Source organism: Puma concolor, chromosome C2, assembly GCF_028749965.1.
Source record: "Puma concolor isolate L17-30 chromosome C2, mPumCon1.1.hap2, whole genome shotgun sequence".
Classification (NCBI taxonomy): Eukaryota; Metazoa; Chordata; class Mammalia; order Carnivora; family Felidae; genus Puma; species Puma concolor.
The window spans coordinates 104843467-104915555 of NC_141675.1; the positions used below are offsets into that span (position 1 = coordinate 104843467).

The 72089-nt window shown below is 37.5% G+C and overlaps 1 protein-coding gene across 1 annotated transcript; it reads left to right on the forward strand.

Annotated features, from left to right (window-relative positions):
- The first annotated feature begins 1517 nt into the window (after positions 1-1517).
- Positions 1518-55570, forward strand: IFT57 (intraflagellar transport 57). Its single transcript, XM_025913405.2, has 11 exons — positions 1518-1864; positions 4341-4503; positions 5315-5433; positions 7825-7915; positions 12707-12775; positions 29176-29298; positions 49136-49207; positions 50100-50231; positions 51588-51650; positions 53323-53389; positions 54386-55570. The coding sequence occupies exons 1-11, from the start codon at positions 1653-1655 to the stop codon at positions 54562-54564; spliced, it is 1290 nt and encodes a 429-aa protein (XP_025769190.2). The 5' UTR covers positions 1518-1652; the 3' UTR covers positions 54565-55570.
- Positions 55571-72089: the final 16519 nt, after the last annotated feature.

The following is a 72089-nucleotide window of genomic DNA, read 5'->3' on the forward strand; positions in this document are numbered from 1 at the left end:
ACTTGCAGTAGGCCAGTAAAATGTTATTCATTTAAAAAGCAAGACTTGGGGCACCGGGGTGGCTCAGTCCAGTGAGCATCTGACTCTTGATTTCAGCTCTGATTATGATCTCACAGATATGAGAGTGAGTCCCAAGGGCTCTGGGTTGGGCATGGAGCCTGCTTAAGATTCTCTCTCTCCCTCTCTCTCTGCCCCTCCTCTTCACCCCCACATGTGCACACATACGCATTCTCTCCCTCTCAAAAAAAAAAAATTACAAAATTAAAAATAAAAGTTATCTATGGCTCTTTGAGTTACTTCTAAATTATTGTATGTATTTCCTTTCTCTGGTAAGTGGAAAAAAGTATTTATTTGCCTGATTTTTCACGTTATTAGTATCAGAGAGAAGTTAGGTCTAGACTGATATTAAAGTGAAAAGTATTCCTCCACCCATTTTCTAACAAGAACAAAAATATATTACAGATAAATTTCAAACTTCAGTTATGTCAAAAAATGTGAGTCTTCCATATTCTCCAGTAGCAGGTATAATACATCAGAGATCTTTCCCAAATCACATTATAAACACAAACACATTTTCAGCCTCCTCCTACACATTTTCTTCTCCCACGAAATCTCCACACATCCACCATCTACCTCATTTTCTATGCAGCTTTTTGGAAAACTGCTTGATACACAAGCCTTTTTTGAAAACTGTAAAGCTGTGGTCAGCTATGTCTTTCTAATAGCTGCAGAGTACAGTAGTAACTTTAGCAACACAGAGCTGTGGCACAGAGAAATTCAAGACAATCCTCTTTATCTTGATGATTTTTAACAAGGAACCTCAAAACTTTATGCTACATGTAATGGGCTTGAAACAGATTCATCAACGGGATGTGAACTTAGAATTCATGTTTCGGAGGTAGAACAAATCCTTCCCAACGCCTCCTTTTTGCTCATCTCCTGCCCTTCTTTTCCCCCACCCCTTCCTTTTTCTAGCGCCAGAGTAACAACCGGGAATTATAATATTTCAAGGTTTATAATATACTGTACTGTTAAATACAGCAAATACAGAAACCTCTTGTAAAGTTCCTGAGATGAAGGGAAACCTACGACACTATTGTTGCAACTTCGAAAACTTCCAATTTTGAGAAGAAAAAGGAAATCATAGTCGTGGGCTACCTTAGCCTTCAACAGTGCACGTCTTCCTTTCTGTTTGATTTTTTTCAAGGCTACCCGCGGCTAACTCAGACGCCCGCGGGGCAGCGGTCCGTAACCAGCAGGCCCAACCAGCTCCCAGCCAGTTAAGAGCTACAGAGAGATCTCAGCAGAAATGCGCTCCGCCCCTCCTTTGCCAGGAGGCGTGCACCCGACGGGGGGGTGGGGGGGGAACGCCACGCCCCCACGAGGGGCGGGACTGCCTCTCAGCCATCTCCTCCCCAGAGGCTCGGGGCGCTGTCCCGGCGTGACGTCATCCAGAAAGCCCGCCCTGGTTGGAAGGAATTTAGAAGAAAACAGGGCGGGAAGGAGGCGGAGTCTAGTTTCCCTGGAGACGGGTTGCTCGGCGGTCGCTTGGTAACCGGTCGCGGCGGTCCCGTCTGCGGCAACGCAGGCGGCTCAGGCGGCCGAGGTCTGTGGGCCGAAGCCCACGCGGGGCTCTTTCTGCCTGCTCTGCGATGGCGGCTGCGACGGCAGTGGTCACGCCCTCAGGTTTGGAGGATGGGGTGTCTCGGTCCCGCGGCGAAGGGGCCGGGGAGGTGGTCGTGGAGCGGGGGCCTGGTGCGGCCTACCACATGTTCGTGGTGATGGAGGACCTGGTGGAGAAGCTGAAGCTACTCCACTACGAGGAGGAACTCCTCCGGAAGAACAACCTGAAGCCCCCGTCCAGGTGGGTGCCCTCGTTCTCCAGCGCCTGGGAGCCGGCCAGGCCCGGGGAGATGCCTCCTCCGCCTTCTGGGGAACCTTGAACGCGAGTTGCACTTGCCTCCATCTTCCTAGGCAGGAAGGGGCACTTCCCCCCCGAACTTGGCGACAGAGGCCACGGAGTTCACAGAGTTTAGACTTGGTGTTTTTTAGAAAGAGTAAAGTTTCAGAAACGCAGAAAAGACTGGAAGACGGCTTTCCTAGACTTTAAAGCACCCACGCACCTCCACAAATCGCAAACTGTTTTTTCTGATTGTAAAAGTTGTAAAAGAACCTATTATAGAGGACTCAGAAAAACACAAGAAAGGGTGTAGAAAAAAAATACTGAAATCACCCATAATCTCATTCCCAAAGATGAATTTCATTTTAGCTGCTTCTAGTTTTTGTTTTCCTCTGAGATAATTTGTCTCTACAAGTGGTTAACTGCGGGTACCTAGGACCTTGCTCGACTTTATATGCAGTAAGTAAACTTGTTGATTAATTGTTATGGTTTAAAAGACTCCTGCCTTTGCAGTAACAGTACTCTCAGAAACTAAGAAGTGGAAAAGACAAATGAAACGACAGCTACTGGAACTGTGTCTATCATACAACCCAAAATTCTGCCCTTGTTCTGGTGGGGAACAGTCCATCATATCGTGAAGTCAATGCCATTAGTTGTTGAGGGTAATGCACAGCTAGCACTTTCTCTTCCAGTTAGTGTAGCTTAGTGATAGTCAGATAAATAAGCTAATACTTAGATTTGTTTATTGTGTAAAGTGCAATTTAGATTAAAAATCTGTAGTGATTTCTTTGAATGGGTATAGCTTGGCTAAAATAATTTCCCATGACAGTTTTGATCTCATTAGTCGATCTCTTCCAATAACTTGAATTTTAAGATATGTAGGCTCTATGTAAACTGCCCATATTGCTAAGTCGGTCTATAATAAAAGTTAGAGGAAAAAGTAGTGTTGCTTGATCCATGATAGAAATTGTGAGATTGAGAGTTATCACATAAATGAATTAAACAGGATAATATAAATAACCAACATTTTCTATGATAAAAATGTATTTTTGCCCCCAAGTATATTTTTCAAACTAAAAGAAAATGGCTTTAAGGCTCTGGTGATATAACCTCAGTACTATTTCCTCAGGAGTTCAGCAGTATATTTTGAGTCATGGATTTGAGTGGCAATATCCTAATTTAATGGTTCTCAAGAGTGTGGTCATCAGACCAAAAGCAGTATCACTTGGGAACTTATTAGAAATGCAGTTCCACGGGCCCTTTCCCTGGTCTGTATCAGAAATTTTAGGGGTGGAGCCTAGAAGTCTGTGTTTAACAAGCTTTTCAGGTGATTCTGATGCATGCTAAAGTTTGCAAACCGCTCTACTAGGTCTGGAGGATCTTTCAGTATCCAGTCCTGTGTCATGGAGTTGTCATCAGCCAGTAAGGAAAAGATGAATTTTTAGCAGTGGGTACTTTGAAGGGGTTGTGAACATATACCTGGAAGAACTTCATTACCTTTTTCTTCCCAGCCATCTCTTACCTTTCAAAACATTTACACTTACCCTGCAGGACAAACTTTGGAAAACAGAAAGAGTAGACTGCTGATTCTTATTTAAAATAGTTATAATAGCTAAAAATACAGTTATGAACATAATGGCAATAACTGCACATAAAGGGCAAAATTAGATCTTTGATCAGCTGACTGAAATGTTGTTAGCAAGTTTTATCCTTAACCTATTTAAGTATAAATCATATTGATCTTCATAGGACTGTTTTTAGTAGGCTAAGGGATTTAGCAAAAGTCAATAAATGTTTGTTAGACTGTGGATATGCTACTTAGTGGTTATTGAGGCTGGCTGCATCTCAAAACCATATACGAAGCTTTTGGAGCATACTTGTACTGGGGCTCTACTCCCAGAAGTTCTGATTTAATTCAAGAGGAAATAAGCAATGCTTGGTCCAGTAGCTATAGTTTGAGGAGCTCCTCAGGGGATTCAGCTATGCAGCCAAGATGAGAACAACTGTTTAACATACCCGATAGGTTAGGAACAGTATGTAAAGATACCAGGGACATTGTAAAAAATGTAAAAATGCATAGTGAATAATCATTAAGGTCTTTTGTTAAACTCTGAAATTCTCTTTAATTCCAAATTACCATTTTCAAGAGGTACTCTCTTATTAATTATTCCTGACATAAATGATTTTGGCAAAAGTTGTACATGATCAGTTTTTTAACATGCCCTGCATTTACTTGAGTGTAAGTTCTTTGATCTAATATTTTGTGTACAGTAGTAATTACCCTAGTCCTGTTGATTAAAAACTTTAATATGAGTGTTGTGGATTACTGGAAACTTCAGAGGGTGAATTGCAGATTTTTTTTAATTTAAAAATGTTAAATTGAAATTAAAGCCATTAAAAAATATTTCATATTCCATCCTCCCCCCTTGTTTTGAAACAGACACTATTTTGCACTGCCTACCAACCCTGGTGAACAGTTCTACATGTTTTGCACTCTTGCTGCTTGGTTGATTAACAAAGCAGGACGCCCCTTTGAGCAACCTCAAGAATATGATGACCCTAATGCAACTATATCTAACATATTATCTGAGCTTCGATCATTTGTAAGTGTAAATAACTGTCTTCTTTCAGAATGTTGTCAAGTTACGAATTTTAATATTGGTAATTCAACAACACAGATGCTACCCTTTTAGATGAATTGTCTATGAATAACAATATCTATACACACCCAATACATACGTATGTAAAATTATATTTGGATTTTTTCAGATAAAACCTCAGAATGGTTGGTATTATAATATTAATGCCACTTCTAAAAATGTTCAATGTACTCTTTGTAGCCCAAAGTAATAATATTTTTCTTAATCTTGTGATGTCTCAGAGGTAAATTTATGGATACTTAGTTCTCCTTCTAAAAAATGCTAGTAGGAAGCTGAAACATTGTATTTTGAAAGGGAACTTTGATGTAATAGACCATGATAGCGGTTGGTTGTACTTTTCATTTCTGACTTTTCCTGGGGGGCATTCAGTAAGAACTTTTGGTATACATGTTATTAACTTTTGACAAGTGATTCATTCTGTCCTTCCTATGGTTGTTTAATGATAGGATACCAAGCTAGTAGCTTTACTGTTTTGTTTTGTTTTTTCACCCTAATAGGAACAGTTACTTGTTCGGTCATGGGGTTATTGCCTTTCAATTTGATACCTTTGACAATAAAACATCCTCATTTTCCTTTAGTGTATGTATCAATGGATAGAAAAGATGGACTTCTAAGAAGCAATATAGTTCATTATTTTAAACCATATTTGAGAAATAGAGAAGTAATACACTTTTTCAGGAGTACTTTGCTTAAAATATTTTGACATATGGAATATAAATAACGAATAAGACACTGTATATCTTTTGTATTTCAGGGTAGAACTGCAGATTTTCCTCCTTCAAAATTAAAGTCAGGATTTGGAGAACATATATGCTATGTTCTTGACTGTCTAGCTGAAGAAGCATTAAAATATATTGGTTTCACCTGGAAAAGGTAAAAATTACCCAACCTGACAATGGTAATTTTATGTGGATAGCTTTTTCCTCTGTGGGTTCAGAGCTGTTTAATTGAACTGACAGGGAGTACTTCCTCTTGACTATTCTAAACTGAAAATGCCACAAGTGATTAAAAATGTCTGTGTATAGACAAAACTGGAATATCTGATTTTATCATGCTCTTGCCCAATTCAAATTTAAATAATTATTAAAGGTTCACCTGTAAATGAATATCTTCATCAATGTAGGAAATTTTTTCAAGGTCTCTTTATTTATATACACAAAGATGGAATGTACATGGTGGTAACTGATAGCTGTAGATTTAAGGAAAAAATGGAAATTAATATAGTACTTTAAAATGGGATTTTCCCTTTTTTTATAGATACTGGCCAAGAATAATAGCCATCTGAAGAAGCCACCTGACACTCTCTTAGATCTTATTTATTGCTTCTTTCTCTGACTTGACAGTGATGTGTCGTTTATATTTCTATGATCATATTTATCCCTTGGTTTTAAACTCATTTGTTTTCAGGTCAGGCTTTCTTGCCAGAAACTATGAACTCTTCATATATACTGTATAGCAGTTAGCATAGCACTTTGTATATCACAGATGCTCACATCATTTTAAACCATATGAAATTACTAATATTCATCTACTAATGAACTAAAAAATGGCAATTTTATGCTTCAACCTAAATATTATGAGTTAGTGTGGTATAAGGAATAACTATATGATTCAGATTACTTCTTTATTGGACTCCAAGAAAAGTTATGAGATGTGATACTCCATTTGGCATTTTTAAATATTATTAATTTTATTGTCCAATGTGTTCTAAATTCACCTGAAGTGATCCGTTTCTCAACCATTATTCAGTTTTGTACTTACTTTATTTGTAGGCATATCTAATTCTTGGCCACGTATTGTGATTTTGATAATTTATAAGGACTCTAAATATATGGGGAGGGAAAAGAGGGGAAAATATTGAAAATAGGCATCAGAGAATATGTCAGCTATGTAATGTATAATTTACATAGAAGTTACATATTTATAGATGACTATTTTACTTATTAAATATGTCGAAACAAATCCTAGAAGAACATTGCCTTTTAGACATTATCTATTTCTAATTAATAAAAAAATAGGAAATTTATTTTTTAAATGTTGATTTTTATATTTTGTTAACCTGTCTGAGGTATAGATTTTTAAAATAAGTTTCCAGAAATAAACCTAAATACTTTTGGGTATTTTTAATATGGGAAATACATGTCACTAATCTTGATGGAGAAATGATTGTTCAATACTTAGTATTAGGACCACTGATTAGATTTTGGAAATAAGTTGGAGCCTTTCTTATTCCATCAAAACAAATTTCAGATTGATCAAAGGTGTAAATGTGAAAAATGAAACTGTAGGAGTACTAAAAAGTCAAAGGTGGTTGAGATTTGTCATGTGAGGGAAAAGCTAGGATCCATGCAAGAAGAGGTTGCCAAGTCTATGTAACAAGAATTGTAAAAATCCTGAATGGCCAAGATTATATAAGTAATAGACTGGAAAAAATAGTTTTAACACAAGTTAAGCAAAGCACCCATTTTCTTAATATACAAAAGGGCAAAGGGCATAAATAGACATTTCACTGGAAAAGAAACACCAATAACTGATTAAAACATGAAAAAGTGTTCAATCATTCTCCTGTGAAAGAAATGCAATAAAACAAGAGAGATTTTTCATGTATATGATTGGCAAAGATTAATATTTATTTACAATATTGGTGAACATGTGGAAATGGAGTCACTGTTTTTGGGAATGGGAAGTAGGGTAACATTTTGGAAGTTGGTTTTTGGTGATATACATCAAAACAATACAATGTACAAAGTTGTTGACCCAGCTATTCGTTCTACTGGTATAAATTTAATGTAATTGATAGACGTAAAGGTAAATGTACAAGGATGATCTTTGTAAAATTGTTTAGTAAAAAAAACCAGAAACCACCTCAATGTTCATCCATAGTTGCTAATTAGTTATGGTACTATTTAACAGTTCAATGGAATTCAGTGCCGGGGGGGCGAGGGGGGGGGGGGGAGAGAAAAATGTATATGTACTTAAATGTGGTATATTAGTAAGTGAAAAAAGTATATTGGGTAACTATATGCATGTTACCATCCTAATTGTGTAAATTTATTCTTTAAATTTGGAGAGAAACATTTTTGCTGCTTTACGTAGAAAGTTTCAGAAAGAGTACATCAAACATGTAACGGTGATTATGGAAGGCAGGTAGAAAAGGATAATATCTGGTGTAGAAGGGATTCTTAATATTCACATTATACCTTTTTGTCATGCTAAAATGTTTTGTTTTTAACTCTCCTCTCATACTAAGCTTTATTATTTTAGACCAACATACCCAGTGGAAGAATTAGAAGAAGAAACTGTCCCAGAAGATGATGCAGAATTAATATTAAATAAAGTGGATGAAGAATTTGTGGTATGTGTGTTGCTGAACTTTTTGTTTTTGTTTTTGTTTTGGATTTCTTTCCCTTCCCTTAATTCCCCCAGATTTCCATTTTCAGGAATATATTTTGTTTCATTGTTTCTAGGGAAGAAAAGCTTTTAAATAGTGTACCCAGTATCAGTTGTTGAGACTTTTGGTTAAGTTAATGCTCATGGTTTCTAATGACTGAGGTCTGAATTATAGTCAAGGTTCTTATAGACAGGAAATAGTGAACTGCTAGTTATATGAGTAACCATTTTATTAGCAACCATTCTTGATTTTAAATGGGCTATAAATAATAAAGAACTTAAAAAGAACAGTAGTATTTAGGATTAATATATTCTGCTTCATAAGAACAGTATTCATTTCTCAGGGACTTCTGTATGCTTCTAAAATTAGAATAAGTACCACCCTTTAGGAATTTTTAAAAATACTTATAAATACCAACATTATTTAAATTGTTGGGCAGTATCTTGGCCTTTACCATTCTTAACATTCTATTTATATTCTGAAACTAAATAATCAAGTCTATAACAGATTAGACAACTAACATGGTAGAGACAAAGAACACTCTCATAACCAGAGATGGATTGACCATGGTGTTTTAGGAAGTATAATGTGATATGAAATTGAAATAGCAGGAAAAAACCCTTTTTTAAGGTGTACTTTACTGTCATAAACCAATTACATTTTCAAGGTGAATTTTTAAATAAGTAGATAATAAGTATATTCTATATTTCAGCTTAATTTATTATGTGATTATATACTACAAAGATATTAATCACTGCATCATTTTATAGCAAATGCTGAAAATAACCATTAAATAAATTAGACTATATCCAAATAGTAGAATATTGTATAGCCATTAAGATTGTTTACAAAGAAATGTTATTGACATAGGGATGATAACTTAATGCTGTATGCATAAATTCAAGTATGTAAAATATACAAAAAAAGAAAAAATAACAATATGTCAACATTAGTTACATATGGATAGAAAGATTATGGATGATTATTTTCTGTGCTTCTTTGTATTATCAAAGTTCTTAATGTGTCTTATCAGAGCATAAATATTTTAAACTGTAAATATAAAAAAGATCATTCTGTTATTTACAGAAGGAAAAAGACCATTGTAAAACTAATGAATTTAATAGATATCTTTTTAAATATGACACATTTAAAAAATTAAGGTAAATGTATATTCATTCTGCATGTGTTTTATTGAGCACCTATTGGGCAAGACGCTGGTGGAACTGTATATACAAAGGCTCTGAGGCAGGAAGAAGCTTAGCTTGATCAAGGATCTGAGAAAAGACCACTGGGGCCAGATCTCCTAAATGAGGCAGGGTTGTGTGTGTGTGTGTGTGTGTGTGTGTGTGTGTGTGTGTGTGTGTGTGTGTGATAAGATTAACAAGGAAGATAGACCAAGTCCAGATCATTTTCGCCATTTTTTTTTTTTAATTTTTTTTTTTCAACGTTTATTTATTTTTGGGACAGAGAGAGACAGAGCATGAACGGGGGAGGGGCAGAGAGAGAGGGAGACACAGAATCGGAAACAGGCTCCAGGCTCTGAGCCATCAGCCCAGAGCCCGACGCGGGGCTCGAACTCACGGACCGCGAGATCGTGACCTGGCTGAAGTCGGACGCTTAACCGACTGCGCCACCCAGGCGCCCCCATTTTCGCCATTTTTAAGGAGTTTAGACTTTTTTCTTGTGTAATAGATCTTTTCATTCAGGCCCAGAGAATGTTAAGTTCTCACATATTGCCAATTGTTCACCTCATTAATTTTACTCAGGTATTTTCCTCATCTTGTCTTTTTAGTAACTGTTTATTAGTTAATGGTTTAGGAACAGAAACCTGGTCCTAGCGCATCAACTTTTAGCTTCAGAGACATAACTGAAACCTGCAAGTCAGAGGAAAAAAAAAAAAGGTACAAAAACCTACTAGCCAGAAAGAAAGCTCTGAAGGTAGAAACCAATTTTACATTTTTTTTGTACCTCTACATTATTGTACAGTGCTTGGTGCAAAGTGGATGTTCATTAAATATTTGACTACCAAATCAGCTGTCAGTAAATTGCTGTGTAACTTGTAGAAATTATAGCTGATTTTTTTCTGAGAACCCTTTGAAGTCCAAAGCAGCATCATTAGGTATGTAAATTAGAGATACAAACTAGAAAGCAGCCTCTTTGCACATTTCTTCCCAACTATAAGGTAAAGTCCTACTGTCATAAGACCAAACTGAAGGCCTTCTTCAAAGGCCTGAGGCTGTTAGTTCCCTTATGTCAAGTCTCTTGAATTTTTTCCTCTTTTCTTTCTTTCTTTTTCCCTTTTCTTTCTTTCTTTTCTTTCTTTCTTTTCTTTCTTTCTTTCTTTCTTTCTTTCTTTCTTTCTTTCTTTCTTTCTCTCTTTCTCTCTTTCTCTCTTTCTTTCTTTCTTTCTTTCTTTTTCTTATTGTTATCATATTCTAAGGAGTCCTCAGTTACCTCTCCCATTCCTTTTGTTAAGGAGATCAGTGCCAAAAAGCATTTGGACAGTGGGATGTTACATTATTTTGTTGCCAGAGTTTGAGGTGGCTCAAGGATGGAAAAGATTAATTTCTGACAGAGTAAAATTCTGCTATAATCATCTAGAAACTAGAATCCTTCAGTTTTAGACTTGTCATATCAAGGTAGGACACACTGATAACTGTTAAAAGGTAGAACAAGTATTAGTCACAAAACAATATTTTCACCTGCTGTATATAATCATATACTTAGTAATTGGCAGTTAGAGAATTAAAAGGGTATATACTAGGCAAAGAAACAGTAGGAAATTGTTCAGTGTCTTCTAAATAACCAAAATCAGAATACTCCATTTATTTTAAAGCTTTTTTGGTAAGTTTGTTTATATTCAAATTGCTTTTGAATACTGTCTTAATAATATTTAGTAACAAATCTTTTTTTTTTGACTGCCCACTATTAAAGCCTTTTGCCTATTAGTGTTTAATCCAGTACTAATTCAACAAGTATTTATTGATCCCCTATGTAAACTGTACTGATTAGGTTATTGTAAAAGCATAATAAACTTGTCTCTTCTCCCATGGGCATCAAGTCATTGGCATTTCAGTCATTTACTCTGGTTGTTAAGTAGGTCATCATTAGTGCAAACACAGAATAAACTGAGCCGCATCTCAAAGGTGTGCATCTGCATTTATGGTTAAGATTTAAGATGTAAACAGTTACATCAATTTTGTGTACCCCTCTATGCTCCACTGCTCCTCCTCCCTAAAAAAGTAAATGTAAAAAAATGTAAACATAAAAAAGTAAATGTCACTTGAGTGTATTTATACTCTGCATTTACATTGGTTCATATTTTACAAAAATCTTTCCAGTTCCCCAAAGATTAGCATAGTTCTCATAACTTACCTTAGTGGCCCCACCCCCCAGAGTTTCAGAGTGATCTGGGATGGGACCTTAGAATTTGCATCCTAACAAGTTCCCAGGTGATGCTGATGCTGTGGTCTCAGAACCACATTTTGAGAACCACTGTCTTACATCCTTCTAAATTCTTTTTTTTTTTTTTTTTTAAATTTTTTTTTTCAACGTTTTTATTTATTTATGGGACAGACAGAGACAGAGCATGAACGGGGGAGGGGCAGAGAGAGAGGGAGACACAGAATCAGAAACAGGCTCCAGGCTCCGAGCCATCAGCCCAGAGCCTGACGCGGGGCTCGAACTCACGGACCGTGAGATCGTGACCTGGCTGAAGTCGGACGCTTAACCGACTGCGCCACCCAGGCGCCCCACATCCTTCTAAATTCTTAAAGATCAGGATTATCTTTGAAATCTACCACTGCAGCTTTGTAGAACTGTATGTGTGGAAGTGTCCACCAAATAATTTTTTCCTTTGAGGACCAAGCTCCATTCGCTGTATTACCACGTCCTTAAGCCTAGGTTATTGTTAAATTTGTTTCACCCGCTATGTCACTTATCACCACAGAGACATTTGAAGAGAAAGGGGAGCTAATTTTTTGACCTTCATGCTTTAGAACCTGCTTAAGACTTCATATTTACTGTATATTGGGGAGGGGATTGCCTCTCAAAGGGTCACTTCTGACCCTACTGCCCACACCAATTGGCCCAGGGGTCAGAACCAACTTTGAATCTACATCAACTATCCTTTAAGATAGTTAATATCTAAGATACAAGGTTAGTATCTCAAATATATATTTATATCTTTAAATAGATTTAATATTTTAATATCTTTAAATAGACCTAGGGCCCATGGGCCAAAGAGTACTAATGACTAAACTTAGTAATTTATTAAACTTGAACATAGAAGAGATGAGATGTCAAAAATATGAATTAATGGGATTGGTCCACAGTGCAGATGAGAATATTCTGTGTCAACTTCATTTTTGTCCATTTTAGTCATGTTACTCAAAATTGACATTAACTCCTTCCATTGTCTTTCTATTTCATATATACCACTCTGCACTGTTTCTTATTCTTATGCTTATTTATCCCTAGTTTTATAGTAATGGCTCTTCCTTCTTCCTTGTTTTTCTTTTTTCAGTAACTATAAAAAGGCCCTGTTTTAAAAGGCACCATTAAAACCTCTAAAAACAGATGACCTGTTAATAACATTATGCCCTAGTTTACACACACTACCAGGCTTTTAAATACTCTTTCCTGCATTGGTCTTTATATTGAGCTTAGTATATTGTGTATGTAAAAACTGGAAATACATTTTTTAAATTGTAACTTTTTATAATTATTAACTTTTAAAACTCTTATTTTTCTAAGGAAGAGGAGACAGACAATGAAGAAAACTTTATTGATCTCAACGTTTTGAAGGCCCAGACATATCGCTTGGTAAGTTACATGGAATACACACAGGACCAACAAGCAATCAGTATACTTGTTCTGCTGAAAGTTGAAACAAGTAGAAACCATTGTTTGCCATTGTTTTGTGCATGATGTGAAAAGTAGCTCTCAAAAGTTGTTTCCTATATATAAAATGTTATAATTATAGCAAATAAAAAATCTGGAGGGTCGAGTGAGACAGCCTCTAATCTGTACCATGGAAAATCCACATACTGCTTCTCATATAAACTGAAAATAACTCATTTGTCATTTTTATTATAGAAAGACATTATTTGATTTCAAGTTATTTTCCATTCTAATTGACTAGTATTGAATGGTCTTGATTATAGGAAAATACTTAAATGGTAATTCTTTGAAATTAAAATGGATTATTTTAAGACTGGTATATGGATAAAGTAGTCAGACATTGCTTTAAGTCAGTGTTGGCTTATGTTAATTAGGAAATAAATGTAGGCTATAAATGAGAACCCACTCAATGAAATGTTTCCTTTTTAAAAAAAAAATTATTTTTAATGTTTATTTTTGAGAGAAGTGAGAGACAGAGCACAATCAGGGGAGGGGCAGAGAGAGAGGGAGACACAGAGTCCGAAGCAGGCTCCAGGCTCTGAGCTGTCAGCACAGAGCCTGATGCAGGGCTTGAACTCACGAACCAAGAGATCATGACCTGAGCCAAAGTCGGAGGCTTAACCACCTAAGTCACCCAGGAGCCCCTCAATGAGATATTTCAAAAGTACATGTAGGATTTTTGTATTTTATTATATATATATTCAAATAAATGATACTTAATTGTTCAAAAAGGTATGCATGGAATATAATATTTTTTTTTTTAATGTTTTAACTGTTTTATTTTAAGTGTATTTATTTTTGAGAGAAAGAGAGAAACAGACCACGAGCAGGGTAGGGGCAGAGAGAGAGAGAGAGAGAGAGAGAGAGAGAGAGAGAGAATCCCAAGCAGTCTCTGTGCTGTCAGGATGGAGCCTGATGAAGGTCTCAATCCCATGAACTGTGACATCACAACCTGAGCTGAAATCAAGAGTCGGACGCTCACCTGACTGAGCCACCCAGGTGCTCCTGGAATGTAATATTCTTATTTGCCCTTTATTTAACTTTTCTTGTCTAAATTCTACAAACAAGTTTGAAACTTCCTTGGCCATCCCACCTCAGGACGATCTCTTCATTTATCACTTACTGCCTTAGTATCATTAGTCAGCATTATTTATAATTGTTAATGAAATGTGTGTTTTCTGCCCACCTTGAGATGCAATAAAACATAACGTACAATATTGTGGCTAACTTGCCTGAATGTGTGAGTTGACTTTTAATACATTTATATTCTCCATAGCATAACACAGAAGATGCCAAATACATGAATTCATTCATTCATTCTTAAATGAATTAGTGTATTTTTATTGCTCAATTGAAAACTGAGAATATAATCTGATATAGTATATCAGAATAATATGTTAATATTGAAATTCAAACAGATAAACTCCAGTTGTAACAGTACTTTGGTAGTACTTTATAGTTTTCAAAGTACAGTTGACCCTGAACAACACGGGTTTGCACTGCACAGGTGCACTTACACATGGATTTTTTTCACAATGGATACAGTACAATACTATAAATGTATTTATGTTTTTCTCAATAGCATTTTCTTTTGTCTTTATTGTAAGCATACAGTATATAATGCATATAACATACAAAATGTGTATTAATTGACTATGTTATCACTAAGGCTTCCAGTCAGTAGTAGGCTATTAGAAGTTAGGGTTTGGGGAGTCAAAAGTTAGTCCCAGATCTTTGATTATGTAGGGGTCAGCACCCCCCTAACTCCAGCGTTGTTCAAGGGTCAACTGCACTTTAGAATACATCCTTTATTGACCTTGTGAAGGGTTTGGGTAGATGTTGTTATCTTCATTGTACAGATACAAAAACTGAAATTTATAATCTTTGGACAGTTTACTCTTTTAAAAAACTAATAAGATTGCAGTAGCTGAATTTGAATTGTTTGTTCTAAACTCCCAAGTCTATTACTTTTTTCCCTTTACACCATACAAGAGTTCAGCAGGTAGGTATGGTTTGTTTGATTCCTACCTTAAACAAGAACACTGTGGTGCTTGATGTTCCTAAGTGTTGAAGATGATGATGAAGTTCTCCTAAAGTATGAGGGAAAAAAACAAAAGTGATGGATATACAATTATTCTCAGAACGAAACTGTCATTTGTGTTATTCATTCTTCCATTGATAGTATAAATAGAACCTCTAAAGGCCGCCTGGGATTCCCTCTGGATAAAGTAGTTTGAGAATTAGAAGGGGTTTAAGTAATTTAATTTGCCTCTATCACTACTCTAAGTTCCTGTTTGTCCTGATTTCAGTTTTTACTTTAAGCTATTTAAGTTTCCCCTACCTATGCCTTTGTAAGTTATCTAGGTATTAGATTCTTTGGACAAATATTATATAACATAAACTCCTTCAAGCTGAGGCTATGTTGTATTTTCACAAGAGGAAGAAGTCTGAACACCAGGTGTTTGTGGATGGTCAGCCACAAAGTTCTAATGAGGCAGAAAACCCTTTCATATTTAAAAAAATCTGGCATGCTTATGATGTTGCCCACTAAAGCCATCTGCCTGAGACAGCTGTATCTGACTCTACCTTATGATGGCTTAGGCTGCTCTTTCCCCAAGACAGAACTGCTGTATAGGTTAGTAACATAGATTTAAGATTTTATGTTTCATGCAGCAGGTGGACTCACAATGCAGAGGAAATATTATTTTAGCAAAGTTGCATGCAGTGAGTTTTTTGCTAGAATAAAAATGACATGTACTCTCTAGGAAATTGATATACTAAATGTAGATGTGACTGTGCCACTCTAGCCATTTATGGATTATAACGGTCCTCTCTACCTGTGATTTTGAAAACATAGATGCTTCTCCAATTATTCTCTGTTCTCTCACCTTGCTTTATTTTTCTTTACAGACCCTGGCAACATATTAATTTCTATCTATTGTCTATCTCAGTCACTAGAGTGCCTTCTCCTCTGCGCGGGAGCTTTCTTTACTACTTTTTCACCTGTGCCGGGTGTGTAGAGACTGCTCAGTACTGACTAATCTTGAAGGAATACGTGTAGAAATGAATGCTGTTTTACATTTACAATTTTATAGGCAAGGTATAGCTTAATCTTCATAGAGAAAAGAACTGCTCAACTATAATTACTTCCTCTTCTATGTACCAGGTATGATAATGCAGGGAGAAATCCACTTATATTCCCTTCTTTCACTAAATAAAGTGATACCTAGATACTAAAAAGTGTGCTTGCTCTTAAGGATCGTGGTAATGCAAGAAGATGAGCCTGTACAGCATCTTCTTGAGATTTGTGGTAAATGGAGCGAGAGAGAATGTAAATGGAAAAGACGTGTTGCAGATGATGTTCTCTGAAAGTGGACACTGAGACAGGGTTTGTGGTGCAAGATGTTGATTATGAAAGGAAGGGAGAAGAATTGGGCCGGGAGAGAAGCCTAGCTGTGATTCAGGCCTGACAAAACCTGGGGCAACTTGCTGAAGAGCTCTGGACCAAGTGCTGCCTGCTTGGCCCCGTCACTGGAGGCAGGCTGCCCTGGGAAGGACATGCGGCCAGGTCGAGGTGGCTCTCTGCAGGTAAGACAGCCTGAGGGGGCTGACAGCAGCAAGCTGTCTGCTGGCCACGTCTTTCCTTGAGAGGGGACCTGGTGGTCCATCTTCCTGACTACCACAACATATTTAAATCCTGCAGCTGCTAATTAGAAGAATTTGTGAAGAGATACTATGTACCCACTGACTAAATTTTGAAGTGTCTACTTGGATCATGACATAGCAGTAGTGTTTCACGAACCCTGAAAATGTTGTTCTAAGAAAATGGTTCCTCTGATCATTGGTGTATGCTTACAGTGATGAAGCTGGTTTGTTTTGGAAGCACTTGTTTTTCAGAACATTTCTTTACTCTCAGGTTTAAAAAGTACGTTTTAAAGTTACTTTATTCTGTGCTCTCCCCCCTAATTCTCTTACACCCCTTATGGCTTTGTCAAATATAATACTTTGCAAGAAAATAACTTTTACAATTAGCAAGGGATTGCTATATCTTCCAAGGTTTTATTTATAGGTTATTTGAATTTTGATATAGCTTTTCTTAGAAGAAAAAAAGATATAAATATTAGTCTTGAAGGCTAGCCCACAAAGTTCTACATTCTCTCTGCCCCTCTGATTTCCTGAATTGTCTTGAAATCCAAAATTTAGCCAAAAATTCCTTGGGGGTGGTCATGGGGAAGACACTGGTATCGTATTAAAGATCTCACAGTTGGGCAGAGCCCCTGATGGGTAGGGGGACAGTAGAATTTCAGAGATGTGAGGGGCGGGAGCAGGAAAGGAAGGCCCTGGCGGCAAGGTGTCAGGCAGGTGTTTAGGCCATTTCTAGTTCTGTCTCGAGTATGTTAACTGGAAACTGCCTGCACGGTTGTGGCAGCTACACTGTAATTACAAGTGGTCTTTGTTGCTCCCCTCCATTCTGAAGCTCAGTGGAGTCATAGCAGCAGTGTTGTGGCAGCATAACACAGATGTGTCATTCTCCTCCCCCAGTGGAAAAAAGATGGGAGGGAAGCTGTGCGCTCGAGTTCTATTTTTAAATGTCCATCACTTCATTTCAAAACATTTTTTCAAACATGCCATAGATACCATTCTTCCTTGAGATGCTAAATTTGAGGTTTTAGAAACCAAATTCTGAGTTAGACAGCATAAAACCAACTATCTCAAAAGGTTTAAACACAATTGGTTTTTAATTACTTAGCAAAAAATTCATTGTACCAAGAATGAGAGAATTTTTAGCTTAAAAAGCAAAAGCTGTAAGGAAGCAAAAATCTGGGCTTAGAATAAAAATGTCATCTCAGTTTTTGAGTGTCATTGTGGCAAGCCCACAATATTGTAATCAAAAAGGGAAGAAGATGGATCTACTTTGGTTAATATCTTAAATACTTTAAATTTTCTTCATTTTACATTGGATTTACATTTCACTCCTTGACACAATGTCCTTTCTGAGTAACATAGGAGAAAAGCACTGTTCTGAAATATAACTTGCCCCCTGGGTTTCCACTGGTTCTGATTCCTGCTTGAAGAAAATGGTTTTTCTTCTCCTTTCCTAAAACATTTGAGTGTTTGTCCTCCTGTGTTGTGACTGTGAGAAGTCTGGTTGGTGTTTCACAGGAGAAACAATTAAAGCACCACATGTCTGAGCATGATGGAACACCTTATGACTGAGTAAATGCTTTTATTTCTCTGGTAACTAACCTGTACCACCCCATCAGTTTTATATCTGGAGGTGAATAGAAAATGTAGGTTAGAGAAAAGAAGCTGTACTCCACACTGCTCAGAAGGAGCTCAAATGGCAGTTCTTTCTGGGTGTAAAAGAGAGTTTTGCTTGATCTTTTAGTGTAGCTTTTGAATCCGCCCTTGGAATAGGAAAGATTCTTCCTTCCATCCTGATTTTATTGTGAGTCTAAAAAGGAGTAGGAAGCAAGGACTTTTCAAGGTCCTTTCCAGATCTGAGTCCACACCTTCAACACTGGCTCCATGGTGAAGAGTAAGCCTTGGCTAAATTTCTGACTGCATGTCAGTTGAGCACCTGACTCTTGATTTCAGCTCCGGTCATGATCTTAGGGTCGTGAGATCAAGCCCCACCTTGGGCTCTGCCCTGGGCATGGAGCCTACCTAAGATTCTCATTGTCTCTCTCTCTCTCTCTCTCTCTCTCTCTCTCTCTCTCCCTCTCCCTCCCTCCCTCCCTCCCTCCCCCTCTCCCTCTCCTTCTCCCTCTCCCTCTCCTTCTCTCCCCCTCCCACCCTCCCTCCCTCTACCCCTCCCCTGCTTGTTCACTCGCTCCCCACCCAAAAAAAATTCTGACTGCATGTCACTAGACACTTAGTAAATTAACCTGTGACTCTGCTTTCTTATCTGTGCAGTGGTGACACAATTCTTCCCAGGGTTGTTTTGAAATTAATATAACCTAACTAGCTTGATGCATTTCTTCTTTTATATAATTTTTCACCTTTCCTAGAGGTTGGAACTAAGAGATTGGAATGTTACCAACATCCTCATGTGCTGTAGGAGAGTAGAAAAAGCCCCCATCTCTCGATACAAATAAGTTTCTAGATTACCATGAGTATTTTTGAGTAAGAAGCTTACATAGGATATAAGTTATCAAGAAGTTTTCATTTTTATGTAATTTGGGAAGCCTTGGTGATGTCATGTCTTTATTTTCATAATCTGTCACATGGATGCTTATTGAAGGCCCATGAGACGAAATCTGCTATCATGTAAGGTCTCCCCTACAGAAATGACTCGGGAATTTGATGAAAAGTTAATAGGATATTTTCCAGGGTTCATTTGAGAGCTGTCATTTTATAAATGGATAGATTATATTTCCTGAATCAATGCCAATAGCAGATATTTATTATGTAATTCAGTATATTAGATGGGTACCAAGATTGTGTGCTTTTTTCCGTCCTCTATAAACTGTATTCTTTAAATCCACCAAACCCCACCCATCCGTCTCTAGCAGTGTTGGTGCTTTGATGTTTGTCTAATGGTTCATTTTAATCCAGGACATCTAGTTGGACACTAAGACCTGCAGATGCTGACTTTGAAATCTCCCTCACATGCATCCCTTCAGCTGTCTTTCAAGGCCAAGTCCTCTTCATCTCCTGTCGGGATTATATAACAATAATGGCCTGAATTGTCTTTGATCCTTACCCTTCGATCCTACCCTCACCCTTTTGTAAAATATTTTTCACCCTACTCTTCTATCTTGCTTACCAAAATGACTTTTATCAGGTCATTTTGAGTTCAGTAACTTTTGATGGCTTTTCAGTGCCTATAGGTCAATTTATATAGATTATAAAACAATAATTTTTTGGTCTGGATTTCCAGACTCTTAGCAGTTTGACAACTGTCCATATAGCCAACCTTATTTTCTTCTGCAGGAGTAACTTTTTTCCAGATAAATGGATCCTCTCATAAGTTTTCAAACACCTCATGAGCATATCTGCTCTCATCTTTGACCCCTATCTAAAATACCTTCTCATCCTTTCTCTATTTGACTCTTAAACCTTCAGAGTTCAGCTCAAATTCTGTCTTTTTAGTGACACTTTCCCAATTGCCCCAGTCCCATTCAATTCTGTGGCCCACAAATCTACAACGCATAACTATTCATAAAACATATTTAGAACATTCTAGAAGGTTCTTTCATGAGGATTTTTATCATTTTATTACTGTCCCTGAAATAGAATAGTACCTGCCATATAGTAGGTGCCAAATAAAGATTTGTTGGATACAGGGCTCCTGGATGGCTCAGTCAGTTAAGCATCTGACTCTTGACTTCTCCTCAGGTCATGATCTCAAAGTTTGTGAGATTGAGCCCCATGTTGGACTGTGCACTAACAGCAGAGCCTGCTTGGGATTCTCTCTCTCTCTCTCTCTCTCTCTCTCTCTCTCTCTCTCTTCTCTCTCTTTCTGCCTCTCCCCCACTAGCACTTGTGCACACATGCATTCTCTCTCAAAATAAAGAAACATTTATTAAAAATCATAAAAAAAAGATTTGTTGGCTAAATAAAGTTGTTTTACCTTGCTTGTAACTCTTCTTGGCCTCCCTTCTGGCTTAGAAGACAAAATTCATATTCCTCACCCTAGCTTCTAAGGTCTTTCACAAAGTATTTAACTCTTTTTTTGGCTCCCCAGTATTCGCCTTTCTAAGCCCCCAGTCGCTCTTGATGTGGTGTTCACAAGCCATGTGCATTTCTATTTCAGTATCTTGGCTTATGATGCTTTTCCTGACTATAAACACTTGGCTTGTCTCTTTTCTGCCTATTTGCATTCCATACATCCTTATAAGGTTAAACTTAGATCTCATCGTCTCCATTAAAACACACTTCTCCCTTTCATTCGAATTCCTAAAGCATTTACACCTATACCAGCTAGTTTCTGGAAGTTAATCAAACTTCTTATTTTTACCTGCTTTTATTGAAAACACTTCTTTTTAAAAGTGTAATATATACCTGTTGTTGTTTTTTTTTGAATGAAGCCACAAAAAAGTGCAAAGAAAAATTTGAAAACATCCGCAAATCTCATCACCCAGATATAAATACTGTATCACTTGATGCATAATTGCCCTGAGGTTATGTAAGATGCTAGTATTTGGTGAATCTGGATGAAGGATATATGGGAATTCTTTGTACTATTTGTGTAATTTATTTGTGGGTCTAAAAAAAATTATACAGACCCATAAATAGATTGGTGAAGTAGTATAGTGTTCATAAAATAATCCAAATAATATGGTGATATTAATAATATAGGAAACAATGCAAATACGTGGGGGGAAAACTGGACTGTTTAATTAACTGGTGATAGAATAATAAGCTGTGCATCTGGTGAAAAAAGTTGGGCTCTTTCCTCATATCATACACCCAAATAAACCCCACATGGATCAACAAATTAGAAAATGATAAGGTATGAAAACAAGAACATGACTGACAAGTGTTATACTCACGGGTTGAAATTGACATAATAAAGCCTGGCAAGAATACTAAAAACCATAAAAGAAAAGCACTAATAAATCTGAATGCATAAAAATTAAAGGCTATATATGAAAGAGTGGGGTGGGGAGCACCATAAAGTTAAAAGACAAGTGATAAACTGGGGAAACATAGTTGTAACCTGTATGACACAAGGATTGATAGGCATTTGGTAAGGTATCTAAGAGTTTGTGTTCTATAGTAACATTCCCTGGGCCCTGCCACTCTACTAATGATGTGACGTTGGGAAAATTAGCTAACTGCTCTATACCTTACCTTTCTTATTTGCAAAAGTGGGAATAAGAGTCCCTTGATTCATGGTGCTATTATTGGGCATTTAACATAGGTGAAAGCATTGAGAACCATGCTTGGCATTAATAATAGTAATAGTAACTGCTAAAATATATTGAGGCTTACTATGTGCCAGGCACTGTGCAAACCTTTTAAAATGTATAATTTAATCATCATAACAACTCTTCCAATGAGAAGGGTACTATTATCCTCATCTTACCGATGAGAACCCTGAGATTTATAGAGGTTTTATAACTTGACCAATACCTAAGAAGCAGTGGAGGTAGGATTTGAGCAGAGATGGGATTCCAGACCCATCCTCTTGACATTTACACCATACTGTGGCAATTCTTAAGACATTTTAGTTTTCTTTTCCTTGAGTCTTGAGACTCTTTAATCTTGACAGTTAATTAGACTTTCATGTCCCTCTTAGTAGATGTATGAATTGAGCTCTTCAAATGTATTAGGTTGCCATCTCAGAGAAAAGAAGCCTTATAGAAATTCATTACATAAAGAATTAAACTTACTTTGGCATACTCTATAACACCAACTATAATGTCTGTGGTAGTTTTTCCATACATGCTTGTTGGGGTACTTTCTTTCAGTTTTATCTTGAGAAAATAAAAAATCAGGACTGATTTTACCTTAGCACTTAATGGACATTAAATTAGCTAAAGTAGTAGCAAAGACAGGTGTTTGAGATATTAAACAGAAATAATACTGGAAGTTGCATTCTCATTCAAAAATAATTTCAGATTTCTTATTAGTAAGTTAAATTGATTTTTTTTTAATTTAGGGAGCTTTTTAAACTTTTTTTGATTTGTGAGCATAATTTATTCAAATTTTAGTTCACGTGATAATAATAAAATTTCTTTTGATAGTCTCAAAATTGAATTGAAAACTTTTATGAACTTCGTATATGTAAAGACAGAGGCTACCATCTCTCTTTCTTTTGATGGATTACAGCCAAGGTTTAATTTAGTTATTCAGAACAAATCTGAAAATACTTTTTGTATGGTATTAAACATTTTTCTTCATAGTAATATAGTGCTAAATCATTTAAAACCTAATTTGAAAAGAAAATAGTGAATCAGACTCATGATTTATGCTTCTTTAATCATGAAGAAGAATTGACTTGTAGGGACATGAAAGGTTTTAGCTCTGTGCTTTAAATATGATTTGTTAAAATCACTGGATTTCAAGGGAACACTTCTTGATTGAGATACCTTATTTATCCCTCTAGCTTTTTATTGATCAATGATAAAGAAAGAGGGACACTAGGGGCACCTGGGTGGCTCAGTCGGTTAAGCATCTCACTTTGGCTCAGGTCATGATCTCACAGCTCCTGAGTTTGAGCCCTGTGTTGGGCTCTGTGCTGACAGCTCAGAGCCAGGAGCCTGCTTCGGATTCTGTGTCTCCCTGTCTCTCTGCTCCTTGCCTGCTCATGCTCTGTCTCTCTCACTCTCAAAGAGTAAGTAAACATTTTAAACAACTTAAAAAGGAAGAAAGAGGGACACTAAATACCCTTAGGAGAAACCTTGCTTAATACATAGTAATGTATAATAAATATTATATTTAGCACTTAGCTTGTTGGCCACCTATCCTATTTCCTATCTGAACCAAAGCATCAAATTAGGAAGGTTGGAAAAAAGCCCTCTGAGGAACCAAAATAAGTATAACCACCTCCATTTAAAAAAAAAAAAAAAAAAATGTATGAAGAGTCCCAACCTCACCACCACTACCACCGCCCTCACCAGTTCTCACGTATTTCCCTTGTATCCTTATTTTGCCTAGACTCCAACATGTTTAGATGCTAGGTTTCTAAGCCTCCAGAAGTTGAGGAGGAGGAGGAGTTGCTACAGGCAATCAAGCAGACAGCCAGAGGTGATCACTGGCATCTTGATAACAAGAGAGGCTGCAGGAGAACTTTAAAAGCAGACATAAGAATGCAAAAATTATAGCCATCTGGGGTCATTTGATGTAGGATCAGTCATATCCAGTTTCCTCAGAGCCCTAGAGAACGATTGTATTACAGAATTAATACAATAAAGGACATCATGAAAATATTAAATTACAGTCAGTAAATGTCAGCATTTATCAGTCTCCAGTATCCAGTCTGATGGTGGTGCCTCATTCTTATAAGAGGTAGGGGTTCGGGCTTGGTAATTGAAGATTCAAGTGCCTCCATTTGCTGTCTTCCTTCATTAGATCAGTGTTAGGATCTTCTGACCCTCCTTTTATCTCCCATTTTCACCTGGAAGTCTGTGGATCCAGTTTCTGCCCAGGCCTTCACGATCTAGGTTCTCTTGGCCAAGCTGTCATCTGAACTTATGATCTCTCTATAACTTCTGATGCAGGGTCTCCATTCCCAAGGAAACAAATTCTCATGGATGCCTGAGTCTTGAGCTTCACTCTTGGGTCTTCCGATGAGCCATATATGTTCCCTTTAGCAGACAAGGTGTTCTTTAGTCAATGATTAGAGGAAGTATTGTAGGGTATCCATGATTAGTCAAGTTTTAGAAACTACCCTACTCATAGCTTTCTTCCTTCTTCATTCCCAGTGGAATGTCTTAACTAGAGCTAACTGCCCAACCTAATTTGAACCCTTGTGAACAAAAAGATCCTATAGTACCAGATTTTTGTTACTATAGCAGAGATCAAAAGAATATATATTGCTGGTGTCAGGAAGCCCTCGTCAACATTGCTTTTTCCAGTAATGTTTAGCCCCCTTTCTTTTATAGGGCTTTCCAATAATGAGCATACACTACATATTAGAAATAGTTTTACCCCAAAGAGATTTTTTTTTAAGTTCCTTGCTCAAGATGGTAATTCATCAGATTATACCAAAAATGCAATCAGTGCTTCTACTGCATCACCTGTAACATTTTCTCTATTAAGACTTGTTAATGGGCCAGTCCCCCTCTGTTAGTATCAGGTTCATTACTTCCGATGTTGGTAGTCATGGTCTACCTGGAGTCCCCAGGGTTAATTAAGAGGTGAAGATATTTTGAAGGTATATCAAGTTTTGTATTCCACTGAACCTAGTGTGACAGAACAGCTTTGCAGCACTACATAGGTTATCCAGCAGCTCAGGCTGCAAAGGGCTTTATTTATTTAGCCTCCTTCACTGATATGTGAGGCTTTCCCTTATTCTACCTACCCCTGTAACCATTAAGACTAACCACAGCCAATTATATATACATATGTATATATAATTATGTATATATATACATTCATACATATAAAATTATGTGTATATATATACACACACACACACACATCCAATTTTATGTGTTTACATATATAAACAGATATACAGAATATAGTGTTTTTCAGATGCTTAACCATCCCATTATATTACCTGAAGGAGAGATTACTTCTTGGAACAGAATTCTGAGCAGGCTTTTAACATTGCATGTTTGATCCTTGAACTGACTTTGGTGATATGCCCACTGTTGGAGCCCAAGTTTATGTTATAGCATGGTTTAAACTGTTATCTTCAATTCTTCCATTGACAGTCTTGGGATCAGTTTTCATAAGTTTTTCTTTCCCTCAGGACCATTTATTACCTCCATAAACTAGCCTGAGATTCTCGCTAGCAGGCTATAAACTCTTTGCAGGCAGGGATTAAATCCTTTTATCTTTCTACGCCAAACACAGTACCTGGATTCTTACCTTGCATGTTGTAGGAGCTTTACAAATGGCTTATTGGTAAATTAATTAATTATAAATGAGACTTCTGGGTAGCCTGTGTCTCATTGAGCTTTTAATTGTTTCTTCAGCATTAACTAGAAAATGTAATTTCCCAAGAGGTATGTTTTATCTTAGTGTTGTTTCAGACAGGGACTGGGACTTTGTCATGATGATATAAATTTTTGATTAAATGAAAACAGCAGTTTATTTCTGTTTTTACTAATATCTCCACATAAAATACCATTTGTTAAATGGAGGTACAATTGGAAAGGAAAGGTTTTCTTAAGTTATTAACCAAGGCATGGAATAGTTTTAAAATGATTTCTACTTCATATGTAGGCCTTGCTCAGTTAATGTATCCACTTATTAGGCATTAGGAAAATGTGACTGAGGAACGAGGTTATGAAATAGATGTGCAAATATGGAAATAGAAGGAGACTGTATAGTTTGATTAAGTTAATGCCGCTCTACCAAGCCTAATGTTCTCTTTTTGCCCTTTCTTCATTTAGTAACTAGGCCATTTCCCCCCAATATATTAACTGTGGTCTAGGAGGCAGTGAAGACATTTGAGCTGCTATATTAAACCATTTTAGGATTTTGGAAGTAGGAGTTTGCAAATCATTGCTTAAGGGAACCAAATAATAACTTAGGAAGAATAAATGCAACTTACTAAAGGACCCAATATAAAGCAAGTAGTAGTTTATGCACTGGGATGCCTTAATGCAATGTTTGTAAGTGTACCCCTGTATCTTACTAACTCTTAGATTCTAGTCTGAGTCAGACAGGGCCATTGCTGACCCATTTGCCTTGGGGAAATTGAGAAAGATGTGCCCTTCCTTGAGGAAAATTTTTGAGTATGTTATGGACAACTTGAACAATCCTCTGAGTTCAGGCTTGAAGAAAGTGGGGCTGTGGATGGGTACCTTCTCCAGCCTTGTTTGGTGATTCTGGACTCCACCGACTTCACCCTCCTATAGGGAAGGGAAGACCGAGGGGAAATGAGGGATGGGGTTGAGGAGCACTGGCTCTGGGGTTTAATCAGGACTACCCAGCTTCAGATCAACCAAATGGTGGTTCCATAAAGCAATCTTATTTTTAAATCAGTGATCAGAACATCTACCTTCTATTACGAATCCTACAACACTGCTGCTGAGAGGTCATGCCCCTTTGGCCCACTCTGGTTCAGTGGGAATGGGATGCGGGGCCCCATAGCCCTGGCAAGAGTGAGCCTGTGTATATACCACACATACACCCCAAATGTCAGGGCTCACGCACACTGGCAGTGCACACATCCGCCCACCGCATCCCACCCCCATTCCCATCCGTCTACCCAGAAAAGGAGCCAGTCAGAATTGGGCCACCTAGAGCCAGGTACAGGTACTGGGGTAGGCCAGTGAGTGAGCAAGCCCCCGGCTCCTCCAAGTCTATATGCATGCTGTGGGCGCCAGGGTGGAGTTACATGATGGAGAGCTTTCCCCATGGCTTTAGGTTTCAACTGGGAGACTCCGTGTCTCTTCTGCTGTCACACGTGTCTCAGAAAAGTTCACATGTCTGCTTTGTGAATACTGTGGTAGCATTCTGCTAGTACTCAAAGTAATACAATGTTTCTATATTAAAGTGAGTACTTTAATATTTAAAACAGAATCTTGAACATTTTTCACTTAGTTTTCACATTTTACTTTAATGCTAATATTTTTTATACTTCTATTTTTTTTAAAGTAGAATGTACTTGAATAAATTCAGACTATATATTGTAAAATGTAAAAGTATATACTAGTTATCCATCCTCTGATTGTGTGGTTAGAACTATATAGCCCCCCTGAATTTCTGAACAAAAAGCAATATATGCTCCTTTTAAGACTCTGAATCTGTTCAGGACTTGCTAACATGAACTAGGAGGTAGGAGAGAGACTTTCTTATACCAACAGTGCTCTAGAGACTCAGTCGGGACTTTAAAGCCCCTAAAGACCTCAATCTCCCACCAAAATACAAATCCTGATATAAGGTTATTCTTATACTTAGTGTTAGACTGGATTGGAAAGACTTGTCTAATGAGCTTTCATTTTAAGAAATGCTTTCAGTGACATAAATTCACATTGAGAATGTAATTTCACTACGAAGTTATTTATATAATCTTTTACTTTTAAGTTTTGCATTATGAGAAATTTCAAACATACACAGAAGTGCAAAATAGTGAACTCTTATGTAACATTACCCAGCTTCAGCAGTTAATAGTTTGTCAGCCATGATTCCTCCAGAGGCCCCACTTTTTTCCTTTGCCCTTAGTAAGTATCAAAAGTATCTTAAGTAAGTTTCAGACATCATGTCCACTTACCTATACATAGTTCAGCATTTATCTCTATTTATAGGGCCTTGTTTTTAAACATAACCATCATGCTATTATAATACCTATAAAATTTGTAATAATTCCTTATATCCTCTAATACTCTTCCACATTCAGATTTCCCTGATTGTCTCAAAAACATCTTTTCATAGATTGTTCAAACTAGAATCCATATAAGGTTTATACATTGTATTTGGCTGTTTATGTCTTCGGATCTCTTTTTTTCGTATGGTAATACATTTTTTTATGTTTTCATTACATTTTCTTACAATTTATCAAGGAAGCTTACAGGAAAAGTTGCTACCAAAACTAATGTGTTAGGCTTTATCTTTGCACGTGACAGCAGGGAAGGGGCAGAGGGAGAGGAGAGAGAGAATCCCAAGCAGGCTCCTCGCTGTCAGTTCAGGAGCCAGAAGCGAGGCTCAATCATCCCATGAACCGTGAGATCATGACCTGAGTCGAAATCAAGAGTTGGTCACCTAATAGACTGAGCCACCCAGGCACCCCAGGCTTTATCTTTAAATCATTAATTTGTACATTTATGTTTTCAGATCTATACATACTTAATGCTGACATGTGAAAGCCTAGGAAAATGAAAAAAAAAAGTTTTCCTTTTGTAATTCAAAAACAGACATGAATTGATTTTATCACTCAACAGCAGAAACCAAATGCAAAAATGTGGCCCCACCCTATTTGAGTTCAAGTAGATCTATATTAAGTTACATTTTTAAACTACATTATAGTTTGACCTAACCAAAATATCACTTAAATTATGAATAAAAAATGTCTAAGTAATGGCCTCTTGGCTTCTGGGATCTTATCTTTTTTGTCTTTCAGATTTGGCGTTTATATTTCAGTATGGAAAATTCAGTGTGCCAGGGTGGCTCAGTTAGTTAAGCGCTCTGACTGTTGATTTCAGCTCAGGTCATGATCTCATGGTTCGTGGGGTCTAGCCCGGCATCTGGCTCTGTGTTCATAGTGCACGGAGCCTGCTTGGGATTTTTTCTCTCTACTTCTCTCTGCCCCTCCCCTGCTTCTGCTGCTTGCTCTCTCTCTCTCTCTTTCTCTCAGAATAAATAAACTTAAAAAAAAATTCAAACTGAGACAATGTTTTCTTATCAAATGTGTGAATGTTTGTATCTCCTTTACTGTTACCAATTAATGTACCTAAATGGCTTGTTGATTTGACAATATTCCCGTTGAGTTCACTCTGATATTTCAAAAGCATTGTTTTTTGTCAAAATGGTTGAATCCTATATTTGCTTCTTTTTGAAAATACTTATTTTGTTATTCTACCAGGTTTGAGCATTGTTTTCTTTCAACATGGATAGGAGGACAGATAAGAACTTCTGTCACTGTAATTTTAACACTTCCATACTTGATATAAATTGTGCAGTCCTGCTAAAATGCCTCAAAATTTTACCATTTCTTTTTATAAACTCTCAATCTTGTGATATCTTTCCTTTCTTAGGATATGAACGAGTCTGCCAAACAAGAAGATATTTTGGAATCCACAACAGATGCTGCGGAATGGAGTCTCGAAGTGGAACGTGTACTACCACAACTGAAAGTCACGATTAGGACTGACAATAAGGTAGAGAAGATAGAACGCAGTTTTTCAAATGGATCTTCATAAGGCAATTTCAGGGTCAAAGGCACTACTAATTATATGAACGATTTAAGCGGGTAGGATTCGGTTTCCAGTGTTTTGTCTTAACAGAGATTTAGTAAATTGTTGTTGAATGAATAAATAATATTAAAGAAGGAAAGAGAGGAATAGATCTTTAAAGTGATTTGGAACACGTCATGTTTCCCTGGGATTGAGGGGTATTTTCTTAATATACTTTGATGTATTTTCTTAGAAATCTTATTTTGTTTAGGTAAATAGTAAATGAAATTGGAATTTCATGACTGTATAGCAACTGATTATAGTTAGAAAATGGTTTTGGAGCTCTGCTGGATGGCAGAACAGAAGACATCCTGGAAGTTGCCTTACATAATCTATTCAGTACATATGATTAAAAGTCAGATAATAAGAAAATAATCAAAGCATTTGCATTAAGTTTTGGAGATTGGGCCAGATGAATGAACTGGCCCATAATCAAGTTTCTGCTTCCTTTTACGAGAACATCAGAAAAAACTATCAGGTGACTAGACAATCCTATTCTCATTAATACTATAATAATGTCTACAAAAGAGACTGGAGAGAGAGACATCTAGGTAAAGAAACTAACGAGTTTCCATCCCTAGAGGCAGGAGAAGAGCACCAGCATTACAGAACAAGGTTCTAGGGAAGCTTGTTACTCCGAAAATATGGTCCTGAATCTACCCCCAAAGATTGCTGTTTTCAGAGTGCCTTAGAAATGAATTTATTCTTAGAATGTCTGGATTTGGGCTTGTAAAACTGTGTCTTGGAGAAGGTAAGAAGTAACCTAGACTCCTAGGGCAGTCCTACAATAGGATAAAGGCAGCAAAGGTCTTGCTAGACTGAACAGCTGTGGAACAAACTTAAAGGTAAGTGGGCAAATCCTGCAGCCTGTTTACCATGTATTTTCCCAGACACTATTATGTAGCCATTATTTGACTACATTAGGGGTGAATTCTTGTTTGCATATCTCATATGTAAATATGTGTTAATACATATTGTGTTATTACAATTGTGTTATATTGTGTTAATACATATGTGTTAATACATATTTACATATGAGATATGCAAAGAAAGAATCAGATTTCTTCACTGATTCAACCTCTGCTAAAAGTTGTAATTTGCAAAAATGTAATTTTTTTGGTAAAAATGTAACTTCTAATTGTTTAGTTTTTGGTAAAAATGTAATTTCTAATTATTTTTATGAGAGCAGAACTCATAAAATTAAAAATTATTATTATTGTGATTCTAGTTAGAATGACATGTTAAAATAACTGTGTAGTTAGGAACTCTCAGGTACATCTTAATTCCATATGGAAGCCTTTAATTTATTTAACTTTCAAGCTAACTAACTCTTGACATCCAGCATCTCATTTAGAACCTAATAGGATCGATCACACAAGAGTGTTTTTTAAAGCATAGTCATTGATTTCTACATAACAGGAGTAACTGAATAAAGGAAGAATATAAATGTAACAGCTAACACATACAGTTTTGCAAAACTAAGTACAGGTTAAGTTCTACTACAAACTAATATTGTAGTAATCAGAATCCTGGGTTCTTAGAGAATCAGTGGTCTCCTGATTGGAGAAGAATTAACTAGGTGAAAGTTGGACTCTTAGTCTTGTGCCATACATTACCAGCCTTGATCTTATGAGGATATACTGTGCCAAATTAATAAAAAGTCAGATTTTACAGGCAACATTCCAAAATGTCACATAAAGTTTTGAGGGCTTTTTTCTTTATATGAATATCATTTTGAATTTAGATTTTTTTTTTTAACGTTTATTATTTATTTTTGAGACAGAGAGAGACAGAGCATGAATGGGGGAGGGGCAAAGAGAGCGAGACACAGAATCAGAAGCAGGCTCCAGGCTCCGAGCCATCAGCCCAGAGCCCGACGTGGGGCTTGAACTCACGGACCGCGAGATCGTGACCTGAGCTGAAGTCAGACGCCCAACCGACTGAGCCACCCAGGCGCCCCATGAATTTAGATTTTTAAAAAATTATTTATTTCCATTTTTTTCTGTTTGATAGCATTGGTAATTTTTTTTTTATTTTTACATTTATTTATTTATTTTGAGAGAGAGAGAGAGAGAGAGGAGAACATGTGCACATGTGTGAGCTGGAAAAGGGTGACGGCAAGGGGAGAGAATCCCAAGCAGGCTCTGTGCTGTCTGATGCAGGGCTCGATGGGCTCAATCTCAGTATTGTGGTAAAATATGCTGATCTAAAGTTACATCTGATTTTCTTTTTTCAGAATTCTTTTCTAGATCATTTGGTCTTTGTGCCTAGTATTTCACAAACTCTTCTAAGTATTTCAGAGGTATCAAATAGGAAATGCAGGTTTGGGGTCAATTTATTCAGCTTACTTAAGAAAAATGAAATTGTATGTTGATTTGAGAAAATAAAGGGTTAGTAAATAAAGAGATATTTTTCATGTCACAGAAATAAAAATAATCTGGTCACATACGAGGTTTCTCATGGGCTCACCATCCTCCTTCATCGGAAGAGTTTGACTCCAGCTTCATGGTACATCCCATTCTTCCTCCACTCCTGACTCGACCAAAACCAAACCCTCTCCTTTACTTTTGGCGAAAATAATTACCTTTCACTCGACACAGGCTATTTAGGACATTTGGAGACTTCAACTTTGTGTTTGAGGGAAAATGAGCTGTTTTCAGATCAGTGTGTTTTACCGATCATTATTAGATTAATTTTTAAGTAGCATTGAGATGTGGGAGATAACTATACAGGGCCTCCATTATTTAAATCCATTAAAAAGTTCTTTAAAATGACCTTGTGTTAGCAGTAAATAAGTCCCATATTTCTTTAGCACTGGATCAAATGTTTGTTTTGCTTTTTTTCCTCACAAGTTCAGTGCTTGTGTGCTTCTTGGCAGGTAACTAACCAAAAAAATTAATAAATAAATAATAAGTAAAGCTCCTTTTCTTTTTGTTGTTTTGATGAGATGCTCTCGTATACTGATATTTTATTTTATATTCTCTGTAATGTTGTAATTAGGTTTTATTGTAAGACGAGGTTATTATTTTTTCTGGCAGCACTCGTTACTGTTGCCAGTTTTCGAAGAATGCAAACGAATTTTAATATTAGCTTAAATTACAATTGGGAAAATTAAAATGTTGCCAAAAATGCAAATGATATGTTCCACAACTGAAGGTGAAGGACTTTTGTCATATGTTAGTTTCAATGGACTATATTAGTAGTTCCCTTTTTAGAGTTGGTTTAGAGAATGCTCCTGGTGATTCCTTCTAGAGTGTTATATACCCAGAGACCAACTCATATTGCCCCAACTTGGAATAATGTGTCTAAAGACACAGAAGTTCTGCCAAGAAAGTCAATAAAGCCAGCCAAGTCCTGGGTCATTCCATTCTAGTTAATGCCTCAGTTATGACCAAGTGAGTAAGGCTCTGGAGTCCATTCCTTAGAAGGGCAGTCTGAGGACAGCTAAACTAGAGTAGACATGAGTGCCACCTAATCAAATTGTCTACGAGTATTATTAGTATACTAAGACTGTATATCTTGTACTTTTTGTTCCTTCCCTCCTTAGTTCATTTTTCTCTTTATATCTCTTTCCCTTTCTTCTTCTGTGTTTTTATCTCTTTTTTATTGTTTTTATTATTTTATTTTTATTATTTTTTTTATTAGACCCAGGAGTGGTGACAAGTGTTACGTAAGGACTCTGGTGGAATTTAAAACTAAGAGCAAACATCTGTGACTATAATCAGACTAAATTTAAATCTGTAACTGGTCAAGAATTATCTTAAACTCTGAGTCTTTTTCAAATACACTCTTGTTTTTAATTATAAAAATAATATGGAAACAATTCAAGGGGAAAGGGGCTAGGCAGTGTGCTATGAGATAGAAGCTGTCAATTCCATGTTTAGTTTCACTATCAATTCCTGATTTACTGAGCCAAAGCTTCAGAAGCTTAGTGGAACTGTGGCAGCCACAAAGACCAGGAGAAGATGGAGCCTATCTCACACATCTTCCCTTGGCACCTTCAATTCATATTTCTACCACTTATTACATGTTCAATCCAGGGCAAGCTACTCAACCTTTCTGTCCCTCCTTTTCCTAATCTGTAAAATGGGACTAATTTTATTAGTTACCTCACAAAGCTGTTGTAAAGCACCAAGAACAGTGTCTGTGACATAATTAATGCCTAATAATAAATGTTAATTATTGTTAAATTATAGTATTGTTACTATAATATTGTGTTCTGTCACGGAGGTCTTGTATTCAGTTCCTGTATCAGTATTCAGGAAGAATTTAACAAAATTTCTGCACTAATGCTTCCATCATTTAAGGAAATATTTTAAAACATAAGCCTTATATCCTTACATGGGGATGTAATCAGTTTCATGTAAGTATCACTTTGGTAAATCTTTCCAGTTTTTTTCCCTAGTAAAGTTATATATAAAATGATAATAATAACTGACATTTACTAAGTGTTTACCATGTGCCAAGTGCAGTTCTTAACATTTCACATATATTAGCTCACTTAATCCTTTCCACTGCCTTATTAGATGCAGGTACCTTTTACCACAGGGGAGGAAACTGAAATACAGTGAAGTGAGGTTAACTTGGCTTTGCCTAGTAAGTCACAGATGTGATATTTGAACCTACCACCCAGGCTCTTACCTATTCACTTAGTGATAGTACAGCATACTGGTTAAAAGCACAAATTCTGAATCCAGGTTGCTTGAGTATGAATCCTGGCTCTAACACTTACTAGCCATTGGACCCCATGGGCAAGTTTCAACCACTCTGTGCCTCAGTTTCCTCATCTGTAAAATGGAGTTCATTATAAAACATACCTCAAAGACTTATTGAAAGGATTAAATGAATTAACCTATCTTAAGCACTTAGAATGTTGCCAGAAGACTCACTTAATATATATTGACCACTATTTCCATGTGCTCTTATGTATATAGTTGAGATTATACCTTTTATAAAACATAATAGTATATCATGGACATAACTTTAGCTGAGTGGCATGTAGCAGAGATGGGTTGGCCAAGCCCAGCAAGTTGGGGTCAGACCAGGTCTAAGATCTGGGTGGAGGAATGGCCAGATAGAGCATGCAAGAGCTAATGGTTACAATTTGGGCAAGCATAAGTAAGGACTGTGAGATCTGAGAATACAGACCAATAGCAAGAAACGGAATCTGCCAGTTAGCCATTTTATTTATTTTTTTTTTCAACGTTTATTTATTTTTGGGACAGAGAGAGACAGAGCATGAACGGGGGAGGGGCAGAGAGAGAGGGAGACACAGAATCGGAAACAGGCTCCAGGCTCTGAGCCATCAGCCCAGAGCCTGACGCGGGGCTCGAACTCCTGGACCGCGAGATCGTGACCTGGCTGAAGTCGGATGCTTAACCGACTGCGCCACCCAGGCGCCCCAGCCAGTTAGCCATTTTAAAGAAACAAGTGGTTACTGCAGGTAGAAGCACTTTGTCACATTTATTGAAGGATAATATTTTCCTTCATGACTGAAATATTTTAAAATCCATAATAGTAATTTTTAAAAAAACTTTTAAGTGAGGGGCGCCCAGGTGGCTTAGTCAGTTAAATGTCCAACTTCGACTCAGGTCATGATCTCACAGTTTGTGAGTTTGAGCCCCACATCGGGCTCTGTGTTGACAGCTCAGAGCCTGGAGCCAGCTTCAGATTCTGTCTCCCTCTCTCTCTCTGCCCCTCCCCGGCTCATGCTGTCTCTTGCTCTCAAAAATAAATTAAACGTAAAAATAATTAAAAACCTTTTAAGTGAGTCAGTTGACAGTTGCCGAGTGGAGTAATAACAGTAGTTGAAGATGAGAATTCTTCATGTCCCATAATTTCTGGGGATTTAGAAGATGTGGTTGCAGATTCATATAAATTTCACTTTCTGTATTTTTTTTATTAATTTTGAATCATTCAGTATTTAATGCTGTTTCTTGAAGACAATCCACCTATCATTTTTAGTTTTCTTGTTACTATGGAAAAACAAGCCCATGTTTAACTGCGTGGAAATAAACAGAGACCATGTAAATTAGGACAAAGACTGTTTATGCAGAGCTTGCTATGGCCAGGGAGTTAGCCACCATTGCCTGCATTTGGCAGAGACTTAAAGGCGGGCAGGAGAAGGTAAAAGATACATAGTGGGAGAAAGCAAAGGCTTCAGAAATGTTCAGATATGACTGGAGATTTGGAGGCAGAACTAACTAGAAGCAGGGCCTCCTCGGTGACCGGGTGGGGGAAGATATGTGACTTTGTCTGGTTGGTCCTGCATTGGAAGACAGGGGCTTGGGGAGAAACATTCAGGAAGCTGGAAGCCGCTAAGTCTGCCATGGGGTTACTTCACAAGGAGGTTATGGTTTGACTTCCTGGACTAGTTGCTGCAGATTGTGGGTCAGAATTCTCTTTTGTGTGATGATCTGGCCTTTGTCTGTTGTTTATTTGTACTTTCAGTCTCTCAGTGCCATCCATTGAACTGAGGGAAAGTGGCTTCTTTAATGATCAGTCTTATCAGTCTTTATCAGAAGGACTTTTTTCAAGGGTTTTTACCATAATAGAAACAAAGTAAACATTAATAATATTTATTCCCGTTCCCCAGAAATCAGGAAGAGCAGAAAGTGTGAAATCAGTTTTCAACTAAACCTTACATAGGCCCTTTTCTTCAATTATACAGTATTTATTCCTAAACAATTATGTATTATAATGATTTAATATGAGGTATTTAATGCAATGAACAAATGTTCTATCATGCTTTAATGCCCTGTGGATATTGTAATTAAAATTTTGATTAATGACTTAAATTGATTTTTTTCCAAATTATAATTAAATGTTTCCTGCTTTGTTGTTTTAAAAGATAGTTGGCTAAGTACCTCCTTCATTCCTCCAAAATGTCTCCTACTCATTATGTAAATCTTCAGGTTCATTACAAGAATTTAGATAAAGAGATTATATATTTTTTGAAAGGCTTTGGAAGTACTACAGCATGTGTTTCTAATTATTTCAAGCGTTTGATTCATTCACTGAACTGCTTTTTTACATCCTTACCTGCTTTTCAGTGTCTGACTTTCTCAGGGTGCAGTTGTAAAAAAACAAAACAAAACAAAACAAAACCTTAAACTTTAAATTTCAGCTCCAAACAATTGGATTTTCTTTTAACGTAAATAAACCATAAGGTGTTGCCTTGGGTAATTCACAGCAAGAAACCTTTCGGGAAGAGTCATTGTGCTAAGGTTGGAATCGTTGCAATAGTCTTGAGCCCTTGGGCTGTCCAGTCACTGTGAGAGCTAAAACCTAAGAGGGAGGAGAGAGGCCTTTATTAATCAGCGGCTGGAATTCCATTTAAATGAACCTGGAGGGACTACAGAATTATTGTATTAGATCCGAGTCTCTTCAAATTGGGAGCCAAGTCCTGCAGAAAATGTACAATAGTAGGCTTTCTCTTTTTTTACCGTTATAGAGGAATCTGTGTCTGGAAGCAAGAGAAGAGGGGTATTTTTCTCATTCCAGAGTAGTGGAGAAGAGTAACTTGCTTTGACCTTCTGCCATTGCTGTGTTTGGATAGAGTATAAGAAGAATGTTAATAAAATTGAGCTTTCTAATATTTCTGACCTGCAGGGATTTATGAATTGTAATAGTTTGGAAATAAAGAGCATTTCTTAAGACTTGTACTCTAGTTGCTGGATAAGGCTATATTATATTGATAGGGTTCTTGGATCCATGAGCAAACAGGTAGAATATATTCTGTGGGCTGGGATACAAGAATACATTTTATGTATATATTAGTCATTAAAATGAGATTCTGCCTGTTATTTGAATAACAGAGAAATTTACAATATTCAAAGATTTTCTGGTAGACAGACCTTTTGTTGAAAAATATTCACATAATTTAAAAAAAATAAGGCACCAAATAAAAAAAAAAAATCAGCTCTTACATTTACCAGTAACAAATGTAAATACAGGTGGCAATAAGTTGGTCTCCATGAGGCTCCATGCAGGAGTAATAGCTCCAATTACTGTCACAAATGTTTGTAATTGTATCTATTGCTGCCAGACAATAAATGCTTTTTAATATAGTAAGGCCATAAATGTACATGCTGCTGTTGTTTAAACAAAATACAATTTTCAGCAAATTTATCCTTGAAACACCTGCTATAATCAAAAAGAGGTGAATGCTATCAAAATAAACTGCCTAAATTAACTAGACACATACATTTTTAGAGCAGCCTGCATGATTACTCAACTGCCACGTTTGTCTGAGAGAATGAGGGGAAATATTCACTGATGGACTTTTACAGGCAAGCTTTCTTTAAAGGAGACTACAAAAAAACAGAATATTGCTTTGGATTTTTGTGTTATTTTTAAAACATGGTGTTATTTTGTTATAGTTGTTTTCTCCATTTCTTTTTTTTTTTTCTTTTCCTTAAGCTGATAAAACTGGGGGTTTTTTTGTGTTTTTTTTTTTTTTTTCCTTTTTAGCATATGGGTCACAGACAGATATCAGGGTTGTGGAAAAGAATACTGTGCTTAAAATTATATACGTAAAACTACTGCAAAGGGGTGGAGAAAAAGCCAGCCATCCTCAAGCAACTGGAAAAGATTTTTAGCTGCTTCTGTCATGGTCTTGTTGAACATTCAGGATACTCTGCTTAAAGATAGTTGATGATGCTTTCCTTCCTATTTATCCTGAGTGTGATAAATGCTTCAACTGGATCAGGGGAAAGGCTTCATTTATCACAAGTTGAAATAGGAGAACAAGTGTTTTTGCTTTAGAGATTACCATCAGCTCTAACTAAGGAGCATTGACAGTGGTAGCAGATTTTAAGGAAATAAGCAATAAAGACTGCATGTTATGTAAACAATGCAGAGGAAAGTTACTAATGCCTCACAGCAGATATACCTCAAATAGACATTTGTGATTGAGAGCAATGAATTAATACATATTGATTATAATTAAAATTTCTAGACTGCCTAAATATTTCATTATTGCAAAGTATGATTTAATGTTTCCTTTAAATTACTTAACGTAGAATATAAATTGAAACAGAAACCATTTGTCAAATGGACCTCCCTATGAAATGCAATTTTTAATTGGTTTGATTCATTTTTCCAATCAATGATATTGGAGGAGTTCTCACTATCACTGTTTTATTATTAAATTTCTTAATATTTGGACACATTTTGCTCCCATAGTCTTTATCCCATTACATTTGATTCTGTTTTCCTTATGCCAAGGCAATCTTTTATGTTTCTTGGTTCTTCAGATATGCAGATGGCTCTATTTATTTTTCAGGTTTTTTGTTTTGTTTTTTGAGTATAATAAGGGATCAAAGTTTTGATTAGTAGATTCCTGAAGTTGAGAGCAACTGTCAAGGTTATCTCTTCTGCCTATCCATTGTGGTTACTCGCAATGAAATAATTACATTCTGATTTGGCCTAAGAGTATTCGTGTATTCTCAGAAGGGCCCCATTCACTCCCACTCTGCCTTGCCAGATCTCTTCTCTGGCTTCTAACTCCTTCTAAAGTCTGGAAACCCTCACTGAGGAGATTTTTATGGCCATATAAAAGGGATGCGGATGGAATAAGCATGAAAAGTAAGTCAGAGTCAACATATGAAAACACTTTAGTAACAGATGGTAGTCAGTAAAGATAATAATCTCTGAGCACACATTAGAAAGGCAGTTATTTAACTAACAAGGTATTTTATTTAGAGATTATAGATCTCCAGTTTCAGTTCAATTACAGGCAGGTGTGAGAATACTAGTGACTGTTATGATAGCCTTTACTTACCCTCTATTTTTCTCTACAACAGGAGGAATATCTGGAAAGCAGGAACTTAACTGAGGAAACACGTATTTCCAGCAATAGTGGAAAAATAGTCTACTCCCTGCAACAAATATACACATACGACATACCATACATACATACTCCCCTCCTCTTAAGTCGTATGTTTAGTTCTTTGAACACTTATAAAGAAAATTCATGTTTTCATATTAAAAGGGTATACCACAGAAAACTAAGCTGCTGGCAATTAAAAAAACATGTCACATTTAAAAATTCAGGAAAGCTACATTTTGTAATTATCTCACAACATGATGGGCATTTTTCATTAAGAAAGTAATTCAATCTCAGGGCACCTGGGTGGCTCAGGCGGTTAAGCATCCAGCGTTGGCTCAGGTCATGATCTCACAGTTGGAGAGTTCAAGCCCTGCATCGGGCTATCAGTGCAGAGCCGGCTTTGATCCTCTGTCCCCTTCTCTCTCTGCCCCTCCCCAGCTCGTGTTCGCTTGCTCTCTCTCTGTCTCTCTCAAAAATAAACATTTTTTTAAAATTTAAACAAGGTAATTCAATCTCATGAAAAAAATATTTAATGGACAATCTCACGCTTTCCCTCTCTCTCACACACACACAAATATGTGCACAAATGTGAGCTGTGGTGAAGCTGAAAAATTAATAATTAGAACAAGAAATAGAGACTGCAAACTTGCTTGTGCAAAGTGACAAAAAAGAATTTAGTTAATGCTCTGTTGTTAGGGAAGGGAGTGTTCTGGGTGGAGGATGGAGATCCACTGGTCACATTCCTGCTTTGAAAGCATGATGAGTTACCAGCCCACCCCAGCAACATTTACTACAGTGAATTTAGGCATATGCAGCCACCACTGTCAAGCCTTTTTCACATCACGTGACTCCCTGCCATCACATTCCCAAAGAATTTGGTCATTGGCCACGGATGGGCTATTAAACATGCCACAGGAACATCATTACTCCACATTGAAATCTTGAGAGCAATCACTTTTGGACTGCCACTCAGACTTGGCCCTACCTCTCTCTACCTCTGCAGCTACAGTTATAACATCAGTAACCGAGTCTCCCTGTGGTGGAGACAGAGGTAAAATGTCCAGATCCCCTTATAAGCAGGGACTTGCTGCCCAACCACAGAGAGTGTGGTCAGCAGTCATCCTGTAGCTGTCCACTCCTTTGATGGCAGAGAGCTGCCTAGCCCAGGTCACGCCTTTCCAGAGTATCCCACACCTGGGCTTCTGTGAATTGTTTATAATATTACACATAATACTGCTTTGAAAATTCTTGTACGATGTCATTTGGTAAACATATGTACACATTTCCAGTAGAAATTTCACTACGAGTGGAATTGCTAGGTCACAGTGTATATACATGCCAAATAGGGTTTGAAAGTGGTTATTACAAATTTGTATTCCTCCCAGCAGTGTGTGAGAGTTCCAGTTGCTCCACATCTTTATGAGAATTCACTACAGAGTTTATTTTTGTCATAGTAGATACGTTGTGGGCTCGTTGTCCTTTTAATTTGCATTTCCCTGATGACTACCAAAGTTGAGCCCTTTCCATATGTTTTTTTGGCATTTGGATATCCTCTTTTGTCTTTTGCTATTGGGTTATCTGCTTTTTGATTTATGGAAATTATTTTTATACTCTGGGTATGAATCCTTTGTCAGACATAATGTATTGCAAATATGTGCTCTTTAGCTTTCCTTTTCATTCTTATTGGTGTATGATGATAAACAGTGGCCTAATTTGAATATACTCAAAATGATCTTTTTTTGGAAGAAGGGAGTGTGGCTAATACTTATGTTCTATTTAAGAATCTTTGCTTACCCCAGTGCTATGAAGGTATTCTGTGTTTTCTTTTTGAAGCTTTATTGTCTTACATTTTGCATTGAGATCTGCAATTCACCTAGCATTGATTCTTATGTATGGTGTGAGGCAGAACTCAAGATGTATTTGTTTTTCATATATATATATATATATATATATATATATATATATATATATATATTCAGCTGACCCAGTTTACTGAAAAGGTTATCTTTTCCCCAGTGCACTGCTTTGTCATAAAAAGTGAGCATGTATGTGTAGGTCTGTATTTGGACACTGTTTTATGTGTTGTTCTTTCATACTACTGAAAATAGTGTCTTTTAGATTTTATTTTCTGTCTGTTGCTGGTATATAAACATAGAATTCTGTGTGTGTGTGTGTGTGTGTGTATACATCTCCAGCAAACATGCTAAAATCACTTATTCATTCTAACAATAGTCCTATAGGCTGTTTTGCATTTTCAGTGTATATAATTATATCATCTACAATTAACATCAATCTTCTTTCTTTTTTTTTTTTTTTAACGTTTGTTTTTGAGACATAGAGAGACAGAGCATGAACGGGGAAGGGTCAGAGAGAGAGAGGGAGCCACAGAATCTGAAACAGGCTCCACGTTCTGAGCTGTCAGCACAGAGCCCGACGCGGGGCTTGAACTCACAAACCGCAAGTTCATGACCTGAGCCGAAGTCGGACGCTTAACCGACTGAGCCACCCAGGCGCCCCTGTTATTTCTTTCTTTACAGGCCTTATCCCTTTTATTTCTTTTATCTTGTCTGATATAATATTAGATATAAGTGCTATTAGCAGAGAGAAAGCTTTCAAAATTTACATTTGACCATTAAGTATGATGTTAACTTTGACTTTTATAACTATCCTTTACTGGGTTGAGTTTGCTGAGAGTTATTATTATGTATGGATGATCAATTTTTTCAAATGATTTTTTTCTTCATTTATGAAGATGATCATAGGATTTATTTCTTTTTTTTCCTCTTTTGTTATGGTGGATTATACTGATTGAGTTTTGAGTATTAAACTAACCTTGCATTTTGGATTAAATGCAAATTAATCATGATGTATTATCCTTTTTATATATTACTGGATTTGATTTGCTGGCATTTTGTTGAGAATTTTTATATCTATGTTTACAAAAGATACTGATCTGTAATTTTTCGTCTGTTTTAGGTGTCTTTGTCAGGTTTTAGTGTCATGCTATGCAGGCCTCATAAAACAAGTTGGCAGTTGCTTTCCTTTTTTTTTTTTTTTTTCCCTGTTCTCTGGTATTTGTATAAAGTTGTTGCTATTCCTTAAATGTCTGAGAAAAATCACTGATGAAGCTGTCTGGGTCTGAGTATTTCTTTGTGAGAAAGTTTTCAGTTGCATATGTTTACCCTAAAACCATTTTAAACTCATTTTTTCACTATACAGTTGATATATAAATACATTCTTGGGAATATTCAAATATTACAGATAAAACTAAAGTCTCCTTTAACCATTACCCCCTTAAAATTTTTAGTTCTACTTTACTGCATTTCCTCAGGGAAATGATAAGGACTGATATAGTGTCTTTGCAAGATTTGCCTGTGAGCTACTTTAAAGTAGCTCCATCTCAATTTCCTCATCTTACTAGAGTTTTTAAGAGAGTTACATGTGATGATGTAGTGCCTGACACATACTAGACATTATTTGAATGTTAACCTTGAAGCTATTATTAGACGTAAAAAAGATCTCAGACTGGATATGACTATTGGGGAACTACTACTCTATCCCCAAGGAAGGAAATAGAAAAAGGCTTCTAAGTAGCCAAAATAGAAATCACATAAAACTATGTATTTTATTTATAGGAGAGTCTGATAAATCTTTCTTTGGACCTTACGTATAGTTTGTTTCAGAGATTATTCTAACAAGGTTGGTTAAACAGATTGTTCATCCACAGCAGATTAGAAGCAGGAAATCTCCTGTAGCATCCATGCTGTAGCAAAACAACCAAGCTAAGAAACATTAATTTTTATGTGCAGACTTGAATTGAAAGTTGTCAGTTGCTTGTGCTCCTTATTGAAATTGGGTGACAAAGCAAGGAAATGAAAGAAGTAGCTCAGTGTAATGGAAAATCTGTAAGTGAGAGAAAGGACATTTGGTTTCCTATTCATTTTGTAATTGACATGGTAAAAATCATACAACATCAATTTGTTACCCAATCTGTGAAATGGAGGTACAGGATTTCTTCCCCAGAGTGATCTCGAAAATCCACAGAGAAAATGAATTCAGAGTTGAAACAGAGGCCTAATGAGAAAAATGCGGTGAGGCATCTTAAATGGAGGGAGCCCAAAGTGTCTGTGCGTATATGCAAAAGCCCATAGAAACCCTCGTAACTATTTTTATATTTACTAGAACAAAAGTGAAAAACAGAACATTCCATTAGTAATTATTCATAACAGAATTGGGGAAGAACCAGTGAGAATGGAAGGAAAAGGTAGGGTAGATTGCAGAAGTAATGTTTTTGTGATGGAGAGCGATTCAGAATACATGAGAATCCTGACACCCCGCTCCTGCTCTTGGGGGCCGCAGCCATGGTGCCACTAGAGCCGGGACCTTGAGCCTCAGCTGTGCTGGAGCAAGGACTTCTGAGCCCAGGAAAAGACATCAAAGGTGCCTGCCTCAGCTTTTTTGTGTCAAAGAGTCCTTTGGCACTCTGCCTCTCCACACATAAAGAAGTTCAAACTTGGGGAAGAAACGGAGTTTGACATTTCACAAGTTGTAAATTAGTGAAATGTATACACAGATAAAAGTTGCATTTGCCATCCCTAGCTGGTGGTTCAGTCTCTATCTCAGCAGCCATTTCAGAGAGGAGCTTTACGCATTGAGTTGGAGACCCAGACAAAGAAACAAAGAGTCTGGGTATATGCAAAGGAAATCATTCAGGTGCTGTTGAAGTAAAACCCAGAGATCTATATAGTCTTGCCAGTCACCTTTGTGGCTGCAACCAGATCTCCTACATTTTGATTTTATGGTATCCTGTGACTCGCCATCTGCAAGGATGTCATCGTAATTCTCCAGGCTTTGAAAAAGGGAGATGCATAATTTGTCACTAAAGAATTTGTAGTGGGGAGGGGGTTATGGTTACCACAGTACCTTTGTGTCTCCCTCACAAGTGACAGAAGTATACGAGATTTTATGTGAAGGGATTTTAAAAAATAGAAAGTCTAAAGAAATTATATGTTGCAGCATTATTAGTTTTCTCATTTCCTCAGAGAGGGTAAATGTGCTGGATTAGTGAAAAGCTCAACTTCAATAGAAAGGAGAAACGAGCTTAATAACACACTTAGAGCGCTTCGGAACCGGTGACCAGTAAACTCCAGCAGCCCAGGTGGTCCCACTTGATATATAACAAAAAGAGCTACTGGTTTGCCTTAGGTACTCTTCTGTAGTTCATTTTATCACAAAGAAAAGCAGTATATCGTGATGAAATTTGAAGTGGGGTTCGTGAGCACATGGCTAAGAATTCTTGAGATGTTTTTGTTGCAAAAAGGTGATTTTATAGCACGGGAACTGGACCCATGGGCAGAAAACTGCACCGGGATTGTGAAGAGTGACTGAATACATACTTTTAAGTTTGTGGAGGGAGGGGGATAGAGATAACAACATACTTTTCTGAGGAATCTCTATATGCTGAAAGCAGGGCTTTACTGGACCCTGGAGATGCAGCTATGGTAAGATAAGGTTGCTTTTAGTTTTTAATGAAATGTAAACACTAAGGCATTAAGGCAGCCATAAACTCCTTGAGGAATGTTACACGCCGCATGTCTCTGGTATCTATCTGGGATGCAAGCTGTAGGAGATTTAATTTAAACTACGTTTTTCTTGCCTTTGTTTCCCTCATCACATGGTATGTGGAAATTCACTGGTTTGGGAGTGCTTTCCATTTTCCAGACATGAAACTTTGGAAAGGTTATTTAACTTACCTGATTCTTGGTTTTCCTCCTATACAAATGTATATATAGTCAGTTTTTCTGTATCAAATGACAGTGTATCAAACCAAATGACAGTGGTTTACGGTAATAATAATACATTTACGCTCACTCAAGATGCACGTCTGCTCACGTGTGACTCCGCTGTGGGTCTACTCCTGCTGTGTTCCGTGTTTCTTATTCCCAGACCCAGGCTGGAAAGCATAACCCCTCTGTGGGGTGTGTCTATTATCATGGCTGAAAGAAAGGGTAAGAGAGCTGATGGATGCCTCTTCCAGCATCTGCACAGTCCTGGCATAGGCCATGTCCACCACTGTTGCACTGGCCAATGAGAATCACACGGCTAAGGTCAGCATCAGTGGAGCAGGGTGGTATACAACCAGCCAGCAAATCACAGAACGCTCTTACAGGGAAGCAGAGAAGTGAAAAAGAAGGGATGAGAAATCTACTCAGCACTCCAAACCTGTGTGAGTCTCAAATAAGGAAAGGCATATACCAGTGCACTGTGACCTAATGGATGCACTACCAGTGTAAGAATTGCTATCATTTTGAACGGTTTCTTTTACTGTTTTATTTTGAGGATCAAGTCCTTACATACCATTTAAAACCCATCAGGTCTTCATTCTTACCACAAGCCTTTGTAAACTTTCTAACCATCACAGTTGTAGTTTTTTTTAAAGCTACATATTTGTCTTTTTATATTTGTGATTTTAAAATGTTACAAGTATAATCACTTATATTTTCTGCTATCTTAAACCCCTTTCAAGACCTTCTTGGATATCCAGGAGGTTTTTGACTTTATTTTTCCCTGATGATTAAAAATTGTCTTGTAGGAAATTTGGAAAACTTTGGAAGGATAAAGAAAAAATCATAAACATCAATGTTCATATTCCTGGCCTAACACACACACATACAAATATACACAAATATTAATTTTTACTAAATTGGACACCTAACAGTGTATTCTGTGGGGAATGTTTTTCCACTTTACTATATGTAGCTAGCATGCATTTTTGCTGAGTAAATTTTTTTGAAAACATGAACTTAACATTTCGGTATACAGTAATATATAATTACGAAGCCCAATAATATATCAAACATTCATGAACCCACTACTCAGTTTGAGCACTAGACCGTTACAACGCCCTTGAAGCACCTGTGTTCCTCTGCTGCTGCCCTTTCCCTCCCATGGGTAACCACTGTCCTCAAGCTTGTGTCTTGTGTATTGTCATTAGCTGCTGCTTCCTCTTCCTCTTCTTCTTCCTCTTCCTTTTTTAAGTGTTTTCACGTAAGTGTACATCTGCACACAGTGTATCACTGAACTTTGCTTCATGTTGAGCTTTATAAAAATGATATCATATGGCATGATTTTTCCTTTACAAAAATTACAAAATTAGTTTAAATTGTCTTCTGCTGGCAAATATGTAGAAAGTTAAAAATTTAGGGAGCTGTTTTACAAAGAACTTACATATCCATCTTTGTGTGCATCCCCAGTTATTTCTTTGAGAATAATTTCTAGAGGTGAAGTTGCTGGGTTAAAAGGTTAGAACATTTGTAAGGCTTTTTTTATGACTGAACATCAGGAAATGTGTCCATCTAGATTTTAATAAAACAAACATTCACATTGTGTGGCAGATAATGATAAATCATTACTAGCTTCCCACTTTAAGAGGCAGTAAGAATACACAAATGCCCCCAGTGACTTATCATATTAAAAAGTCCATTTTGACTCCCCGAAATCTACTCTGTTCTTATCACACTGTGATATTACCATTCTCTTAGTTCCTAAGGCTGGAAGCCTTTAAGACACCTTCTGGCTACTACCCCACCCCCACTTTAGCCACCACACACTTGCCCTGAGTCCTCAGTTCCTGCTAGTTCTGTCTCTACCACGTCCCTTGAATTCATCCCTCCCCTTTCATTCTTACAGGCACTGCTTTACCGCAAACCTTGCTAACCTGTCACGTGGACCATTACATGGCCTCTTAACTGGTTGCCTTCTTGCCTTCAGTCTCTTGCCTGTCTAATCAGTCCTTCCCTCTGTTATTTTTTTTCTCAAAACACAAACCTGTCTTTAAAACTGAGACCAAAAATCTTTAATATAACTCTTCATTATCCACATGATAAAACCCACACTCCTCAGTTAAAGCCCTCGATCTAACTTAACCTGCTCTCCAGCTTTGCTTCCTCATGATTCATCCTCCCCACCCCACACCACCCCACCCCAAGAACTTTGTGTTTTATACTCTAGCCAGTGTGGGCTGCTTATTCCCTATTTATTTTCCTGTTTTTTCTTGTTACTCCCTCAACTTAAAATACCCTTTCTCTCCCACCCCTTTCCAGCCTTTTGAAATGCTACCCATGCTTCAAGGTTCCACTGAAATGCCAGCTCCTCCATGGAGTTAACATCAGTGTAAATCATCGTAGTTCTCCATACATGACCAGGCATGTTTGTTTCTCTCGAAATACTTTGTCAGAACAGGACATTTGCTGGGTAAAAAAAGAATGCTGAGTAGAAAAAGCAGAACACAAACTATATGAAACACATCAATTATAAATAATATTATATATGTAAGTATATGTAGGTAGATAATGTGTTTATACATATACATACGTGTCTACCAGGACTGTAGGAATACTTAAGCTTGGCATTTATTAAGCTTACGGATTTTTTTTTTTGGAATCAGGCAGGATGAGTACTTTTTAAGAAAAATTACTAATATAATTTTAACTTCTTAGGTTCATTTTCTTTCATAAGGATGCTTGCTTGGGCTTAAACAGGTTTCCATTTTGAGGCTGAACCATCTTTGGTCCAGTGCAGCAGGCCAGGCAGTGTCGTCTCCTCCCTGTTCCACTGTTGACTGGCTGAGTTGGAGAGGCCTGTTTCCTTGCCAAATCTGTCTAGTCATAGTCACGGGTGATGAACAGTCCCCTCAACTGTAAAATGAAAACGCTGCACCAGATGACTGTTAAATGGATGAGTAGATGATCTTTAAGGTCCTTTCCGGCTCTCATAGTCTGAGATATTTTTTGCTCATGAGATAGAAAAATGCTTAAGGACAAAAGAAAGTGCTGATTTGTTCTCCACTGTAGCACCCTCACTGGTGTCAAGTAGCCAGTTGCTCCTTTGATTAACTCTGAGCTGCCAAAATGTGTTGTGTGGGAATTAATGCATTTGGCTTCTGATCCAGGTGCACCACTACCTGTGGGGCCTTGGGTGTGCCCCCTTCTGTCACTGGGCCTGTTAGTGCTTATCTGTGAAATGATGAAGGTGACACTAGATGCTCTTTGAGGTTTTCTAATAGTTTGTAATTTTATAATAGGTATGTGTGAAGTATCCAAAGGTTGTTTTACCCTATAGTCACTAGCCCATGTTTCAAAGTTAAGGAATCAGTAGAACAGGACAATTCACAATAAAATTTTCTCTTCACAAAATAGTGTAGATAGCAAAGTGGAGTATCAGGGTATGCAAACAGATATGTGTAATTGAGGAATCTCCTGGTTCCATCACTTCAGCTTATACCATAGTATTTTTTCTCATCATGGGTGTTTCTCCAGTCTTAAAATTATTACCTTTAGTAATGTAAACAAAAAAATTTTGAAGATATCTTGTAATTAAAATACTGGCATAGATTTTAACACACTAATTTGGGTCAGCCTAGTAGTACTCCGATCTATCTCAAAATATATGAACTCTAATAATCATTATAGATTTCCTTTTTTAAGAAAGAAAAGTCTTCCTGAAGAGGGCCCCCGCTTAATTTTCAGGGGACAAACTAATCCTTGATATATGATACTTGATTCCAGAGTTGCTTCTGGCAGTTGTTACTATTTAAACAAGTATTTCTTTTCTAGTAATTAGATTTTTTTTTTTCATTTTGATGGGTAGTCATAAATATTAACCACCAGCAGTGCAGGAATAATTTATATTCAAATTGTCAGACATCACTCTGTGAACACACAAAATAATTTACATTTATTTAGAGCCTTTTATCCTAAAGTGCTCTACACATATTCCTTTATAATCAGATTGCAAGCTATATATAGGACACTGCTACCTGAAATAGGGCAACAACCAAAGTAATTAAAATAAAGGATATGATGACAAAAAAAGTAGAGGAAAGAAGGAAATATATATTTTACTTGTTTTTATATGCTTTTGTGCCCATAGGATTGGAGAATTCATGTTGACCAAATGCACCAACATAAAAGTGGAATTGAATCTGCTCTAAAGGAGACCAAGGTATGTGAATTACTTCAGGTGAATCAATGTACTTTACTCATCTGTTGAACACTTACTAAAGGAAAACGTGAAAGGAAAAAAAGACAATCCTTGCCTTAGAGGATCTTACATATTGTACCATATTACATTTCAACAGCCCTAACACTTAAACTAACTAAAGAAAGAAAGGTAACTTTATTCAAAAGAAATATAATATATACTATATTACACATTAGAGATATATTTACTATATATATATATATATATGCACACTATATACATATATATACACACACACATATATATATACACACTATATGTATACACACACACACACACATATATATATTTCATCATTTCAACATTTCATCATTCTTTCCTCTCTGGATCCCAAAGGATAACAGAATGCCAGCCCAGCAATGCTTAGAACTTCCAACTTCCATAGGCTTGCGGCTGCTCTGGCCAGAAATAAGGACTTTTTGGAGGATGTCACAAAGAAGCAAAGTTGGAATGAGAAGTTATGGGTCCCAAGCTAGAACTATAAATTTAAGGACCTTCCTCCAACTGGAACATTCTAGTCATCTTTGAACTGTGCTACAAGAAAGTCATGCTATTCCATTACCTACTTTGTGAACTATAAAGCAGATTCCACTCACGTACAATATAGATATGCATAAGGACTAATGAATTGACTAACACTACCAGGTGCCTTTTTATTTTAACATTCTGCCATGTGTGACTAAAATATTTCTCATTACAGACTTCTTTTGCTATTGAAAATTACAAGCTATCTTTTTCACAAGTGGTTGAGAATTTGTGGGATGGATTGAAGGAGATTTAGCCCGTCTCATACTGTTTTTGAAAAATATATTTGTGAATTTTTTTATCTACTAAAATCCTATGGAATTCCTAGGGATTTTTGGATAAACTTCATAATGAAATTAGCAGGACTCTGGAAAAGATCGGCAGCCGAGAAAAGTACATCAACAATCAGCTTGAGCACTTGGTTCAAGAATATCGTGCAGCTCAAGCCCAACTGAGTGAGGTAACTTAGGAATGATAGATCCCCAGGGATTTATTTCAGTTGGTGACCCCAATTCCCAAACTTGATACAGCACTTTTCATTTGAGAATCGTGAAATGCTTTTCACAAATAGCAACACATGGATTCTCTGCCTACTTTAGGAAGCCACGTGAGGCAATAGAACTTGTCATCATCATGTTACATGAAATAGAAATTATCTCCTAGAAGTCTTTAAATGCGTTTCTTCATTTGATTTAATGAAGGCATGTATTGTTGGGGAACATTACTTAGAACAGGAACAGAGTGTCAGGACACCTGGTTTTGTTTCTAAGTCTGCCGTTAATTTACCGTATGAGTAGGAGGAAAAAGAATAGTATGCATTTACATGTGTCAGAGGGAAAAGACATCCTTGCCTTAATGGCTTACAGCCACATAATAAGGAATATGAAAGCAAGACACGTTCAAAGACAAGCAGTTTAATTAATTTAATGAGCAAATTTTTTAATCCTTTCAAGGTTTTAGAATTGCCACCAAAAAAATAAAATAAAACCTTCATCCTTTGAAAGCAGCAGTCCTTTGTACCCCAGTTGGGATCTCAAGGCTTTCCTTGGGAGTGATGCCCCTCTTTTCTGCTGTTGAAGGGAGACTAGTAAGAACACCTGCAAATGTCAGTTGAAGACCTTTTTTTTTTCTTTCAGCAAAAAGGGGTAGAAGAAGGAAAAAAATGGAAATAAACTTGAGATAACTTCTGTACTTTCAGAAGTTCTCAAAGACCAACCAGAAAATAATCTTCACTTTTTTATTACGTTATTTATTTAACAAATGATTCCCTGGTATACACAACTACCCATGGATGTTTTTACTTCCAAAATGCTGTAAAAGTCTCTGGTTAAAACCACTGTGTATCTGTCAAGCATTGATATTAAATAATTGTTAGATTAGTTCCCAAGAACATATTCCATACTGTCATACCATTTGTTAATCCTTATTAATAGCTCATCCTGATGCTCTATTATGATTGATTTTTTAGAACTGGTTTTCTCTGCATAGCATGCAAATTAGATCGACCAAGAGCTACTCTCCTAAACTGTTTGGGAATAGCCGAGGACAATTTTTATTGTGCACCATGCCCATGTGAGTTACACCATCAGTATGTGAAGGTTAAGGTCATTCATCATTTTATAGTACTTTAGTTTAAGTACATGGTGCCTATTAGCGCTATAAAATAGCTACAGTTAAATGTCACTTTCACAAATGTATTCACAAATGGGGGGGTGTCATAAAATGATATGCAGAAATTGCAAACACAAAGAGGTCATATTTAAGTAATCTGCTTCTGTCTTGAATTTGTCATTAAACAAAATGTTTTCTCCCTTAGGCAAGGGAGCGATACCAGCAGGGTAATGGTGGAGTAACGGAGAGGACCAGGCTCCTGTCTGAGGTACACACTGTGCCCTTGCCCTTTTCCCACCGTCAGCCGAGCCCTGGCTGTTCAGAGCCATTGGTAGTTTAATACTGCTACAACCGTGCCTTATTTCAGTAACTGCTTCCTGTGGCTTTAAGTCCTTTTCTTTAGGAGAAAATCCCTAGTTTTCTTATCAGTGAATCCAGTGATGTATTTATGTACTACTTGTTTCCATAAAATGCCTGAAGTTGTTTTATTCACTTTAACATAGAACGTGCTGATAGTATTAGCACATTTATAACCCTCCTTAATCTTTTTAAAAACATAACATTTATAATTAATATATAGAAGCGTAGGTAAAGCACTGGCTTAAATGGCTTATAACAAGTTTTAATGTTAGTCTGTAAGATATAAGATTTGTTTTTAGTGATTGCTCCTGATGTGTGTGACCCTGAGTATTTCTCTATCCACAAACTAGAAGTGGCTTGTAACCTTTTCCTTCTGGGAACTTGTGAAACATTTGCATATATTATTGTATTTATTTTCATTATCTTGCAAGAGAGTAAGATCTAATATATATTCCAATTTTTTTAATGAAGAGCTGAGAGGAAAAAAAATCCTACAAGATCAGTAACCAGTGTACAAGATTATCTTTGGTTACAGTTCAGTGTAATTGTCATGGGCTTTTTCTATATAATAGAATTAAGCTCCTTTTATAGGGATTATTTGAGGCATAAATAGTTATTTTAAAATACTAAAAATATAACTTTAGAAATATTTAGACTCTAATCCTGTGGTGCCTCCAGGCAAATAAAACGTTATGTAGAAGTAAAGTGCTCACTTAATGTTAGGTAAATTAACACTTGAAGGGAGTCCAGGGAACCATTTAGTTCTTTTGCAGGAGGTAGTTATCCCCAGTTGTAACATTGCAGGTGCCTAAAAAAAATTAATTTGCTTTACTTGAATGAGCACTTGATTCCCAAGGAAGTTTTTACTCACCAGTATGATAAAAATAAAGCCTACTAAGTTACAATAAGTATGGCTTAGTTCTAGTCATTTAAAAATTTTTTGATTTTTTAAAGATAACGTACTAGATTAAAAGTTTGCTAATAGAAGTTATAGTAGTATAATTTTGAGTATGACATAGAGTACAGATAAGAGCCAATATGACAGCACGATGTGCCTCTTGGAGTTCTTGGTTTGGATAGAGCAGTTAGCATATTTTTATATGCAGCCATATGTTATAAACATTATTTTTAGTGTCCTGTACAGGAAAAAGTGGCATCTTTTCTTATAAGACTATAATATTAAGATACCTAGTAAACCTCGGAAATCCAAAATCTTCTCTGGATGTGTATACTATTTTAATTAGTAACTGATTATTAAAGACTGGCATGGTAGATGCAAGGGGATAACGGCAAGCTTTACATGCCATTAATGACAACCGAACCATTTGCATTGTCACATGACAATCTGAGACAGTCATTTGGTGAAGTTAATGTTAGGAGCACTCTCAGAAGATAAAAAGCCTAGTGTGTCTGCATACTTTATCTTATTATTCTAATTATGTCCAGAAGAGTCCTAAGATCTTTATATCCCTTTACAGATAGATGTATTATATCCAAATGTTCTTAATACATCATTCAGTAATTTTGGAGATTTTACTAAAATTCAGAGCTCATGAAGACTTTTTTTTTTTCAATTAAAGGTTACAGAAGAACTAGAAAAGGTAAAGCAGGAAATGGAAGAAAAAGGCAGCAGCATGACTGACGGTGGTGAGTGCACACTCATCCTAAGGGGAAAATGAGCAAGACGAGAATATGTCTTCAAGAAATCTGTTTAACAAAATGGTATTAGAAAATAGGGAATCTGCTTTTTAAAGTGAATTTGAGGAGAGGTAAGTACACGGTACAGAGATGGCATCTGATAATCAGTTTTTCCTTATAAATCAGCTGAAAAGAGTCATTTTTTTTTTTTACTCTCATTTAAGATTTTTTGATTCAAACTGCACTGATTCAGAGATAGAGTGGGAAATATTTAGTATATACTTTGTTATTCCAGTTTTTAGAAAATAATATTTTCTGTTTTCATCAAATGAGCTTCATTATTCCATTTTATGTACAAAAGAGCACTAAGTGCGTGCCCACACGGCATGGAGGCAGGGAAGGGACGACCTTTGTTTTTCTTCCTCTCCCCCTAGTAGACCTGACTGGGCAGGGGTCAAATAGAGAAGAATTAATAATCCTCTACTAATCATGCTCCATCATGAGCTAGTGACTTTGACATGGCCCGGGGTGATTGCCTAAGGCCCTTCTGTGCTCTAGAAAGATTTTCTAGAGCTCTAATTGTATATACTGAGGGATCCTTTAAAAGGGGATGTATGAAGATTTTGCTATGTTTGAATGAGCCCATTATCTGTGTCTCACAGGTAATTCTTTCTTTTTTCTCCAGTTGTATCTGTTTTCCTTCAGACAAATATTCTAGCCCATAAAAAATATTAAAAGACATCCTCAAATACCCTTTTAACAACTCCTCCCCTAGAAAAGAAAGGAAATTCAGCCGTAGCACATCAAATGCTGCATCATTTCCCATCCTAAAAATCTCAGGTGTTTAAAATACCACCGCAGAACTGTGTGAATGCCAGTACGTTGTTGGCTGTGTTTTTAACCCCATTTTTGTCTTCAGACAAAGTGAGGAAAATGTCATACAATTCTGTAATACACTGATACTCCAAATATACATTTTTATTGCATGTTATTTTCATTCTGCAGCTCCCTTGGTGAAGATTAAACAGAGTTTAACAAAGCTGAAGCAAGAAACTGTTCAGATGGACATCAGAATCGGTGTTGTAGAACACACATTACTCCAATCAAAACTGAAAGAGAAATCTAACATGACCAGGGACATGCATGCGACAGTCATTCCAGAATCTGCAGTAGGCTCTTATTAAAATATACAGTTTTTCATGCTTCTGATTAGTTGTTTTTTTATATCAAAGTATATTTCACGTTGCATAGATTTTCAAAACACAATTAAAGCACGTTCAGTGGGTGTTTTTTTACATATATACACATACCTATTGTATCGTGATAATGGATGGTTAAAGCCTTTAAATTGAATATAATAAGGTGATTAAAAATTCTCACTTTGAAAGAAACTTTCACTAATCAATACGTATGTTAAAGCCCCCACCTGGTGGCATGTTTTTCTTACTGTTCCTTATGTCAGCCAATGTCCATGACCCATGCCTTCTGTAGTGCGGCTGCTGCTGACACCACATGGACCTTTGACACGAGCCTGGCACCTTCAGTTTGGTCCACCTCTGCAGTGACCACAGTTGCCTCTGTGCCCAGTGGCAGCTAATGATGGCTGGGGATTCTTTTTTAAGAACCCAGACTACCCTTGCCTCAGCTTTATGGTTACCTAAAATCACATTTCTTTTAAAAAGCATATGAAAAAACTTCAGTGTACTTATTAACATTTGAAGCTTATTATCTATCATGAGTATGTCATGACTAAAATGATTTTGTATCTTCTCTGATCTAAGGTCACCTAATAAACATTTCAGGCATGTTTGACTCTGTAGTGACAAAAAAAGTATATACGTGTCTCAGTTCTAGTTTTTTCTGTGGTATCGGCTGTACTAAAGAATCATTTATAGCAGAATGGGAGACAGCAAGACACGTGAAGATCAGCCTCCCAGTGTCAGTGATTTTTCCTTACACATCTTACTGAGCAAAATTCTACTCTGGGACTGCTAAATTGCTAAAATAAGCAATACTAGCATGACCAGACTTAACATCTGGGGGAAACTGGTGAGGAGAGCACAAACCAGAAGATAGCCTGCATTTATGTTTTAAAAAGAAGAAAAGAAAATCTGGTGAATTTTGATAAGAGTACTATATTTGTATAGGACAAGAAAAATAATAAAATCCCCTTTTCAATTTTTATCGTAATATTTTGTCTCCCCAATTTTTTGTCTTAGTCTTTACTTTATAGGTAACACACACACACGCAAATATTTTTCTTCATTCTCTTGAGTTTAAGTTTAGTTAAAAGAAAAGGAGTATGTATAAACTTTTCTATGACCCAAGAGGGTGATAATCAATACAATGACAAAGAAGTCAGTTCATTTAGTTTGGGATAATAGGCAGTTTGAAAAACTCCAAAATTTTCCTTCCCTTATTTTATGGTTCTTGAGTGGGGCCTAGAAGAAAGAGGGAAACCCAAACTTTGGTCCCACAAGCTAACACTGAGTCCCTTGGAACTTACTCACATAGGTACTGTCATGGCTGCACAGTTTTTTGATGAATTCAATCAATTGCAGAGAATCCTTCTGAATAAATCAGAGCTCTCCATAAAATATACTTTTGCTCAGAAGCAAAGTACACTCTTCACTTTGTGTAAACATGCAGTAATCTAAGAACTCTTCCAATAAGTAGTGTGAGCAACCTATTTTTATTTCTTCTCTGAAATAATCCAGTTTACTCCATTTGAGCTGGTTACTCCTCCTCTGTGTTCTCATAGAACACTGAATACCTCTGATACAGAATTGATTGTATTGCATTGGGATTATCTATTGTCTTCTACCCTAATAGTCCGAGCTGCTTGAGGAGAGGGAGGATGTCTTTTTCATTTCCATAATTCTACTCAAGTACCTAGCACACAGAGCACAGGTTAGTAAAGGAATGGGTGGATGACAGGCATTACCCAGTGCCAGAATGTCTCATAGTTCCTATTCCACAACATGGCAAATTTAATGACTTTAAGCCTATGAGTTTTGACACAGTTTTGAGATAGTAACTGTAAATGATGGGGGTTTTTTACCCTGTGGTATTAGATTGGAGTTGGAAGCATAAGTATGGACTCATGGTTTTTTAATACATACAGATTAACAAATATATAAATATATAGAAACACATGTGTACATATATGCATGCATTTACGATTTCTGTGTCTAAGAGGGCCTAGAATCAGTGACAGCTCAGTAACAGAATGTTTCCCTCAGATCTTGGTTTTTAATTTTTCTACTGAAAAAAACACCAAAAACAGCCTTCTTAGAAAAACTAAGACTTCTGGGCTGGGGCAGGGAAAGCACAATATGAATCGGGAATATTTTGTTCTGCCAGAAAGTAAAGAAGGGCTCAAAGAATGATGGGAAAATGGCTAAAGGACACAGATTGAGGGGTGTCCTACCAGCCAATCTGGGACAACTGGACATTAAATAATGATAGTAATGAACTCTAGCCCACAGAATAAAACAAGAAATCATGAGTCCATTCAGATAGAAATTATGAAAATTAATCAAGGAAACCTCACTTAAAATGGAATCAGAAAGCCCTGAAGGGGGGAGCTCTCATGCACATCCCACTTGTTGCAGCCTGCATGACCAGCAGAGAGAAGGAAGATAAGAATTATCTTGACAAGGAAAGACATTTTTTTCACACAGGAATTTCATTTTCTGCTTTTAAGAAAAAAAAAGGAAAATCTCTCCCGGCCCAGCAACAAAGCACTAACCATTGCTTGCAGCCAGTGAGAAACTGCCACAACCTTAAACTGTTGCTCTTTGCAATGAACTTCTGTTCAAAACAACCCTCCCCAATTTCCTCCTAACCTAGTAAAAGCTGACTTTCCCTTTGTCTCTTCAGATTTGCCTGTGGTTCACCAGAGCTTGCATGTCCCATATTGCAATTCCCCTGCTATTTCCAAATACACTCATTTTTCTAGTAATATAAGTGGGTATTTTATTTTTAATGTTGACAAAATGAATGAATCAATAGAAGAAGAGAGGTCTTCCTTACAACAGAATGATAGCTAATGTAAAAAGAATATTACATTTAGAAATTGCCATCTAGCGATTACCATAGTAATTGTTTCAGGCAAGAATCATCAAAGGATATGTGAAAGTATTTCAATCTAAAATGGAACCAGAAGGGGGTACCTGGGTGGCTTAGTCAGTTAAGCTTCTGACTCTTGGTATTGGCTCAGGTTATGATCTCAGGTTGGTGAAATCAAACCCTCAGGTTGGGCTCTGCACTGACAGCATGGAGCCTGCTTGGGATTCTCTCCCTCCCTGTCTGCCCCTCCCCCCCCCCCCCCCCCACTTATGCACAGGCACTCTAAATAAATAAATAAATAAAGCCAGAGGATATGAAACGGGACTCTCACTTATGCTATGCACCCTCAGAACATAATTTAAGAACTGAGAGAATGATTTCTCCTAAATGCCTGATTTATAGAAGACCGAGATTTAGGGCAGCTGGGCAGCTCAGTTGGTTAAGTGTCTGACTTTGACTCAGGTCATGATCTCACAGTTTGTGGATTCGAGCCCCACATCAGGCTCTGTGCTGACAGCTCAGAGCCTGGAGCTTGCTTCAGATTCTGTGTCTCCTTCTTTCTCTGCCCGTCCCACACTCGTGCTCTGTCTCTGTCTCTCTCTCTCAAAAATGAATAAACATTAAAAAATTTAGAAGACCCAGTCTTATCTCCTGAACAGTGACCATATGCCAAGAGTCTCTCCCCATCCTTAAGCCAGTGAACTGATTGCTCAGATTCTGGCCTTCCCGTCTGTGCACTCCTTGTTCAAAAATACAGCCCTCCCTGAACTCTCAACAGCTTCACCTGTAGCTTGCGTGTGTGTCCTGAATTGTAGTTCCTCTGCTATTCCTGAATAAACTCAATTTCTGGTCATTTGAGTTTGCTTCAGTTTACCTCTTTATTTAAGTTGACAAAAGCTAAAACCACTAGGTAAAAGTTTAATGAAAATCTGGATATTTGCATAGTCTCAAACTATTCCACAAAGAAAAAAAATGGTAACATTACAAAAGAAAAACCCTAGCAGACGCCACTTTAAGTGATCAAAAGTTAACATCAGTAGTAGTGGAACAAATAGACACCAGGTGTCTCCTGAAAAGGGCACACACTTATGTGATTCCTTCTGAAAATGCATGACTTGAATCTAATCATGAGGAAACATCAGAGGAATCCAGTGGAGGGACATTGTACAAAATGGCCTATATTCTTCAAAAATGATAAGGTCATGAAAAACAAGAAAGACTGAGAAACTGCTCCAAATTAGAGACAAAAGAGACATACTTGTATGCAACAAACCATTCCAGTTTGGATTCCTGGACCAGAAAAAACATTTTGTAAAATGACAGGAAAAATTTGAATAAACTCTGTAGATTGGATAATAGTATCAAATTAATGTTAACGTTTTCATATTTGTACTATGGTTATGTAAGGGAATATCCTTGTTTTTACCAATATATAGAAGTATTTGGAGGTAAAGGTGCATCCTGTCAGCAACTTGCTCTCAAATGATTCAGAGAAAAAAAGTGTAAATGTATGTGTGCGTTTGTATATTCACATATATATGAATAGAAGGAGGGTGATAAAGAAAATGGGTGAATTGTTAACATTTTGGAAGTCTGAGGGAAGGGCATATAGAAATTCATTGTATTTTTTTAGGAGGTGCAGCTTTTTATTGAAGTATAATTAACATACAGTGTTATGTTAGTTTCAGGTGTACAATATAATGATTCAACAATTCTATACATTACTCAGTGCTCATGGACACAAGTGTACTCTTAATCCCATTTATCTATCTTACCTGTCCCCTCTCTCTGTGCCCCCGTTGGCAACTACCAGTTTGTTCTTTGTATTTAAGACCCTGTTTTTCAGCCAGTCTCTTCTTTGTTTGTTTTGTTATTGTTGTTTCTTAAATTGCACATATGAGTGAAATCCTAGGTATCTGTCTTTCTCTATCTGACTTATTTCATTTAGCATAATGCCCTCTAGGTCCATCCATGTTGTTGCAAATGGCAAGATCTCATTCTTTTTTATGACTGAGTAATATTCCATTGTGTGTATATATATATACACACACACGTGTGTGTGTGTGTGTGTGTGTATAGATATAGATTCTACATCTTCTCTATCCATTCATTTATCTATGGATACTTGGGTTGCTTCCATATCTTGCCTATTGTAAATAATGTTGCAGTAAACATAGGGGTGCATATATCTTTTTTTTTTTTTTTTGAATTAGTGTTTTCCTATTCTTTGGGTGAATATCCAGTAGTGGAATTACTGAGTCATATGGTAATTCTGTTTTTTATTTTTTGAGGACCTTCCATACTGTTTTCCACAGTAGCTGCACCAGCTTGCATTCCCACCAACAGTACACGAGTATTACTTTTTCTCCACATCTTCACTGACACTTGTTATTTCACGTGTTTTTGATTTTAGCCATTCTGACAGGTGTAAGGTGGTATCTACCTCATTTGCATTTCTATGGTAATTAGTGATGTTAAGCATATTTTCTTATGTCTTTTGGCCATCTGTATATCTCCTTTGAAAAGATGTCTACTTAGGTCCTCTGCCCATTTTTAATCAGATTATTTGGGGGGGGGTTGATGTTGAATTGTTTAAGTTCTTTATATACTTTGGATATTAAACCCTTTCCATTGTATTTTTTTACCAATTTTTCTATAAAGCTGAAGTTATTTTAAAATATAAAGCTTAAGAAATGATGGTTCTTGGAGATTATATGCTCTATATAGAAGTTAGCCTGTCCCTGAATCAAATAGAAAATCAACTTGTTAAAATAATATGAACTCCCCAATAAAATTATATGGCCCACTGAACACATCTTATATCTTCATAATCATTGATTCATAGGGAATAGTTTTTGACAATTCTAAGGAAGTTTTTTCTCCTGCCCTCTAGCTTATCTAGGTCAGCATTTCCCATGAGTTCTACACAAAAACAAATTTCTGTAACCAGTAAATTTGAAAATGTTAAAAACGAGTTTCATTTTCTTTAGAACTTCTCATCTGCATTGTGAATCTGCAAATAGCAAATATAGTTCCATTATTATTTTTTTAAATATGTAATCACCTTTTCATCCAAGAACATTCTTTGAGTGCAGATTTAGGTAAATGAGCACGTGCAAATCAGTATACAAACTTAAGATTATTTTCAACATTTTGTTAGGAAGACGAGGAGACCCATGTTACCCTGGTTCACAACTCTCCTGCGTGGATGATAACATGCATGCAATGCTCTTCGAATGTCAGTAGACTTTGAAGATTTGGGAGACTTTATAGAGAACCTAGGATTACATGGCCAAATGTTTTTCTTCTTAAAACTCTTCTATGCTGGCCAAAACAGCTTTTTGTTTTTCCTTTAAAGCAGTCTTTAATAACAACATAATTATAGTAGTTAGAATGTACTGGTCTATTTTGTGGTCAAATAGTAACCATTATCATAGCTTTACCTTTTTCAAAACAATGTGCCTAACAACCAAGTCTAAATCCTAAAACTTTATATTTTGAAAGGAGAAATGGCATTTTAAAGAGTGAAAACAATTTGGATTCACTGGTTTGTTTGTTTGTTTGTTTGTTTTGACAAGATTTTTTTTTTAAATACAGGAGAGAGGAGAATAAGAACCGGGCTCATCTAAATGTGTCCTAAATAATGTGTCCCAAGTGTTAGATTTACATATTTGTGCACATTTGATACAGACATGCAAAGTTCAAATTTGTGATTCACTGACTCACCATCAGCACCTTATTTCAGGGCTGTGTTGGGCCCCTCCATACTTTGTCCTTGTACTGCTTCATACTGCAAGGACCCTTTCCAGTTGACCATCAGTACCCCAGAATCCATCACCTGCTCCTTCCCATCCCCTACTTGAGACGCTACTGGAGAGGCCCCAAGCTCCTGTGCATAGCCCCATCTCTATGGGTCAGAGTTAACAACTAGTTACAACTTTCTTACCCTGCAAACATTCTCTAGGCTAGCAACCTCTGAAGTTGCTGACTCTGCTTGGACATCAAAATCAAATAGGCAACTTAAAAAAAAAATTCCCAGCCCTCTTACCCCTCAATCTTACTTGATAGTTCTTTGATAGTTCTTGGGTGGGACTGAGAAGTGAGATATATTAAAAAGCTCCTCAGATGACTGTGAGGGGCACCTGGTGGCTCAGTTGGTTAAGCACCTGACTTCAGCTCAGGTTCTGATCTCATGGTTCATGAGTTTGAGCCCTGCATCAGACTCTGCTGTCAGCTTCAGATCCTGACTTCCTCTCTCTCTGTCTCTCTGCCCTCTCTCTCTCTCAAAAATAGACATTTTAGGGGCACCTGGGTGGCTCAGTCGGTTGAGCGTCTGACTTCAGCTCAGGTCATGATCTCACAGCTCGTGAGTTCAAGCCCCGCGTCGGGCTCTGTGCTGACAGCTCGGAGCCTGGAGCCTGCTTCAGATTCTGTGTCTCCCCCTCTCTCTCCCCCTAACCCACTTGCATTCTGTCTCTGTCTCTCTCAAAAATAAACATTAAAAATTTTTTAAAAATACAAAAAAATAAACATTTTAAAGAAAAAGAAAAAGCTCCTCAGATGACTCTGATGCAGCTAATCGAAGAACTACTTTGGGGAGCTATCACTGCAAAAATTGTCCCTGCCTACAAGTAAACAGATAAAGCATCTTAGGTCTGAAGAGCTCTTTAAAAGAGATCTAAGCTAGTGTTTCTTTTCTTTTCTTTTCTTTTCTTTTCTTTTCTTTTCTTTTCTTTTCTTTAATGTTTACTTTTGAGAGAAAGATTGCATCTGCAAGTTGGGGAGGGGCAGAGAGAGAAGGAGGCAGAGGATCCAAAGCAGGCTCTGGGCTGAGAATGGAGAGCCTGATGTGGGGCTCAAATTCATGAGCTGTGAGATCGTGACTTAAGCCAAAGCCAGATGCTTAACCAACCGAGCCACCCATGTGCCCCTAAAGTAGTGTTTCTTAACGTTTGGCCCGTGGACTATCTTAACATTAGCCCTACCTGGGGTGACTTTTAATAGGTACCTGAGATTATTTAAAAGATACTAGAGTTTGAGACATACGAATATTAAAAACTGCCAATTAAAAAAAATCATAAAACCAATGTCCAAAAAGGTTAAGTGGCTTGCCCATTTTCAAACCAAGATTATAAACCTCAGTTTCCTAACTGGTTCTCCATGCACTTGGAGCAGCTCTATGGGAACTTCATGTTCACAGCTCCTGTCACGTATGCTTCCTATCCGAATCCCAAAGCAACAGTATACAGTCACATTTCCATTCATGCCCAATGAGTACTTATTTTTCTCTAGTCCCTATACAAAGGCTTTTGCATAGAATAGTGGATGGGGAATCCAGACACCTTGATTCCAACCACAAGTCTGCTAGTAACTTTCTGCATGACTTTTAGGACATCACTTACCCTCAGTGTCAGTTGTTGTTGTTGTTGTTGTTGTTGTTTTGTGGAAAGTTAGGAGTAGGACTAGAATATTCTGAATGATTTTAGTCCTAAAATTGTGCAAATTTAAACCTTTAGCAGGCTCTCCTATAGTAAATAATTTGCAAAGGTGTACCAATTCCTAAGAGCTGATTGTCAGATATTTAGAAACTTTGAGAGCAGTTGTTAAACTGTTGGTAGCTTAAAGCCAGCACATAATGGGAGTATTTACACCATGGAAATAGGAAAACACTAAAAATTAGGGCTTTAAAAAGAAGACAAAAACAAAACAAAAAGCGGGTTTACCAGCACACCACTTATAGGCAGTATCATAATGTTCTCTAGACCAGAACCAAATGCAGTAAATACATAACAGAATGTTCCGCCATATTTTAAGGTAGATTATTATAGTACTAATTGAATTAGATCAGATTTGCAAATTGTTCTAAAAAATCATTAAGTCTCCATAAAGCCACTCAGTGTGTCAAATGTGCATCCCCTGTACCATTTTATTGATATAACTTTACTGCCTTTCTAACTAAACCCAGTTCCTTTTACTGCCTCTTAAATCAATAGGCTAAAGCAGCCCAAGCATCCTCCCTCACGATAGATTCAAAGATCATGCTTGTACAACTGAAAAAAAATGTAGAATGCACAACTAGTCCAATTACTTGCTATAAAAAAAACAACTAATTCAGTTCACTGCATCATTGATCCATTTAATTGTATAGCAGCTTCCTATTGATAACAGGAAATGTCCCTGACTCAACCATGCTGAAACTGAAACTGGCCAGTTTTCCACAACCATAAATTTCAATAATGATTCTACATAATACACAGAGACTAAAAATCGTAGCCAGAGTTTATTACATTTTTCTTGGTTTCACTGACGTATTTCCCTTGCATATGACCTGATTTCTCTTATGCTTCCTGGGCTTCATTAGTCATTAAATGCTAGCCTATACTTACGTTCACGACTGGATATTTTATTTCAGATAGAGATTGTGACAGATTTTAAACTACTTATTCATTTGACTCTTGGAAACCATTCAGCAATCCATGAGCTTTACGGAAGGTGCTGATGATCTGGAAGTGCTACCTTCGTTCATATTTCTGACCACTTGGTTTAGGCAGATGCTATTTAGTATATTCATGGAATACAAATACAACAAAAATGGGATGGATAACTACTATATTTTGGGCATAATAGTAGGTGCTGAAGGAAACAAATAATCAGATATAATCTCTCCCGTCAAGAGCTCCCAGTCTAACGGGAAAGATCTATACATTAACTAAAATGTTATACTGGTAAGTCTCATAATAGAGAAATAAACTGAATGGTACTGAAGTTGGGTGAAGAAGTAATTCTAACTTGGAGAAAACAAAGAAGAATTTATAGAGTTGGTCCTTGATGGATGAGTAAAAACCCAGGAGCAAATTAAAACAGGAATGGCCATGCCACACACACAGAGGGAAAGACACAAAGTCAGGGGGTGCAGAAGGGCATTAAGGGATCAGGTGGCAGAGAGGAAGGATTAAAGGTACACCAGGAGGAAAAGAAGGAAGATGAAACGAAGATTTTGAATGTCAAGATAAGGAATCAAGCAGGAGAAGTGGTAAATCTAGTAGGCATGATACAATAAAACATAATAACAGACCTGGATACAGTGCAACACAACTGAGGAGACAGGAATCCACTGAGAGGAAAGGATGTTTCATCCAGGTCTTTCAGAATTTTGCAAAATGGAAAAGAGGAGAAGCAGCACTCGAGGGAGAGGGGCCAACGTGAGCCGAGGCACAAAGATAGTAATGATGACTAGCATTATCACTATGGATGCCAAGCACTGTGCTAAGCATTTTATCTATATTATCACATTTTATTTTGCTCCTGAGTGAGTTAATATTTCCATTTCATAGATATGAAACTGAGATCCAGGGAAGCCATGTAACAGGCCCAAAGCCACATAGTAGTGGACTCAGGCACTATACCATAAACCTTCAATCTGAGAAATATAATGATATATGATATGACATTGAAGGGTAACAGTAAATCAAGGTGGTTAGAGTGCAATAATTTTTTAAATCACAATTATCATTTATTGACCAGCTACTATGTCGCAAGGAAGTTAATACATGATTCATCACAGTGCCTTGAAGGAAAAGGACCCAAATGACTCAGTTAGTAGCAACCTTAGTAATTCTTGCCACACAAAAAGTACAGAGGGAGCTGAGAAGAGCAGGGAGACAGGATGTCAGGCATGACTGTGCAGAGAAGCATCAGTGAAGAAATGCAAGGAAGTTTGGCAGTGGTGTTGACAACTACACTATTCTATGCCTGCTCCCTTTGACCCTTCTTACATGATACATGTGAAGGAGGAGCCAGATTCAAGGTCAGGACAGAGACCCTAGCTGCTCTGAACCCTGTTGTATTTGAAGCATGTTGAAACCGTCATGTGGATACACTTAAATAGACGGCTGCTGGGGCGCCTGGGTGGCTCAGACGGTTAAGTGTCCAACTCTTGATTTCCGCTCAGGTCATGATCTCACGGTTTGTGACATCAAGTCCTGCTCTGATAGTGCAGAGCCCATTTGGGATTCTCTCTCTCCCCTCTCTCTCTGCCCCTCCTTCATGTATTCTTTTTCTCTCTCTCTCTCTCTCAAAATAAATAAGTAACCCCCCCCCCAAAAATAGCTGCAAAAACTGTCAGTCAAATTTGGCATGGGATATTTTGTAATGGGAGATGGTAGAGGAAACTGCCTAGAAACTAAAACGGAATATGAGAAAAGGACCAAGCTTCTATTTCCTTGGAGGGGACTAGGATGGCAAAGACCAAGTCTGCCCAGGGATGTCAAGATTTAGTCCAGTCTGGAATCAGGAAGTGGCAGTTTTTGAGTGTCATCCAGGGGCTGCAGGCCAGGGATCAGAGAGAGTTAGTATGATACCAAACGCTAACTTAGGTAATGTCAGGTCACGGAGAGTGAGAGCAGGATCTGGTGTTCCTCAGGCCTGGGCTGGTAGGGAAAGCAGAAGTAGGTAGGGATATTGGGTGGGACTCTTTCTGCAGTGACCACACCTTGGAGGGAAATCCCCAAAGCCCAAGATACCAGAAAACCTCATGGCCCTTCAGAAATCTGTCAGCAGCCTCCAAGTATTATTTCCAGAAGGTGCTGCTGATCCAAAATGGCTCCCTTCAGTCAGATTTCTTATTTCTTGGTTTGGGGAGATGATATTTAGTCCTAATATCACTGGGATTATGGACAAGGCTGGAGTGACTTTAGCCCAATACATACCAGTTAGCCATTAGCAGGTCAGCCCCACTCATTTACATGTACAGGTGGCTAGCTGGGAGCGGGCAAGGCTGATGTGGCTCTAGAATGTAGGGCAGAATCAGGACCAGATATGGGAATCATCTACCAGGAGGCTGTACCTCAAGCAGAAACTGAGACTGGGGAAGGGACCAAGGATTGGAAATGCTTACCTTGATGACATGATACTATACATGGAAAATCCGATAGACTCCACCAAAAGACTGCTAGAACTGATACATGAATTCAGCAAAGTTGCAGGATACAAAATCAATGTACGGAAATGCTTACCTTTAAGAACTGGCCAGAGGAAGGAAATTAAGAAGGATTAATCAAATAAATTAAAAGTAAGTGAGAATAAACTTCCAATGTTTCCCTTTTTCTCCTCCTTCTTCATTTCTTGTGTATGAGTTTTATTTTACACACTGATTTGTAATTGGAACAAACCTTCAAAAAGGAAACTCGCTTCATTGTAAAACGATGGTAAATGATTCCTCCCTCTGGGGAGGCTGTATACAATGGGATAATGTATGTGATTGCTCGTATTAGGTGTCCAATGTGTGCTCAAACGCACCACCTCTGGCCCACCTTCTTCCTTCCCTGGGCTTCTATTTCTTACCTTATAATCTGATCTTATCATCAAAATAGAAGCAGGTGTGATTAAATTAGATGTGGTTGATTTCTACATACAGGCTTAACAGTGAGAGAAAAGAAAAGAGTTAAGCCTTTGGTTTCCAAATCGGCTTTTGCAGAGCATTGAAAAAGTGTTCTTTGGCCATCCCCTTTTATGGATGAGAAAATTGAAATAATCAGCTGAACAGAAGTGCTCTCTCCAAATTCATAGTTGCATCCTGTGCCCTGGCAGACACTTTCTCACCCGTTGCTTAGCATTTGGGAAATTCCAGGGAGTCAAAAGAAGCAAGACAATGAATCATTTGGTATTATTATTATTTTTTAAAAAACTCTTTTCCTAGCTGTTAGAAAGGCTTTTTTTTTTTTTTTTTGAGAAAGAGAGACAGAGACAGAGCGAGACAGAGAGTGTGTGAGCAGGGGAGCGGCAGGGAGAGAGGGAGAATCTCTACCAGGCTCCAGGCCATCACCACAGAGCCCACCATAGGGCTCCAACTCACGAAACTGTGAGACCATAACCTGAGCCAAAACCAAGAGTCGGACTCTCAACTGAGCCACCTAGGTGCCCCTCATTTGGTATTATTTATCCTTATCCTCCCAATTCTGGAGCAAACCAGTTCCTAGGAATCACCTTATAGGAAATCTGTTGCTTAGCAATTAGATTTCAGCACTGCCATTTTACAACTGCAAGGATGATAATCATCAGCCTGTTACCTTTTCCCCTTATTAGAAGTAGCTAGGTTTATGATTATAGGGGTCACCATTAGTTCCACTTCATGGATCCACCTTTCCTGTAATGTGGCTCCTGTAGTTTACCTTAGACACTTACATGGCTTTTAGAACATAGTTCCATGATTCACATGTTAACTCCCTAATGGCCGGGGAGACCCATGAACTTTGACCAACCAAATGGGAAATCTAAAACAGTGCTAAAGTGGCCTTCCTTAACAGCCAGTCCCTAGGAAAGTGATAGATGTTTACACAGTGGCCTATCCATCCCCACCTTGGTGGTCAGGCTGAGCTCCAGAAGGAGAGAACACGATAATGTTGCCACAGTGCTAGGTTCTAAACATGTCTGTTCCTCTTGGCTGGTACCACCCTCTCCTCTAGAGAGGACACCCTCTCCTTCTCCAAGGACCCCTAGAGAGACCACTCCAGTTTCTCTCACATAATGATCTGTGAATGTATGTGTATGTCTGTACACATGCCAACATTCAAAAATGAGAATTTTACATAAAGACCCAGACTCCAGGGGTGCATGGATGACTCAGTTGCTTGAGTGTCCAACTTTGGCTCAGGTCATGATCTCACAGTTCATGAGTTCAAGCCCCACATAGGGCTCCGTACTGACAGCTTGGAGCCTGGAGCCTATTTAGGATTCCGTGTCTCCCTCTCTCTCTGCCCCTCCCCATGCATGTGCTCGCTCAAAAATAAAATAAACATTAAAAAAAAAAAAAAGATCCAGACTATAAACCTTAACCAAAAATTGGAAGATACCCCAACTCGAAGTACCTATGGTACCAGCTTCTGTTTACCCATCCACTTTCAGGAAAAAAAAAAAAAAAAAAATCAACAGATATTTTTCCTCTCACTGAGCCTCTGGAGCTGTTGGAATAGAATCTGTACCAGGCTCCTAAAGCCATCCCAAGGCCACGGGACTATTGCCAGGGTGGGAATGCATGCTGACAGGGCTCTGACTTTGGCACGGGGCCCCTTTGACATTTCCTGGTTCTTCCAGGGGACGGAAGACCAATTCCCTCATAGGACAGTTCAATGTGAGCCACCTGAAAGGAAGATTCTTTTTGCTGTTGTCATAACTGAAGAATTGATAGCTTTATATTTTATAATCCATATATGCATATTTTACAAATATCCTACATACATATTTTTACACATATGCAGACCTATATCATTTTGATATATCACAGTAGAAAATGTGGATATGTTCTTGGTTTATAGTTCAGTTGCAGACGGGAAGCCCTGGCTTACAGGATGCAGTCTTTGTTTCCTGACATCTGTTTTCTTTCCATCTTGAGGAGGCACCCCATATAGACATTAATAATCATACTCATCTTTAATGGGCCTTATGCTACTGAACAAGCTTGTATTTCTATTCTTGCTGAATGTTCCTATTCATACACAGAGACACACAGGGCAGAGATCATCACTCGGCTCTAATGAAAAGACAACAGAGGCTCAGGTAGGGTAGGCTGCTTAGGACATTCCACGTGGGTGGGATGGAGTCTGAGCAAAGCAGGCCTCCTGGCCAGCAACCCAGGGCTCTTCCCAAGACAGGCACCTCCATCAGAATCCAGTGAACATTTGAAACATATCTGCTGACTGAATAAACAACTCACAGTCCCTGGCAGTTAGAACATAGGAAGATAAAGCAAAGTATTAAAAATCCATATGCACTATACTGACAGTTCCCAGGTATTGTACTGGAGTTAGAGGCATAGAGCAGCTGTCAAGGTACTCTATAATGAAAAATGGTCATGGTTGGACTGTGCCCCTTTATCTCCCTAGTTCTATAACCCAATTTTTATCAAGGACCTCAGGCCTGAAGAGCTCAAACTGTATTTTGAAGCTTATGTCATTAATATTCACCACCACATTCTCATAGGGTGCAAGGCATGTATCATCTTCACGTTTCAGATGGAAATATGGCAGTGAAAAGAAGCACAGCCATGTGTGCCTGGGTTAAGGATTCAGAGAATGTTTTCTTATAGCACCATCATCCATGTCCGATTCGGCAGTTACTTCCCCTGTAAGAAACAACACTGAGATAAAGCACGTGGGAAGCTGTCATTTCAGCCTGATGTCCCCAGTGTCACAGTCTGACCAAAGTAATAAAATCAAAGCCCCAAGGCTATGATGAAAACGAAAGGCTATGGCAAAGAAGATTGGCAAAAAAGCCATTATGTATTGGCCTGGGTCCTCAAACGTCCTCAGAAAAATATTGAAACTACAGATGTGTATTATTGTACAATAGCAATTAAAGCCTATGCCTCACAGTGAAAACAGTCAGCTTACAACACTGGCCACACAAGATTTGTGTGGGATTTCTGGGATTTTATATTTGATCCCACTATGATCTTTCAGCACCATCTTGAGCACCCATGTGTCAATTTCACGGCATCCAACACTGTCCACTATTTCTCTTTCTACAAATCTCTGTGCTTTTCAGAAAGCAGACCAAAGACACCTGGCATTAGTAAACCCCAGTGACCCTGAAAAGAACATAAGAAATGCCTGCTTTCAGGCGGATCAGTGTTCCAGTTGATTGAGAATTTTGTCACTAATATCTGAGATATTTGGGGGAGGACATGACTTCATAAAAACTGGTGTTGTACTTCTAGGAACTTATCCTACAGGTGCAAAAATCACACAAGATTATTCATCACCATATGTTTGTAATAACAAAAATGTGGGACTAAGTGGCCATTAATAAGAGACTGGTCAAATAAATTATGGTACATCCATGCAGTGGAACATAACTGGGCTCTAAAAGAAAGGATGAAAGAGGTCTTTATGTACCAATAAGGAAAGATCTTGAGGACATAATAAAGCAAGATGCGATACAAATGAGTGAGTATAGGATCCTACTATTTAAAAATTCGGAGGGTGAATATATTTGATCATTTAACATATACTTTTTGAACACCTTTGATATCCCAGGAACTTTTCTAGGAGTGAGGTAATAGTCACTGAAGAAAACAGACTAAACTCCCTGCCATCAAAGGACTTATTCCTATTTGCTTTTATATGCACTTTACAAAATATTTTTAACGACATATAAGAAACCCGTGATCACCTATTGGGACTGTGGCAGGGACTGGACAGACGTGGGACAAGTGCAAGAGAGCAAGTTTTCACTGTATGATCTTTTATATTTTCTAGATATTTAGAATAAAAGGAAAATTTAAAAAATAAACAGGAAAATCTTAAATACCTTTCCCTATTAATCTGAGATGGATTCGCACTCACTAAACTGTCTAAACCTGTCTTGAACCTCTTTACCAATTGAGGCTAGTATTACACTCTCTTGTAAGCCTCTTCCATATATTTACTTGTGGAATTTAAATAAAATATCATTCCCTTTATTTATCCTACAGGCATTTCCTTCTTGCTTTCAAAATGCCCCTTTTATCTAATATTCTGCGATTAAATGAGTATATTTATGTTTATTGTTCTCAAACCATTCATTAATCTGTAACACTTAAAGAATCTCCCCATTGTTGTTGCCTTCCCTCATTGAAGACTTCCCATTCTTGCTAAGAAATTCCTTATTTCCATGCTGTTAGTTACATACACTAGCTTCTCTGCTTGCAATTGAGGTGACTGGGGCTCTGTGGAGGACCATTTCTATTGTAAGTCCTGAAGGGTGAATGGGGTAATAGTTGAAACATCAGCAATGTTCTGTTCTCAAGGCTGTCGAATGAGATAGCACTATGAGGACAGAGCCCCATGATCCCCCAAAGGACAGTTAAGATACAACACCTGCTGTAACTCCCTGACATTCCTTGAAACCACACGCATCCCCTTCGTGCCTTCACGTAGCCACCAGACGTATGTCTGGCTAATGTCTAAAGATCCTTTGTGTTCTCTTTCCTTGCTTTGATACTCTTTGATGCTTCTATCTAATGAAATATGAAATAAAGGCTATTGCAGTCTGCTGCCGCTGCTGTTCTCTCACAGAGGCAGCCTGAACGTCCACTCTGTCTAGTGTTTGAGAACTCCTTCAGTTCATGGCCACAGGGCTCCACTTCTTGCCCCGCTAGAGACACCAGCCTCACCCCTCCCAAGACAGACTTTCACCTTCATTTGTATCCATAAACTCCTTACCTTCAGAAAGCCTCCAAAAAATAATCATTCTGGTCAAAACATTTTTTTCTTTTTTCTTTTTTTTTTTTCAAAAAAAAATCCTGACAAGAGTAAATTGATCTCTTCCCAGCCCTGTCCTTCCTCTGACTCCAGGTTTTCAGCCTCTCATTCCCCTTAGATCTGTAGATGACGTTGTGCTGTGTGCTCTGTGTTGAGTTTCACATTCCAGCCAGCTCCTAGTCGTACCCATGTGCTTCCTGCCCCTCTTGTCTTACTCGTGCCTCTCACTGCCCAGCTAGATGTTTCCCCACACTGATCCCCCTCAGCCCCTCCGCAGTGTGTAAAAAAGTTTGAAACAATTTATACCTGTTATAGGTCACAGGTTCTTAACATTAAAAGGGTCCTTGGCAGCTAGTTGACCTCCAGCATTCCTGGCGAAGATGCCTCCAATGAATCCTGCA

Bases quoted from the DNA above. Each gene is read 5' to 3' on its own strand.
- IFT57 (XM_025913405.2), top strand. From the start codon at position 1,653: ATGGCGGCTGCGACGGCAGTGGTCACGCCCTCAGGTTTGGAGGATGGG. The intron at 7,916-12,706 runs GTATGTGTGTTG...TATTTTTCTAAG, and splicing joins AAGTGGATGAAGAATTTGTG to GAAGAGGAGACAGACAATGA. The intron at 53,390-54,385 runs GTGAGTGCACAC...TTCATTCTGCAG, and splicing joins CAGCAGCATGACTGACGGTG to CTCCCTTGGTGAAGATTAAA.